At 40.9% G+C, this 72,089-nt stretch overlaps 1 long non-coding RNA gene across 1 annotated transcript; it reads right to left on the reverse strand.

The window, feature by feature from the left end:
- Positions 1-40,034: 40,034 nt before the first annotated feature.
- LOC134377563 (uncharacterized) lies at positions 40,035-55,823 on the reverse strand. Its single transcript, XR_010023540.1, has 4 exons — positions 55,504-55,823; positions 50,357-50,411; positions 49,575-49,696; positions 40,035-40,084 (listed from the first exon to the last, which is right to left on the reverse strand). It is a non-coding gene; the product is annotated as an uncharacterized LOC134377563 (long non-coding RNA).
- Between the last annotated feature and the right edge of the window lie 16,266 nt (positions 55,824-72,089).

The raw sequence follows: 72,089 nt of genomic DNA on the forward strand, positions 1-72,089 counted from the left end.
GGTTGTAAATTTCAAGAACCAATAAAAATCTTAAAATTAAAAATAAATTAGGATAGACCATTTCAGAGTGAAAGACAGTCCTTTCCAGGAAAGCTTAGCTGGCATCTTACACTAGCATTCTTCAAAAGAATATATCATGCATTTAAAAAGTTTCAAATACAGGAAATTTACAGAATATGATTTGGTCATATGAGTTCACTTTCTTGGTAAAGTTTATCAATTGTGTATCTATATTTACCAGTGCAAGAGGAAATGGGGCCTAAAAGTCCAATTTATTTTGGTACTTCCCTTTAGCTTAAGGAAAAACTCCCTGTTTGGTCCTTATTCTTATTATTATTTTAATTTCACCAGGGACAGTGAAACTGCCGGCATGGATTAGAAGCAGAAGGAGGCCTGGCATTGGTAACAGTTGCCTTGCTTTGCTACAGGGTCGTCAGTCTCTCATTCATCTCCTCATATTTCTGGCTCCCTTCAGTGTGGAAAAAGATATGTACTGTTTGTTCGAGGTCTAATTTCCCTTTGGTAATTGCATTAGTTTCCTAGGTCTTCCATAACAAAGTATCACAAACGGGGTGGCTTAAAACAACAGAGGAATTCTCTCACAGTTCTGGAGGCTGGAAGTCCAAATCAAGGTGCCAACAGGGTTGGTTAGTTCCTTCTGAGGGCTCAGAGGAGAATCTGTGTCATGGCTCTCCCCGACTCCTGGTGGACTGCTGGCAATCCTCAGTGTTCTGTGGCTTTAGAAACATCACTGCGGTCTCTGCCTTTGTTGTCACGTGATGATCTCCCTGTGTCTCTCCTCCCTCATTATAAGGACACCAGTCATATTGGATTAAGGGCCCACTTGATTCCAATGTAACCTCATCTTAACTAATTACATCTGCAATGACCTTATTTCCAAGTAAGGTCACTTTCTGAAGTACTAGGGGCTAGGACTTTAAACATATCTTTCAAGGGGAAGTAATTCAACCCATCACGATAACCTACCTGTGAGATCTCACTGGATCCCCTGGGTGATCTTTTATCTACCCAAAATATTCTCTTCATGAACATCACCCCCTTCTACTCCCTGAAGGAATGGAGCCTGCAGAGATCACGTCTCCGTAATCCCAGAACCCTGTGTGTTTTACCATTTCTTCTGTCAATTTGTACCCATGCGATTTTGCTGTTGCCCCACAAGTGCATCAGAATTGTCTTTCTGCAGCACTGGGGGGGTTTGCCACCCCCTTTTCCCCAGATTCCCTTGTAACCACCCATGACCTGCATCTGCAGAATGACAGCCGGAGAGTTAGGTTCCATATGAGACCGTGAAGGAGGTTTTGCTTCGTTGGATGACAAGAGCCCACAAGAGCATGCAACCTTTGTCTAGCAGCACAATGTGCTGTTTTGTACCAGGTCCTTGGCCTTCTAGGAAACAGACACACTTAAACTAGAAGAGGCCCCAGGGACCATGCATATAAAAGTAAGGATATTATGTCAAACTTCTAACTGCCTGAAGTGGACAATAGGTAAATGGTGGGAGGAAAACGGGGAGACGAAGGGATTGAAGGAGGACCCAGGAAAAAAGATTGGGGCAGGGTGGAGGGAGGATGAATCTTGCAAAGAAAGTAATGGCAACCTTAGGTAAAATCATATAAAAATCTACTCAGGGCTGATTTTGAAAGACTGGTCAATACAGAGTCAGAGACAGCTGCCCACAGTAGGGCAGGGGCTGGCAGGGTCATGCCCATGACAGAGCAGGGGAGGAAACTACGCAGAGTCTGTGTCATGGGTCTCGCTGGCCAGGGCACAGTGGTGCTCCCATCGCTGGGTGAGTGTTGAGGGGAAAGACCCTGGTGAGGGAAGCTTAGTTCTTAGTTCTAAAAACTGTGAAGATTGTGCAGTATCAACATGGCCCTGTAGCCAGGCAGGTCCCTGCCAGGGCAATCCTAGTCGGATCAACAAAGAGATCCACCCAGAAAGTGTCACCTTCAGCACATACTGAAGGACATAACCCTAGCTGGGGGCTGTAAAGTTCTGAGTCTAAGCACCACTACCTTGATCTTCACTGGCCTCATCTGTAAAAGGGGGACATGTGAAGACCTGGAAAGTCCTCCCGCAAAAGTAGGGACCCTGCCATAGGTCCCACAGATGGGTGGGGCCTTTTCTAACCTTCTCCCTTTTCTGTTTCCTCCTGACAAACCTCCTACCTTGCTGAACAAGCTGTGAGATTCTTGTTAGAGTTCCAGCCTCCTAAACGCCTCCATGGCTGGCAGCAGATTTTCTAAAACTGTAATACGCATGCAAACTCAACACGTAGAACCCCGCAACAATTGAATTCTTCCCTGCCCAAAATCAATTGTAAAAGTGTATGTAAAATTACAACCATGCTAAACGCCACATAACGAGGTGATTGTGCTAAGTGAGCATCTGATTGAAGAGGTGGCTCAGCGGTACAGGGCCACACTGTGCCAGCTAATCAGACTGCAGCAGAAATGTGTGGCTTCCAGGTGAGCAGATGGCACTGGAGGGGTGGGGAGGCACCGTGCCAGCCGGGAGGTGCTGGGGGCAAGGGGGAGAGACCAGGTTCACAATGAGAAGACAACTTCCTTACTCAGTCCCCTTCCTTTTTCAGCCTTCTCCCCCCGCAACCCCAAGAAAAAATAAAAATTCAAGCTCAGAGGAGGGAGAGAGGAAGAGAAAGCAAGTGTAAACAAAAAGGGCGCCAGGCAGGGCAGGAGGGCTGGAGGGACAGATGCAGAGTGCAGGCAGCAGTCAGGGCTGGGGCGAGAATGAGCTCCAAGGGAGGGGACATGGACCTATAAGCTGCTCGAGACCTACGCTTGGCTATAGGAATGACATTGGCTAGAGGTGCAGCTCAGCCCTGGGAGGCCAGACCTGCTGTAGGTCCTCAACTGCAGGAAAAGAGATAGGCCCAGAGGGACAGGATGCGTATCAATCACGAAGGAGCTAGGGTCCTCCATCCAGTGGGGCTGCCTCAGTCATCCTGGAGCCCTTCACACCCCAAGACATTTCCCCATCCTGCTTATTGCTTTCCAAAATGCTTCCATTACAATGATTTTTCTAATGCAACTTTTAGGTCACGTCAGGTTCTCTCCCTCTGCCAAAAAGCAAATATTCCCAAGAGGAGTAATTCTAACACTTTAGTAACACCAGTGGAGGGGGAGAGGTGGGCTGGATGCCTGGGAGGAAACATGCACCCTTAGCAATGGAGGTGGAACCTCATGAGTGTCAGGCCACGAGCGAGGTGTGGACACAAGGCAGCGAAGATTACATGGCACCTTGCAGAACTCCTGATCTCACCAGGGAGATGGCGACCCCTGTGCCCAGCACTGAGGGAGACGTGTGCAAGGGCAGTTGTGGGCAGCAGAGTAGGGCTCATTCCTCAGAGCAAGTTCCCAGCTGAGTCTGGAGGAAAGGCAAGATTGGGGGACGTGAAGAAGGGATGAGGAAGAGCATGCGCAAATGCATGGAGGCAAGGAGTGGAGGCCTGTGTGAAGACACGCCAGCAACTTTGAATGGCTGGAATGACACTTAGCATCCAAAGAAGAAGCATAGACTGGCAGATGCAGAGACGGCACAGGACTCAACCTGAACACATGATTGAGTTTTCAGGGTGATGGAAAAGGTCTTCTCTAGTGTAGCTCATTTCCAGGTTCCTTTTTCCCTAGGATTCCTTAAAATTTCAAAACTGCCACTGCCTTTTAGCTTTGGGACAGTCACTTCACTGACCAGAGCCTTGCTCACTCTCAGGGGTGTCTTTCGCAAGGGTGTCCTTTTGGGATGATTGATGAGATCGCCTCTGAATACTCCACCCGAAGGTGGCTGGTAGCTGGCCCCACTAGATGGTCTTGCAGGCCCGTGGTGACGGCGATGGAATACTGATGGCTGTACCCACAGTTCAGTCTGTATTAACCTGATCATAAGCAGATGCTCCTCGACTTACAATGGGGTTACGTCCTGATAGACCCATCATAAGCTGAAAATATTGTAAGTCAAAAATGCATTTAATACTCCTACCCTACCAAACATCATAGCTTAGCCCAGCCTACCTTAAATATACTCAGAACACACTTACATTAACCTACAGTCAGGCAACTCATCTAACACAAAGCCTATTTTATAATAAAGGTTGAATATCTCATGTCATTTGTTGAATACTGTACTGAAGAGAACAGAATGGTTGTACAGACACTCGAAGTACACTTTTTGTTGAATGCCCCCTGCATTTGCACCATCGTAAAAGTGAAAAACCGTTAAGTCAGGAACTTTCTGCACTGTAGTGAATTTGGAGACACACAGACCTGTCTTTGTGCTCAGCTCCACCAAGCCCCAGCTCTGTGGTCTCCAGCAAATTACTTTAACCTCTATGCCTCAATTTTCTCAACTGTAGAAAAGAAATTCTAACCCAGATTTTAGTGTCGTCATGAGTGTAAAACATTTAGCCCACCATGTGTCACATAGTAAACACTCAAAATAGCTCAAATGACAAGCACCTACTACCTTCAAGACATTCCATGAAGACAAATGAGAAACAAATGTGGCCTAACAAGGGCTTTTAATCTACATAGTGACACCAATGACTAACACAAAAGAAAATTTGCCATGTACTTATTTACCCCTATAGAGATGGGGACACATTTTGGAACTGCTGGGGAAGGAGAAGTGGCTCTTGAGTTCCTCCCACCTGAAGGGTGAGAATGTTTGACAGGTAGAGAGGGAAAAGGAAGGGAGTCTCAGAACAGAGTGGGATGCACTTCCTGAGGCCACTGACATTCCTGTCTCCCATGCTACATGGAGGCCCTGGTGACAGGGACTGCATCCTCCATTTCCTTGTGTCCCTCGTGGCCCTACACATGCCTTGCACATGAGGTTCTCAGGGCAAACTTGCCCATAATGATGAGACACAGAGCTTAGGAGGTCAGTTAGCTCATGTGGAACTGGGGAGGAGTTCCCAAGCCCCAGGAATGCCCCTAACGATGCTCTGTAGCCTCAAGAGCAGGCCAGCTTGTGGAGCAGTAGGAGCAACCGGACCTGGGTTTGAACTCTGACTTCCCAAATTACCAGGCAAGTGGCCTCAGTTTCTTCATCTGCAAAACAGGGATAATAACAGCACCTTGCCTCATGGGGTACCAGGAGGATGAGATGAAATCACACACGCCAGGTTCTTAGTATAGTGCAACACATAGACATACTGAATAAATATTAGCCTAGGCTTTAAATCAAAAAACAAAGCACTTACTTTAAGCATTCCTCAGGTCTTTTCTAAGATGTGCAGAAGAAGCTTGGGCCACAAGCTTTTACTGATCGCCCGGTGTCACCCTGACTTCTAAGGAGAGAACCATCCCCATCCCTTGGGAAGTTTTCCTCCTACTCAGTGTGGGCTGCAGAAAGAAGAGACTTTCTCCAAAGCAGGCCTGGCGCACAGAGGGAGAATGCTGCAGAACCTGCCAGAGGCCAGGGCAGGATTCAGATGAGAGAGGTCACTTTGCCAAGCCTCCTAGGAGAAACCCAGCAATGAAAGCCCCTGCCCCTGCAAGGCACTGGACTACTGAAAAAATATCTCACGAACATTACAAACTATTGACAAAAGTAGCCTGGGCTGATAGAATTATCCCATTTTAGGTACAATAAAGAAACTGAGGTCTGCAGAAAGCAAGTCACTTTCCCTGATAATACTGGCCAGTGAGGGATGGGAAACCAGATGATTGATCCATGTCTGCATACGGTTCCATGTCTACATAAATGTCTTCTCAGGAAGGAAGAACCAGGAAGCCTGTTTCAGAGATGGTGCTAGAAGGGAAAGCAGCAAAGAACAATGCTTCTGAACAGAGTGCAAATCCCAAAATACAAGCACTTAGATGAGTGTCTCTCCCCTGCTCTCCAAATAGGCAGATTCTGCCCATCCTTCAAAACCTGATTCACATTTCTCCTCCTCTGGGATGCCCACCTGTATTGCCCAGGCACCAGGGCCTTTCCCTCCTCAGATCTCTGTAATTCTCACTCTTTGGACCAAAGGGACTTATGATGTCCCTTGTAATATGCCTTAGCCAGTCACCTAATCATTTATTCTTGAGAATACCTTTTAGCCTCTCTGCTTGGAGGGCAAGGCAGGTCTTATAGTTACATTTTTTGTTGTGTGTGTGTGCAAAATATATGTATTGTATTATATATTGCACTAAATGTGTACACACTCTTCTAAATGTATATATATATAGACGTGAATGTATATATATATGCACATAGACACACATTTATATGTATAAATGAAAGAATGCTTAGGTGGAGAGATGAATCTACTTAATATAAATTTATTTCAAATTATCAAGGAGCTATACTCCCAGAAAACAACTCATTGACCTAGTATTGAGTGATAGATCTTTTGCTATAGAGTTCATAGATTAGGGAGGGAGTGACACCTGTGCTTTTCAGTCTGGTTAGGGACCTGGCACTGTGAGGATCTACCCAGGTGGCTTCTTGAAGACGTTCTGTCCTTGAGAAGTCAATAAACATACAGACAAAGTAAAACCAGAGATTAAACCTCATACCAAGTAGGCAGGCTTCCCAGGAGTGGGTTCCTCACTCCTTTTACCAGATGAGTAATGGCCTTGGCAGTTGAGTCATTAGCACCCACTTCTGAAGCTTGTCTTTATTGATGTCTGCTGGGCTTCAGCCCTTTTGCCAATCGACTGCTTGAAGACAGAAGCCTGCCCAGAGACCAATTAACACCGCTTTTCAGGTTTTTATGATTGCGAGGATCCTTTACTGGGGATCTCCTGCTCATTTAGGCAGAGAGGAGTCTTTTTTCCCCCTGAGTTTCCTGCCCCATCCTGGCCTCCATCAGGAATGTCTATGCTTGTATCCTGTCTTGAAAGCCTTCTGCCCAAGTTAAGTTACTGATTAGAAATTATTTATACCCCAAAACGCATGAACGTGCACTGCTGCTCAGCAGGTTGTTCCTGTGTGCAGCCTGATACACCTGCTGCTCTTTCACTGTCCTCATCGTTCTGTCTCTCTGCACTGATTTTGACAGTCACCCGCCCCTTGAATCCTCCACCTGAATGGCTCTCCTAATCAATGTATGCCAGACCCCAGTTGCCTCAGCTCCATCCATCTTCCCAAAGGTGCTTTGTCACTGGCCAGTGCTGTGCTGAGGAAAGTCATGATGGAGATGCCTGCTCTGCTCCTCCAGGGAGGGAGAGCTGGGCCATAAGCACAGAAGGCCAGGGCCCTCTGGAACCATGTGAGGAGACGCAGGAAGCTGCAGAGACCTCAAGATGACATCCGCTCTGCCTCCAATACAAGAAAGTATTTTTTTAAGTCAACTTGGTGATCTCCATGGGTTGAGTGGCTGGTGAGGAGGTAACTGTAAATTCTGATGCCTGTGGCTCTAGCCTTTCTGGTGTGACTTCTCATTTAAAAGAACATTTTTAATCAGCTGTAAAACAAAAGCCAAGAAAGTGTGTCCACAACTTGGAGAAAAGGAGAAAGTCAGAGAATGTTGGACAGAGAACGCTGGAACAATTAAATCCGTTGTTGCTCTTCTGACTTACAAATTGGAATCACCTGCTTAGGGTGTGCCAGGCTCACCCCATCCCTTTCCCTACAGTCTGATTAAGGATTCCAGGCAACTGGCTAGTGCCTGGGCATACATAAAGTAAACTCCCTCATCTGCAAGCCAATCCACACAACAGCTTCTTTAATAAAGCCCAGGGTAAAGCTGCCCAGGGAAAGCTGTCCGGGCATGTCTGTTTTATCAGATTTCCAGCAAATCCTAGGAAAATAGGAGAGGCAAGGACAACCTTAGTCCCAAAAGTGCTCATCATATTTCTACGAATGGGCCTAATGTTCAAGACTTGGCACCAAGCATTCAAAGAGTGTTGAGGGTACAGCTGGCTTCAGATGTAGAATTAATTATAAAGCTGTTTAATCCATTGCTTGTACAAACATTTACTGAGCATCTACTCTGTGCCAAGCACTGGCTTAGGCACTGAGGATATGCGGGAAGAGAAAGTCATGCAAATATATTATTACAACACACTGGTACTATCTTAGAGGTTATTTGCCAGTTGCTGTAGGAACACGGAGAGGCACGACCATTTCTAAGAAAGAATGAGAGGATGAGGAGTCAAAGAAGTCTCCATAGTAGAGCAGTCTTGAAGGATAGAATTTGGGGGGCCATTATGGAAGCTGAGATAAAACCCTGGCTTGGGATAGATCAGCACATTATACCCCTCTGTATATTTGCAGTGTGTAGTTACATGCTGGCTGTGGTGGCGACACACCGGTAGTCTTCCAAGCCACCAAATGGGGCTGGAGAAGTTTCATATCCTTTCTCATAATGTCATTTGCCAGCTCCTCAGGCTCTTCCCAGGCTCCTTGAGGGCTTTGCAAACACTATTTTCCTTTAGTCAGTGTGGATGGGACAATCTGCAGACTGAATGGATGCCATGTCCAGCCTTGAGAGTGACGCCTTTTCAGCATCCCACACCCATTTCCAGAGTGCCTCAGACTGGGAACCATACCCAGTTTTCTGAAAATCTGAGGTCCAATTATCATCCCTCTCTAAGCAAATGGTCTCTTAATGTTCTTCATACCTTTTCAGATCAAAGACACCCAGCAATAAATGGTAAATCCAGTATAAAGTCTAGCCTGTCATAGGGGTTCCACTTCTGTTTTGTTAAAGTTATTTATTATAATCATGGGCTCAACTTATAGATAAGAGAGGAGTACATTTCTATGGAAGCGATAACCTTTTGTCACACACATGCACAAAAATCAGCATATTTACATATAGTACTGTCCAGATATTAGAACACATACAATTGCTTTCAATTCCCTATATCAAGCCACATGGGTAAAAAGCCTGGCCCTATCTCTCTCTGGAAGCTCACAGGCAAAATTCTACTTGAATTCAGGACAACATTCTGCGCATTTGTCCTGATGGAGTGAGAAGATGAATCTTCCAGGGAAGGAAATGCCTCCCCACATAGTAAATCAAGTGAAAGATCCAGCTTTGCTTTCCAGTAGTTCCCAGTGTATTCTAAAAACAAGTGAATTTTCTGACATTTCACATTTCTCTTCCCTGGAAAGAGGCTTTATGGAAGTTCTTGGATGCAGGTGTTTAGTCATTTTGGATCCAGTGGGAGAGGAAAAGAGCCAGCTGGGGGGAATCTCCATACTCGTCCATGGGGGTGGGTTTGAAGGATCACACAAGACCAGCCCAAGACCATAGAGGACCAGGCATAAGAGTAAGCAGCTCTCAAGGAAAGAGACGGTAAGAGTGGGAGAAACTGGGTAAGACTCCCTTAGCCTGTTGTCTGGCCTCTGCAGAATGGGAATGAGGAAATCTGCACGGAGGTGAGGATTTTCCTGAAATGGCAAAACAAGCCACAGCCTTTCCCTGGCCCTTGATCCTTAAATGATGCGGATCCTGAGAGAGCTGCCCAAAGTAGTAGCGCTGATCTACCCCATGTTCTTCATCTTATAATCACAGAGTTTGCCATTCCCTCACATGTTAATTCGTCTTCCTTTTGCGCAAAACAACTCCTAATTAATCATATTAAAAATATTTTATGAGGTTAATTTTAAGGAAAACCTACCAAATTGGTATAGAGGAAACTGAAAGAATCATATAATTTTGTTCAATTATATGTGTATAGATTTGAAAACCTGGAATAAATGGCTAATCTTCTAGAAAAATGTAAATTGCCAGAGTTGACCACAGAAGAGATACACAACTTGAAAAGATCGATTACCAAAGGAGAAATTTGATTTATAAAAAAATGTCAAAAAGCTCCTGCAAGGAAAAAAATTAAGACAAAGAGTTTCTCAAAATAATGTTGTCTAATGGGTAACATATGTCTCCAGTGCTATTTCAAACTGCTCCAGATCATGGAAACAAAAAATCACTTCCAAATTACTTTTATAATGTTAGAATAGCATAGATAATAAAACTTGACAAATAAAGCACCAAATAAATCTGCAAATTGCTTTCATTTGATGAATATCAATGCATACCTCCTGAATAAAATATTAGCATGAAGAACCAGGCAAAATACTAAAAAAAATACTTAACCATGACTTAGTGGTGTATACCCCAAGAATGCAAGGATAGTTTGACTCTGTTAATAAATTTGTTATATGCTTAGATGAAAGAAGAACCTCCACAAAGGCTGAAAAGTCTTTTGAAAAAGTCAACATCTCTTCTTGATTTAGAAAAATAGTTTTATATATACACACTTCCTCATTATGCTAAAACTTTATCTCAAACCAAAAGCTTTATGCTTAATGAAAAAACATATTAGAAACATTCCTATTAATTTCAGGAACTTAATAATTATGTTCAAGATTGCTACTGCCACTTAGCATTGTTCAAGGTATTATTCAATGCAACATAAAAATGAGAGTATAAATAGAAAAAGAAAAGATAAATTTTGCATTATTTGAGGATTATATGATTGAATAACATGAAAGTTCTAGAAAATCAACTGAAAGTCTATTATAAAAGATAAAGGGATTCAGTTAGGTGTCTGGGGGGAAATAACATAAAATGTCTGTCGTCTTATACAGTTGGAAGCCATAGTAGACAAAGAGGTATTATTTACAATAGCCCTACAAAAGATGGCTCACTCTAGTAATAAATTTGACAAATGTATAAGACCTATAGGGAGAAAAAAACTTTAAACACTAAGTACGTGAACCTAAAGGAAATAAGAACAATGGAAAGACCTAGCTATTCTCTCTTAGGAGGAGTCAGTACAATGAAGACATCCATTCTTTCTAAACCATTATGCAACTTTAAAGTTACCCCACTAAGTACATCAAATTTTAGACAGGCTAAAGTTTACAAACAAGATAAATTTAATAACCTAGCAAGAAAACTCAGGAAAACTCTAGCAATAAAACTCACAAAAGAATATGAGGGAACTAAACCCATAAGGCAATAAAACATATTACACGGCTTCAGTCATTAATGCAGTATGGTACTGGGACATAATGCAGTATGGTATGTTTCATTATAAACATATAAATGAAACAGAGTAGACAATCCAGAAATACACCCAGATACACTTAAAGATGTAGTATGAGATAAATGTGGTTGTGCATATTATTGGGGGAAAGATGAATTATTCAACAACTTGTATTCATAGGGTAACCATCCAATAAGAAATTAAGTTAGAATCCCTACCTTACACCCTATAAGTTAATCAACACTTCAAATACAAAATATGAAACCACAAATGCACTGGAAGAGAACATGAGAGTTTTAAAAATAATAATAATAGTATCAATTTTACAAAGCCTTTGTTAAAAAAGGATTTGACTACAATTATAATTTATCAAAATACATTTTGCTACATAAATTTTAAATTTTTCTCAGGGACAACAGTACCATAAAAAATCAAAAGAAAAAATGACAATTGCAAAACATTTGAAATATTTACACAAATAAATATATGAAGAACTCTTTCTAATCAGTGAGAAAAACATCAAAAACTAAATATAAAAATAACAAAGGACATAAACAATCAATGCACAGAAAAAAATTGCACGTATCCCCTAAATATATAAAAAAGATATTTAGCCTCACTCCTGTTAAGGGTATTATGATGGAATCTTAATAATATACAATGTTTTCCATATAACATACTGACAACAAATAAAACAATAACACCGTTTAGCAAGATTATGGGAAACCTGCTATTTTCATGCATTTTAAGTCATTGTGAAACTTGGTGTGACATTTTGAAGGGCAATTTTATACTATTTATCAAAGTTAAAATGTATGTATCGTGTGATCCAGTGATTCCATTTCCAGAACTACTCTGCAGATTAACACGCTCATGTAAAACAAATGTGCATGGAGGATTATTCATTACAGCATCTTTTCCAAAAGGAAAAAAGCAGAAAAAAATCTATATGTACATCAGAAGGGCACTGGTCGGGCACCCCCAGAGAGGCCTGAGGGCCACAGTGACCATGCACCCCAAGGTGCAAGTGCACTGGAGTCGGTAGGCACCACTACCGCCAGGTACCCCCCCCAGCCCAGGCAAGTGTGCACTGACCAGAGAGACACCCCGTGGAGAGGCCCGAGAGCCACAGCAACGACACATCCCGAGGCACCCATGTGGGAACAGGCAGGAGCTCTGCTGGACTCCCAGCCCAGTCCAGTCCCCATGGTGCAGAGAGGCCTGAACCTTCCACCCACAGGCACTCAGACAGCCAGGCCAAATTGGCAGTCCCAGCAGGATCCTAGCCAGACAATAGGGTTGAAAGAGTGGACCATGAAATCCCTTGCCACAATGACTAAACACCAGATGAAAGATAGCAGAAATATGAAAAACCAAGAAAGTACACCACCAAAGGGTAATAAATCTCAAGCCCTAGATCCTATAGAACAAGAAGCCCTGGAAATGTCTGACAAGAAATTTTGAACAATAATTCTAAGGAGACTAAATAAGATACAAGAAAACTCAACTAGACAACATGATGAAATGAGGAAAAGTATACAGGACCTGAAAGAAGAAAGGTACAAGGAAATCAATGCCCTGAGAAAGAATGTAGGAGAGCTTGCCGAGCTGAAAAATTCATTCAAAGAAATAAAAAACACAACAGAGAGTTTAACTAGCAGGATTGCAAAAGCAGAAGAGAGAACTTCTGACCTTGAAGATGGGCTGTTTCAAGTAACACAGGCAGACAAAAAAAAAAAAAAAAGAATTAAAAACATTGAAGAAAATCTAAGAGAGATATCAGACAACCTTAAGCACTCAAATGTCCAAGTCATGGGTATTCCAGAAGGGGAGGAAAAAGAGGTGACTTCTCTGGAAGTCACCTCTTCCTCTGAGCAGTGTAACACGCTGGCTGTTTGGGTCTGTGGAGCCAGACTACTTGGGTGCGAGGTCTAGCTCTGCCACTTTCTAGCTGTTTCATGTTAGGTGAGTTACTGAGCCTCTCTCAGCCTTGGTATCCTCACCTGCAAATGATGATAATCTTCATACCCGCCCCACAGAATGGCTGTTTGGTTTAGGTGAGTTAATATGTGTACATATTAGCTTCACACACAGCAATTTACACACTCATCCCTTTGGTCAGCAAATGTGGAGTGCTGAAATCCAAGGCAGGTAGATGTGGTCGGAGAGGAACTGGTCCATAGCAGTAGGTAGATGCAGCCTCTGCATTTCACTGGGCATAAGAAAGAGGAGGATCACAAAACCGATGGGTCAGCAGAGAACGAACACAGGGAGCCAGACAGAGCTGGCCGGGAAAGGGCACGTGGCTGGGAACAGACACCAGAAAAGGCACACAACGTAGAAATGAGAGACACTCAGGGACACATGTCATCAGGGACAGGTGAGAATCAGGGATCGAGTGAGGATTGAAAACGAACCCTGTAACCTCATCCAAACAACTGCACTATCAGGTTCACGTCAGAGCAAGCACTCTATGCACACCACAGACAAGCACACACACAGAGACACACGCACATACACACATGCACAGACAGACACAGGCACATATATACATACAAACAGACACAGATACACATGCACACACAGAGACACACACATACATGCACACACAGAGGCAGACACAGACACACAGGAATACACAGACACAAAGACACACACATGCATACATATGTACACACAGATGCACATACAGACACACACACATGCAGACACAGACACATGTACACACAGACACACACTCTGTGTGTGCACACATATACACACACACAGAGACAGGCATGCATACACACGCAGACAGAAACACATTCATACGTACACACACACACAAACAATGCTCAAGCACCACGTCCATCAGCCTATCTGGCCTGTGTGCTTTCCATAGGCAAGGCTGTCTAAATATAGGGAAGTGGGGTAAGAAATCCAAGTTCTGCTGATAAAATCAGTGATCAGAAAGAATCAACAAACTTTAGACTTTATATTTACACAGAAAACCACAGGTCCCTGAGCTCCCAGGAGACTGTAAAATGGAATATTTTAATCCTATGCATATAGATTCTGCTGAGAAAACTGACTCACTGCGGAGGAGCTGGATCCACCTGGGCAGCACCTGTGCTCTGAGGAGCTAGCTGTCATTGACTTAGGCTAATGGCTACAATGTAAAAGCACCTCCAGGAAGGCTCAGACCACCTGGGCGAAGGAGGGAGAGGGCTGGGAGCTGAAAGAGAAGCTCACGACAACCTGGGCACTGTGACCTCTTCATGGACATCCTCCTCCCTGTGGGCCCTCTGATGCCTGCCCACCAAGCACCCAGGGCTCTCCTTGGTGGTTACCACAATGGCAGTGAAGTAGACACGGGTTGATCAGTGCTTTAGTGTCCCTCCCCTGCCTGAATGTAAACTCCAGGATAACATGGAAGTGTGTGTTTTGCTCACTGCTGTGTTCCAAGTGCCTAGCACCTAGTAGATGTTCAATAAATATAAAAAATTAGAAATGAATTAATGAACTGACAGGTGATGTTGTGGTCAGTGGAGGTAGGTGGATGTGAAAAGCAGCTATCAGTGTGCTCCTGGTTGGGGAAGCTCCTGTCCTCCTCCCTGACAGAGCTCAGGCAACCCATTCAAGTCCTGGCCCTGTCCTCCTTTCTTTCCCCTCAACCCGTGTTGCTTTAAACCACTAAGCGTGTGGTCATTTGTTACAGCAGCAACAGAATCCTCATACAGACTTGCAGCGCAGTGTGATGGCTCTTCCTGCCTCATCCCTCCATTTTTCCCTGCACAGGGGTTTCTCCTCAATAATCTTTTGTGTGTCTAATCTTGTCTTGGCATCTTCTTTTAGTAAGTTCCAGATGCACAAGCAGCTCCTAGAGTGGGCTTTGACAAAGCCAGCAGTAAGACGGGCTTTGGATTGGCTCACTCACTTTCCCTAATCCTGAATGGGAAGTGGTACAAGGATAGGTCATAGTAAACAGGTGTGGCCCAGTTGCTAACAATTCCACTGACATTGAGCTGGGAAAACATCACAGTGGAGGGGACACTATTGCAGGTGAGAAAATGTTCTGGTGGAGGGAAACACCATTTTACACACAATAATTCAGTGATTTGAAAATTTGGGGAAACAGTGCCTACAAAGAGAGTGGAATTGGTTGGTGACTGCTAAGTTCTATTGATGTTCTGCAAAGGGATAATGAGAAACAAGTAGTTAATGGCTAAGCTTCCCAAGGCACCCTTATTTTGTGTCACGGAAGAGCACACACAGCTGAGCAGTAGGCTCCAGCAACATCTGATGCTCAGACAAGGTAGGGCTGTTATGATGAGATCAGGGCCCTGGAGGGGAAATCCTGAGACCTTGAAACATGGGATGGGACATCTGGATGTGTGCCCCTGACAATGCTAGCTCTACAGGCTCCCCTGAACCCTCAGAACTTGCAGAGGGGGCTCACTCTTCTCTAGCAAGAGCTAGCACTTTTGTTGTGATGAAAGATGTTATAGAAGACTCTCTCCTGCAAGGCAGCAGGTGCCTCACTCAGAAGCTTCCTCCACATCCTTTCCTGGTTGCTAGGCTGATAACTAGGATAAATCTGGCTACAGACATGCCTAGCCTAAGAAGAGAGAAAAAAGACTCTACACCAAAGATGTTCCAAGAGTTAGCTTGCAGGTACTAGCAGGAGCCAGAGAAGTACAACTAGGACTGGATTTTAAGTGTGCTTGATCAAGGGGGCCAGAATGTAAGACTAGATAGATAAGAAGGGGTTCACTGACTCAGGAGTTCATTCTTGGGAGACATCCTAGCAAGGTCCCATGGGAGGGGGCAGACTTGATGCTGGGATGGGGGGAAAGGGCAACTCTTAGAAGCCTGGACAAAGGGAGAGCCAACACTGGTAAAGTGGAAATGCATGAATTGTCCTGAATAATGATAGAGAAAGGAATAAAGAGGCTGAGGAAAGTGGGCATGCAGGAATGAACATGTTACGTAAGTCCAGAAGGCCCATCAGAGGACCCGGGGGGCAGCCAAGGGGCTTGACTCGTGAGGAACTGTGCAGACAGTTTACAGAGCATGATGTCCACAGGGGCACGAGAGACAGGCAGCCAACAAGGACACCACTTATAGTCAATACCACGCAGAAGGCAACAGAGGAGGAGGAGGGGCTGAGGTGGTCGTCCTCGTAAGAAGTCATGATGTCTTGGTCAGCTTCCAAATGCAAGCCTGGCATTCAAGTCCAAAACCCACTGTCTGAGGAGGAAGGAACCCTCAGTTCGATGGCAAATAAATACCGTGGTGATCCCCCAGTTCTTTCCCAAAGGGACCTCTGGCTATTTTCCTGGGTGACCATACACTGGGGAAGGAGAAACTGAGAGGTTTTGAGGATTATTGGACGCACGATCTGAGTCTAGCTGTGAATACAAAGACACAAACCATGGACCCATCTCCCTGTTAGAGTCGGGGCTTAGAGTGGTCAGGTAATAAATGCAGTCCTAGTTGAAGTGTGACTCCAAGAGTGTCCTCCAAGTCCAAGGACCCACCCAGTAGTCATTTCCTCTGCCCATGAGTGTGTAATTGAAATTAATATACTTGGAATTTGAAGTAACCTCCATATTGGATCCTTGCATGTGGGGAAAACACTATCGTAGCTGGGGAGGCCAGGCGGGAACTTCTGAAACTGCTCTGTCACTGCTCACAATAGTAAATCAAAACCAACTGTATTAGTCCGTTTCTGTTGCCTATAACAAAATATCTGGAACTGGGTAATTTGTAAGAAAATAAAATTTATCACTTACAGTTTCAGAGGCTGGGAATTCCAAAGACCAGGGAATAAATCTGGTGAGGGTCTTCTATGATGGTGATGGCTTTATAGCAATGCAGGGGGCTCACATGGCAGAAAATAGCAGAGTACAGAGAGAGAGAGAGAGAGACTCTCATGTGATCTCCTTTTAAAGCCCTCAGAACCACACTCCTGACCACCATTATTAATCCATTCATTATATCATGGTCCTACAAATTAATCACCTCTTCAAGGCTCCACCTTTCAATTACCATAATAGGATTTCCCACCCTCCCAACAGTCACAGTGGGGGCCAAGTTTCTAATAAGTAAAACCTGGGGGGCACAATTCAAGCTTCAATGAGTTGGGTGGGGCATCCAATCCACATCACCAATGTTGTATCCTGGAGCCAATGACAGAGATTGGCACCATCCTTAAAGACCTAAAGAATGCAGGAATAGTGGCCCCTATCATACCTCCAATGTAGCCAGTGTGGTTGCTACAGAAACTGGACAGATCCTGGCTGCAAACTAACATAGGCTTGACCCAATCACAGCCTTAGTTTCAGCTGCTGTGCCAGACATAGTGTTTTTGTTAGAGCAGTCTAATGCAGATTTACATGCGTGGTACGTGGCCATTGATCACTCAGATGTGTTCATTTCCACTCTGACCACAGGAGAACAGAAAGTTTACATTCACATGGGATGGAAAACAATATTTATTTATGGTTTTGCTCAGGGTTATGTTACCTCTCCCACCCTCAGCCATAGAATCATCCGAAGAGGTCTGGACTGCCTGGACATCCCAGGGCATATCACACTTACCCATTCCATTGATGGCGTTGTGCTGCAGGCCTCGGTAAGACACATGCTCTCCAGAGGGTAGTAAATAAGCCTGAGGAAGATTCAGGGATCTACCGCTTCAATATGTTTTTGGTATGTCCAATGGTCAGGGGTGTGCCAGGATATCCTCTCCAAAGTAAAAGACAATTTACTGAATCTCGATTCCTGACCAAAAGAAGAAAGCACGGTGTCTGGGGGGCTTTTTAAGTTCTGAAGGCAACACATTTCATACTTAGGAATACCGTCCCAGCCAGTATACTGGGTAATATGGACAGCTACCAGCTTTGAGTGCACCAGGACCAGGAGAGGCTCATGGCAGTTGCAGGATAAAGTGTAAGCAGGTGTTGGAGGCATCAGTGGTGGGAAAAGACAGAGGATGGAGCTTCTGGAAAGGGCTTCTGGGATCTGGAACAAGTTCATGCTATCCACAACAGAGAATTACACACCTTTTGAGAAATAGTCCTAGCATAATTCCAGGCCCTGGTCAAGACAGAATGCTTGATTATGGGGCACAAAGGGACCATGTGTCCTTCAGTACTACCAACTGTGGGCTGGGTTCCATTGGACCTGCCAACTCATAATATGTGAGAAGAAATACACCCCGAGCAAGCGTGAGCAGGATATGAAGCTACAAGAAAGCTGTGTGAGCAGCTGGCCCAGAGCCCCATGAACCACTGTCACCCCAGCCTCATACCTATGGCCACATGGAGATCCAGTATGACGAACTGAGGGAGGAGGGGAAAGCCTGAGCGTGGCTTATGGGCGGATTGGTTTGGCACATATGTGCACGCCAGAATCAACGATGGCTGCGTTACAGCCTTATTCATCGCTGGCCCGAAAGATGACAAAGACAAGCTTTCCCAGTGTGTGGATATGTGAGCAGTGCACCTGGTCATCCACTTTGTGTTAAGGAGAAGCAGCCCAAGGCTAGGATCTACACAGATGACTGGGCAGTAGCCAATGGCCAGGCCATCTAGTCAGGAGCCTGGAAGAGAAGAAAGAAGATGGAAAGATCAGTGACAGGAGGTCTGAGGCAAAGGCAAGTGAAGAACATGCCGGGGGCGGGCACAAAGTGTGAACATGTTTGTATCACAAATTCATGCCCAGCAGAAAGCACCCACCACACAAGAGGCACGGACATAGTGGTCAAAATGACTGGCCCTTTTATATTAGCCAGCCTTCATCATTGGCCACCTTGGAACTGGCGTAATGGGCACATAAGTGGAGTGGCAACAGCAACAGAAACAGAAGCCACACAGGGCTCCAGAAGCATGGATGCCCACCTTTCAAGGCAAATCCAGCTAATATGGCCTCTGAGCATCCAACCCGTCAGAAACAAAAACCAATGCTGAACCCCTGTTACAGCATTATTCCTCCAGGGGACCAACCAGCCACCTGGTGACAAAGACTCCATCAGGTCCTGTCCATCCCCAAAGGGTCAGCAGTACGTCCTCATGAGGATAGGTACCTATTCTGGGCATGGGTCTGCCTTGTCTGCTCTTAGATCCACGGGCTTATGGATGTTTCATAGAATCTGATGGAGCATGACATCCAACTGGGAGACCCACTTCACAGCAAGGCATGGGAGTAGACCTGGGCTATGACTTGAATATTTGTCCCCTCCAGAATGCATGCTGAAATTTAATTGCCATTGGAACAGTATTGAGAGGTGAGATTTTTAAGAGGTGATGAGGCCATGAGGACTCCACCCTCATGGGTGGGATTGCTGCTATTGTAAAAGGGATAGTTCAGCCCCCGCCTGCTCTCTCTCTCGCACTCTTGCCTCTGCCCTGTGATGACACAGCAAGAAGGCCCTTGCCAGATGCCAGCCCCTTAATACTGGACTTGCCAACCTCCAGAACTGTGAGCCAGTACATTTCTGTTCAACATAAATTATCCTGTCTCAGGTATTCTGTTATAGCAGCACAAGATATGCTAAGACAACCTATAACCACCCCAAATCAGCTGGCCTCAGAAAATGCTGGAATGGCCTTCTAAAGGCCAGCTCAGAAGCAACACTCAAAGCATAGGTTGCCATCCTCGGGATACAGTGTCTGACTTAGATTAAAGACCTCTATATGTCACAGTGTCCCAATAGGAAAGATGCATGGGTCCAGGAACCAACACATAAAAGCAGGAGTAGTCCCAGTGACCTCCTGGGTTGTTTTGTGCTTCTTGTCCCTGAAACTCTGGTCTCAGGGTCAGAGGTCCTGGTATACAAAAGGGACACACACTTTCCAGGATACATAGAAAGGATCCCATTGAACTATGAGTCATGGATATTGCCAAGGCCTTTTGGTGTTTCCGTGTGTCCAGGAGCCAGCAGAAGTGACATCAACATGCCACCAGCATAACTGGCCCTGATTGTAGGACAGCTGTTGCACAAGGCAGCACCGAGGAATACGTGTGCAACCCAGATGGCCCACTTGGGCACCTCCTGGTCCTTCCTTGCTCCCTTGTAGTGGTGAAAATCCTTGTACAACCGCTTGGTCTAGAAGTTCAGACACTTCAGGAAGGAAGGTGTGGGTCACTCCAACAGGTAAGCCCCCTGACAGCTTACATGAATATCTACGGAAGTTATCACTGAGGTTGGGGATAGTTTAGAAAGGACAGCAGAGAAGGAAGAGGAGGGAGTATCAGCACTGCCTTGAGGTCTTCGGCAGTGATAGGGGCTGGAGTCTGTCTCCCTAACCACCCCATTCCAAGGCCAGGCTTCCCATGTGCCGACATGGGGATTTTAGCCGAATGTCAGTCTGTGTCATCCGTGGTGAGTAACAGAGTTTCTCAGAACTTTAGTTTTCCTGTCTGCGACGGAAGTGGGAATGGAAATGCCTGCCTTCGGTTGTCCTGGTGGGGAATAAGCGAGGAGGGTATGCGAAACGTGAATGGACGCAGAAAGGTTACAGCTGTTTCTGTGCTGAATTTAGAATCTCCTCCTGCTAACCTCCACCCATTGATCTTGGTTCATTCAGTCTTCCAGCTCTGAACAGAGCAACCCAACCTTCTCCTGCAGTCAGCCCTCAGGTACCCAAAGACGGTGTCGCTCCCCAGACACCGACCCCAATCTTAAGCTCGCACTCTGTCTCTTCAAATTGTTCATCGTTCTGTTTGATTCAGTCGTCAGTGTCTTTCTGAAACACGGCACCCATAATGGTTCCTTGTACTCCTGGTACAGACTGACAGGTACAGAAAGCAGAGGGCCCGGCCCCTGCAGGGCACTGGTGGACCTTCACTTATGCTGCAGCCAAGGTCTGCATCACTTCTCCTTAGCAACATCATGCCATTGGTACCTTTTGATTACGTAATTAATCTAAAAACCCTTGATTTTTCCCTAGAAACGTCAGCCCAGGCAGGTCACCCCTTCTATGCATGTATGATCAGTTTTTTGAGCATGAATGTGAGCAGGAGTTTAGAATCTGAGTTTTCAACCTGATGACAGGTATCTGCAACTGATGTTTCTCCAGCATCCTTTCCACTTTGGGAAGGTCCTTCTCTCACTGCATGTGACTTGAAAGACTGCAGTAGCAAACACCTACTAGGTGCTTCCCTTTTCTTTTTTGAGAGACCTGAAGTTTACTCACACATCATGTGGCTCCATGCTTGGGAGAACTCCAGGCTCTTCTCCAGCCCCTAGGATGGAACACTACTGCCCTAAGACTATCACACAATCCCCAGTGACTGGGAGGCAATGCACATATGGCATAGTCCTGACCAAGGAAACGTGAGAGGGTGTCTGCTCAGAGACTCCTAGGAGACACTTTTTTTTTTTAAGTTAAAGAGAAGGAAGAGAAGAGAGAGAGAGAGGTATGAGAGGGAAAATACTGCCTATGTAGCTTCAGGGAGTGGGTGTCTGTACATCACGCATGGGCCTGCCTTGGTCATCTTAGAACCATGGAGAATGGGTAGTGGGGAGGGCAAGGGAAAGCATGAGCCAAAATACTGAGATGGCAACCTGAGTCTCCAACGATGTCACTGAGCCACAGAACTAACCAGCTCTGGAGCCACCCTGTCTGGCGATGCTTCTAAATGTGAGATTAAAATGTCCTTACTGTGTAAGAGGACTTTGAGTGCCCAGAGTTTCCTCTTGTTTCTGGGGATCAGTTGTTCAGCATTTCCTTTGGTTCCACGGACTGCCCAGGATCTCAACCATAAATCCCTTTTAATTATTAAATTTGCCATGCTGATTTCTGTTGCTTAAAACTAGAGCCCTGGAAGAGGTACTATCTAGAAGGAGAGGAACACAAGATAAAGAGGCAAAGTGTGCCACGAGAAGAAAGCACAGCCACATGCATGTCATTTAGAAAACAAACAGCCTTATGTATACAGAGGCACATTAATTGCCAAAATTGAACTAATAAAAGAGACATAATTAGCTTCCGGGAGTGGAAGAAACCAAGTTGGTCTCCTAATGAGGTCTGAATAGGCCTCTCATTAACCACATGGCTGGGGACTGGCATGAGGTGGCAGAGCTTGGAGAAAACATGGAAGGAATGAAGAGGTGGAGGCAGATGGGGACCCGGTGCCACTGAGTCCTGGATCCTCCAAGGGAACATCCCAACACCCGTGGCCCTTTTTCCTGCTCATAAAACTACTTCCCTCATGTGATTTTTGTCCTTCAGGTGAAAAGGGACACCAGTTCGCACAAGACCCCTCAGCCTTTCACCTCCCAGCATGTAGTGCACAGTGCCACGAGCCTCGGAATCAACTGCGGCATTTCCAGGCCCCATCCACACTTACTGAGTTGAATCTCTGGGTGTGAGTCCCTGTCATTTGCAATGCAAAACACTGCCAAAATATCATTAGGAAACTGATACAAACTCCAAGTTAATTTGCAGTTTTACAGAAGCCCATGGGAAAAGGTCAAGGCTTGACCCAAATTAATAAATCTCTAATTTTGAAATCTCAGGCACTGTGGCTTGGTAATGCAGAAAACTAGACACAAGATAGACAGTTACATCACAGAGATAAAAACTGATTCTGACTAGGTACAAGGACAGCTGAGTACTTTTCTTTCCACCCAGACCAAGTTAGGTACACCGTCTTCAGTTTTTCCAAACTGCTTTCTATTACACTTCCTTAGAATGGTTTGATCAACTCTGCTAGGTCAAGTACTCCGTTAAGGGCAAAGACTATGACTTGCCCATGTCTCCATCACCAGAACCAAGCATGGTCCCTGGGGCACAGTGAAATTCAGTGAGCTCATTGGACAACAACAAGTATTTCTAAAGACCACTCTTTGTGCTCAGCACTGTGCTAGATGCTTTTATTAGTCCATTTCTGTAGCTTATAACAAAATACTTGTAACTGGCTAATTTATAAAGAAAACGAAATTTATTGCTCACAGTTTCTGAGGCTGGGAAGTCCAAAGTCCAGGGAACACATCTGCTGGTGGTGACAATGACCTAGGGGTCTCACATTGCAAGATGGTAGAAGCAGAGAGAGACCAACCTCCTCATTCACTCTCCTTTTAAAGCCCTCAGAACCACGCCCCTGACCACCATTATTAATCCATTCACTAGGCACAGTCGTACAATCTAATCACCTCTTCAAGGCCTCACCTTCCAATTACCATAATAGGATTTCCCACCCTCAGTAAACAGTGGCCATTAAGCCTCAATGAGGTCGGGGGCATCCAATCTACAGCAATGCTTTACACATGTTAACTCATTTTATCCTTGTAACCACCCATTCACAGATAGACAATGCTGATTTTCAACATGACATGAGAGTGTTTAAACTTTCTGTGATCATTTAATGCACCTCTTATTGGCTATTGTTAAAACACAATCTACATGTGTTGGTGACGAGATTATGGCTGTGTGGTCTAAACAGCACATTCTGACAAAAGGCAGGAATAATAGGAGTAGCAGAGCTTTTCAATCTCTTGTTTGTATTTCTTTTTATACACAAACTACAGCTGTGTCTAAATTGCAACTAATTTTTAAAACATCTACATTAAAACCAATGATTAAAAATGAACAGAGAAGTATAATGGGATACTCTTCACTGATTTGTTACTCTTGAAACATAATCTAACCAGCTTTCATTTTATCACTGAGCTTCCAGTGAGTTTACATAAACAGATTTTTCTTGACAGCATAGAAGACACAAGGTAGACTCTGAGAATGTACGTGTTTGCTGCCCTTAAGAATCTCATAGTGTAATGTGAGGAGAACATGTGGAGGGTTGGAAAGCAGAGGCTGAGGCAAGCAAAAGGCAAATTTAGGCAAAATATAACAAACCTTTTAAGACACTTATAAACCAAGTGCTTGGTGGGGTTGGAGTGATCAATAAAGGTTTTATAGAAAAGCTGCCATTTGAGGTGAATTTGGATGCCAGCAAGTGGAGATGGAGACGTGCCTTCCAGATGCAGAAAGCAGATTGGCAGAGCTTTAGGGACACACCCAGGGTGTCTTTGCCAGTCTTTGCAGTTTCCTGCAAGCAGCTGGCCTCTGCCTGGGCCCAGCTGTGGCTGCAGCTAATTAAGGGGGCAGCCTTGATGTGCCTTCTGGATCCTCTGCTGTCTTCTTGTTTTAAGTCCCTATCCTCTTCCATGTCTTGGCCTGATTTTCTCTCTCTCTCCCTCTCTCTCTCTCCCTCTCTCTCTCTCTCCCTCTCTCTCTCTCTCTCTCTCCCTCTCCTTCTCCCTCTCCCTCTCTCACCTCACCCAATCTAAATGATACTTCATGACTGATATTTTTTAATAACATGGGAGAAAACATTTTCTCCCTTTGAACAAGAGAGGAAAGCATTTCTCTTCCCAAAGAGATCTATGACTATGTGAAATGCACATAAACTGTAAGAGTTTCTCTCTGCAGAGAAATTGGTCCCTGGCAACCAGCATCTTTTCCTCCCCCAAAGTGATGAGCAGAGAGGCAAAGGAATATATTTCTTTTCTCATAGCGTCAGAACTTTATGACAGTACTTATTTACTGTAAAAACAGCATGGACTCTCTGAAAGAAACATTAAAAGACATATTTAAAGAGCAAAAATCTCACCCATAATCTCACCTTTCATACTCTCATCAGCCTAAGCCAGTCTCCGTTCATCTGCATTGACTTCACATAGTTGGAATCATTAGTAAAACTTACTTCATGAAGTCTTTCCCATAAACAACTCAAGCTTAAGGCATTGTAAAATAAACTCGGTGTAACACGATCCTGAGGAACCCTGATTCTAAGATTGTTTTTTGAAACCTCAAAGCACAGAGAGCAGTGGGTGGACTTGGAGCAGCCCCCCCTACACAGAACTGTTGGTGGCTCATGGATGTTACTATTAAGGACAGAAAGACCCAGACCATGGGAAAAGCACTGCTGGACAATTTGATGAGTGATGATGTTGGAGCTCACAGCCTGTGGGTGGGAGAGGATTTCTTATGAAAATAGAGAAAAGTCAGTGCTGGGACTGGGAAGGACTAAACAGCCTGCCTTAGACAGCTGTGAAGAAAAGAACTTCCTACTCTCTCTAGCCTGGGGTGAAATCAGCCGGTCTCCACACTGTGACTCTGAAGTGTTGCTGGGACCCAAGGAGGCAGGACATGTGCCTGGTGCGGACCAGCCTATGCTGTAGTTACCAATTATTTTCCATGTTATTCTTTATTTCTGTTGTCCCCAAACTTTTAGTGAAGACACTTAAAGGTTACAGCCTGGTCATGGTTACCTGAATTAGTTTCCTACAGCTGCTGAAACAAATTAGCACAAACTTGGCTTAACACAACAGAAATTTATTCTCTCATAGTTCTGGAGGCCAGAAGTCCAAAATCAAGTGTCAGCAGGACTGTGCTTCTTCCAAAGGCTCGGGGGGAATCCTTCCTCATGTCTTCCAGCTTCTGGTTCCAGATGTTCCGTGGATGGTAGCTACACACTCTCGTCTGTCTGCATCTTCACAGGGCTCTCTCCTCTGTGCCTGTGTCTCCTCTCTTCTGTCTCTTATAAGAACACCTGCTCAGTTGGTTAGAGCACAGCTTTATAACACCAAGGTCACAGGTTCAGATCCCTGTACTGGCCAGCCACCCCCCCCCCCGCAAAAGACACCTGCCATTGGACTTAGGGCTTACCCATAATCTAGGATGGTCTCATTTCAAGATCCTTAATGTAATTACCTTGCAAAGATCCTTTTTCTAAATAAGGTCACATTCATGTCTTCCAGTTTTTGGTTGGGTTTTTTTGTTACTTTTTTTGAGTGGGGACCATTTGACCTGCAACAGTGTGGTGTGGGGAATTAAAGACAGAAACTGTGCCATCTTGGAAATGAAGTGGACTAGTGGAAAGTAGTGTCCCCACCCCTAAAGCCAGAGTTATGAGACAGCAGCCCCAGCAGGGGACAGCTGGGCTCAGTGGAGGTCTCACAAGGAAGGACACCAGTAGTGAAAGGATCAGCAGAGACAACCCAGAGCTATAACAAAGAGACCACATCCCAGGACCAGGGGACAGATACTGTCTCAGGAAGATCTCTTATGAAGGCAGCGGGACAGCAAGAAATCACCTTGAGGGTCTAGTGCTGATTCTGGTTCCTTCCGAGATGGTACCAATAGGACAACTGGGCCCCTCCGCCAAGGTCAACCCTGGAGGAGCTACAGAGGAGAAACACAGGGCACAAGACAGCCAGGCATGGCTGGGGGAAGGAGAGGAAGAAGAAAAAGACCTGCTGGAGTCTGCTCCTCCTCCTCCCCACCATTGCCCCCATCTGCACCCTCAGAGCAGCGAGGTAGAAGGTGAGGAGTGTTCCCTCCTGCAGCAGATCCAATGCCCCACCCAAACTCATTGAGCCTAGTCCCCATTGTCATTGTTGAAGGTAGGAAATCCTATTGTGGTTATTGAAAGATGGGGCCTTAAAGAGGTCGTTAGATTAGACTCTTAGGATCATACCCTAATGAATAGATTAATGATGGTGGTCACAGGCGTGACTCTGAGGGCTTTAAAAGGAAAATGTGTGCGGAACTGTCTCTCTGTCTCTATGTTCTGCCATTTTCTGCCACGGGAGACCCCTGGGTCACTGTCACCACTACAAAGATCCTCATCAGATGTGTTCCGTGGACTTTGGACTTCCAGCCTCTGAAACTGTAAGCAATAAATTTCATTTTCCTTTAAATCACCTATTTCCAAGTGTTTTGTTATAAGCAATAGCAACAGACTAATACACCTCCGCAGGCCTCTTCTACCCAAGGTGGCCACAGATGAGGGGAAGGGCTGACTTGGGCATTATGTGGTGGGACGGAGGTGTGACTCCAGTTCTCTGGAGCCTGGAAACTCCACCCCAGGGCTTATTCTCTGCACTCCATCCACCCCACGCCCAAAGGGACTCAGGTATGGAGGCTAGACCCCTCCCAGACTCATTTCCTGACAAAACACCCAATATCTCAGGGTGGTGGGAGACAAATACACCAAAATAAGAAGACATTGGAGGCATATAACTATTTTTAAAAAGCAATAACAATATCTGGGGTTATGGTGTACACTAAAAATAGAATAATTAGCAGAGAAAAACTAATTATTTTAAATTAGTTTGAGCAACTTTAAAAGAGGTTGCAAAAAATAATTTTCAAAAGTTAAAAATATAATTCTCATACAAATCTTAGTGAACACATATTTTAACTGATTTACCTACTTCAGTAAATCCAACAGGAAGGTAAAGTTGGTTCAAAAGAGAACTTGGAAGATGGGGTATGTGTAAGTAATGGAAGAAAGATGACTGGAATATAATTGCCAAATCAGTCACAAAACTGGTTAATGTCTTACAGAGAAAAAAAAAAAGGAAACAAAACTATAGCCTTTCACGGTTTCTTTTTCTACCAGACAAATGTTAGTTTGTATTTATCAATCATATATAAATTAACCTGTAGCTTCACTCAGTGTAAACCCCTAAGCAGTTATAAATAGTAAGTCAGGGGCCAACCCCGTGGCTCACTCGGGAGAGTGCTGCGCTGGGAGCGCGGCGGCGCCCCAGCCGGGTTCGGATCCTATATAGGACTGGCGGTGCGGTCGACACCACACCAACCACACCAAAAGTCGCGATCCCCTTACAGGCCACAAAAATAAATAAATAAATAAATAAATAAAAGTCAGAAGCACATTATCTGAGAGAGTTGGATAATCCTGGAATGGAACTAGACAATGCTCCAGGATGACATTAAAACAACCTGCACTTATCCTTTTCTTTGGTTCCAAGTTTTGAACAATTTTTCTTAAGAGAAATAAGAGAAGATATTAGCAATATGAAGCAGAGTAAGAAAATACAAAAATGTACAAAACAGAAATATTTGCTATCAAATGCATTAAGTGTTGTTAAATAACACAGAGGACTGAATAGCAGAAGGAATTCAGCTACAAAAGGAATTTGTGATTTGAAAGACCAGATGGAGGAAATTTCTCAAAGTAAAGAATATAAAAAGCAAATTAACAGAAAATAGAAAAGTTAAGAGAAGTGGAGAAAAGAAGTTAAAATACTCATATTTAGATTAAAAAGAAGTCCCAGAAAGAGAGAGAGAAACATAGAAAGGAGAAAATATCTGAATATTTGAATAGCGGGGATATAATTTTTGGGATTAAAAAAGGATGAAGATCTCAGATAGAAAAAAACCTGTGAAATGCCAAAGAGAAATCCGCATTCAAACACACTATACAGAAATTTAAGGATACATATATAGAGAGAGAAATTGTAAAAAACTTATGAAGAGAAAGAGCACATAGCATACGAAAAACAAACTGTATCAAACACACCTTGGTTTGTGACCATACCTCATTTAAGTTTAATATTAACAACAAAAAATAACTCCCACAATTTGTACGTTTAAAAATGCACTGTGCTTAGTTTATGTTAAAGAAGGAATTAAAATAAAAAATTATTTCTAGTAGAGGTTTTTATAATTTTTTAAATTATAAATTGACAAATTTGTTTATATTTATGGGGTAAAAATCATGTTATGATTTATAAATACAATGTTGAATAATTAAACCAAGCTAATTAACATATTCATCCCTCAAATGTCATTTTTTGTGGTGAGAACATTTGAAACTTATTCTTAGCTATTTTGAAATGTACAGTACATTATAATTTACTATATTCAGCAAACTGTGTAATTCACCCCAGAGGGAAAAAGTAACTTATTTCTCCTGTCTAATTGAGGCTCTGTAGCTTTTGATCAACATCTCCCCAGTACCCCAAATACTCCTAACCCCAGCCTTGGGTAACCACCATTCTGCTCTCTGCTTCTTTGAGTTTGATTGTTTTATCAGCACCACACTCTCCCGAGTGAGCCACGGGCCGGTCCCAAGTTTGATTGTTTTAGATCCCACACATATGTGAGAGCACGAGGTACTTGTCTCCCATAACTTGGCTACTGTGAGTAATGCTGCAACGAGCGTGAGAACTGACATCACTTTGGCATACTGATTTCAAATCTTTGGGGTAAATATCCAAAAGTGGGATTGTTGGATCATAAGATAATTCTATTTTTAGTTTTTTGAGGAATCTCCATACAGTTTTCCATAATGGCTGTACTAATTTACATTCCCACCAACAGTGTACCAGGGTTCCCTTTTCTCCACATCCTCGCCAACAATTGTTATCTTTCTTCTTGACACCAGCCGTGCTCGCAGGCATGAGGTGATATCTCATGGTGTGGTTTTAATTTGCAGTTCCCCGATGACTAGTGATGCTGAGCATTTTTTCACAAACCTGTTGGCCATTTGTACGTCTTCTTTTAAGAAATGTGCATCTCTTGCCCATTTTTTAATAGGCTTGTTTGCTTTCTTTCCATAGAGATGTTTGAGTTTCTTATATATTTTGAACAGAAATATTTTTTTCCCAATTTACAGGTTGTCTATTTACTCTGTTAATTGCTTCCTTTGTTGTGCAGAAACTTTTTATTTTGATGTAATCCCATTTGTCTATTTTTGCTTTTGTTGTCTGTACTTTTGGGGTTAAATCTAAAAACTCATGACCCAGACCAACATTGTATAGTTCTTTTTTCTATGTTTTCTTCTAATTATTTTACCGTTTTAGGTCATATGTTTAAGTCTTTAATCCATTTTGAATTGATTTTTCTGTATGGTGTGAGATTAGGATCCAACTTCATTCTTAATGTGAATACCCAGTTTTCCTAACACCATTTATTGAAGAGGCTCTCCTTTTTCCCATTGTGTATTCTTGGCACCTCTGTCAAAAATCAATTGACCATACATGCATGGATTCATTTCTGGGCTCTCTATTCTGTTCCATTGGCTGGTGAGTCTATTTTTATGCCAGTGCCATGTTGTTTTAATTACTATCACTTTGTGGTATAATTTGAAATCAGATAGTATCACGCCTCCAGCTTTGTTCCTTTTGCTAATGACTGCCTTGGCTTTTTGGAGTTTCTTTGGGTTTCACATACACTTTAGGATTGTTTTCTCTAATTTTATTTTTAAAAAGGACATTGGAATTTTGATAGGGATTGCATTGAATTTAAACATCACTTGGGGTTGAATGGACATTTTAACAATATTAATTCTTCTAACCCATGAAGATGGATATTTTTCCATTTATTTGTCTCTTCAATTTATTTCATTAATGTTTCAGTTTTCAGTGTACAGGTCTTTCACTGCCTTGGATGAATTTATCCCTGAGTATTTTTTTCTAGCTATTATAAATGGGATTGTTCACTTGAAAATTTTGCTGTTAATGCATAGCAATGCTACCAATTTTTGTGTGTTGATTTTGTACCCTGCAACTTTATTGTATTCACTTATTAGTTCTAACAGATTTTTGTTGGGATTTTTAGGGTTTTCTCTATGTAAAATCATGTCATCAACACAGTGACAATTTCACTTCCTCCCTTCCTATTTGAATGCCTTTTATTTCTTTGTCTTGCCTAATTGCTCTGGCAAGGGCCTCTAATACCATGTTGCCTAGAAGTGGCAAGAGTGGGCATTCTTGTCTCACTCTGGATCGTAGAGAAAAGGGTTTCAATTTTTTACCATTGAGTATAATGTTAGCTGTGGGCTTATCTTATATGGCTTTAATTGTGTTGAGGTACATTCCTTCTAAACCTAGTTTGTTGGGAGTTTTTATCATGAAAGGACGTCAAATTTTGTCAAATGTTTTTTTCTGTATCTAATGAGATGGTCATATGGTTTTTGTCCTTCATTGATTTGTGTATGTTGAGCCATCTTTGCATCTCAGGGATAAATCCTACTCGATCATGGTGGGATTTTAATGCATTGTTGAATTTAGTTTGTTAGTATTTTGTTGAGGATTTTTTTATCTATGCTTCACAATAAAATTTTAAAATACTTAGACCTGAATGATAATAAAAACACCTGGTAATGTATTAATAATTGATAACATATGAAAATATGATAATGATAATCAAAACCTATAGGGCACAGCCAAAATAGTGGTTCAAGAGAAGTTTATGGCTATAAACACCTATGCTGGAGAATAACAAAGCTTTAAATTACTGAGTTAATTGTTCTTCATCTTAATAAACAAAAGAATAAGCCAAAAATAATAAATAAAAGGAAAGAGACAATAAAAACATGAGTGGAAGTTAACAAAATAGGAAACAAAGTTATAAAACAGCATATCAACAAAGTCAAAAGTTTATTTGTTAAAAAAAACCCCAAGAAACTGTTGAACACTAACAAAGAGAGAAGAAACAAAAATAAAAAATATTGTGAATGAAAACAACTGACAATCTACCAAAAAATAAAAAAAATTCAGATAAAAAATTAAGCAATATGTCCAAGTTCATATCAGAGTTATTCACAATAGCTAAATAGTAGGAGCAACCCAAGTACTCATCAACAGGTGAATGGATAAGCAAAATGCGGTATGTACATATTACAGAATATTATCCCATCTTAAAAAGGAAGAAAACTCTAATATATCCTATGACATGGATGAACCTTAAGGACATTATGCTAAACTAAATAAGCCAGTCACAAAAAGACAAATGTGTGTAATTCCATTTATATGAGGTATTTAGGGTAGTCAAAATCAGAGACACAATGTACAATGTAGTTGCCAGAGACTGAGGGGGAGTATGAGGGGTTATTGTTTAATGGTTAGAGAATTTCAGTTTTACAAGATAAAAAGAGTTATGGAGGTGGATGGTTGTGATGGTTGCACAAAACTCTAAATGTATTTAATTCCACTGAACTGTACACTTGAAAATGGTTAAGATGGTAAGTTTAGTTATGTCTATGCTACCATAATAAAAAACTGGAGAAAAAAACGTTTAAGTGATAATTAAATAATGCTATCAACAACGATTTGCTAATAATTTTGAAAATTTAGATGAAGTGAATAAACTAGAAAAAAATATAACTTACTAGACCAACTCAGGAAGAAACCAAAACATTTGTCTTGTAAGTGTTAAAGAAATTGAAGCTGTGACTTAAAATCTTCCCACAAATACAAGTGACCTGATTTTACAGGTGATATTTTTTCAAATTTTAAGTAATAGATTATCCCAATTTTATGCAAATACACCCAGAAAATAGAATAGGGGGCATATTCCCCAGCTTGCTTGTGAGGCCAGCATAGCCCCAACACTAAAACAACACAAAGACATTTTAGGAAAAGAAAAACTCATGCCATTCCATTTTAAATATAAACGTAAATATCCTTTAAAATATTAGTAAATCTAACTAACTTAAAAACATATTTAAAAGATAATACACCTTGACAAAATCGGTTTTATCCCAAGTATAGAAGGATAAATTAATACTTTAAAGTCCAAAAAACATAATTCACCCTATTAAGAGATTAATAGAAAAAAACATAATTTTTCACTAAACACAGGGAAAGATTTGATGAAATTCAACACCCATTTTTAATAAATTCTTATTAAGTTAGTAATAAACAGGAACTTTATAAAGAATATTTTTACATATAGAGAAAATATAATCCTATATTATCTTTCTAATTGTAGAGTAGTTACAACTACCACTTATATTACAGATTGTATTGGAAATAAACCAAGAAAAGAATTTAGACTCATAAGGAGTTGTAGATGATGTTGGTCCTTTAAATAGGCAGCCTAGAAGAATCTACAGATAAATTACTAGAATAGGAGAACTTAGCAAAGTAGCTGGATATAAGATAATCTAAAATACATCAGGAAACAACCAGACAATATAAAAAGAGGACAGCGTTTACAATAGTATCAGAGACTATGTACAAATACATCTACCAAAACACCTGCAGGACCCTAAGAGGGCAATTTTAAAACTTTAGTAGATCTTTTTAATGAATTAAATAAATGGAGAGATTGATAGATTTGAACATAAAATAAACAAAATTATATTCTTATTCTTCAACATAGTTTTCAAGAAACGTGAAAAAGAAAGTTGAAAATTGAGAGAAGATATTTCTATTACTCAGCTCCAACAAACAATTATATAGAGAAAATAAAAAACTGTTTCAAATCAATGGAAAAAGCACAACTTATTGAAAAACAGACAAATGCTTAAATAGGCATTTCACAGAAGAAATGCATGGCCAAGAATCATAAGATGACTTTAATCATAGAAATGAAAACTAAAACCACAGTGGGATACCATTTTATAGTTAATTAACTGGTGAAATACTTAAAAGTCTCACAAAATCAAGTATTGGAAAAGACATGAATCCACATAATCATGTTGCTTCTGGAATTGATATGATAAATTGGTGCAACCACTTTGAACAACACTTTGATAATATTTCCTAAATTTAATCATTTATAAACCCTATAACCCACCATTTTCACTCCTAATTATATACCTAAAAGAAATTTCTGAGCATGTAAAACAGGAAAGACATACAAGAAAATTCATATTATCACTGTTCCTTATTGGGTGGAAACTACCCAAATGCTTATCAATGGGAGAATGGATGAACCAAGGGCAGAATGGTTACAGGATAACATATTATAAGCAGATGAAGTAGATAAACTGTATTAACTTGCAATAATACAAATAAATATTAGCAATTTCATGTTAAGTGGGAAAATAACTCCCAAGCTTGCATAGATCTTGATATCATCTTTATAGAGCCCAAAATAACTAAAATCAAAATACACTTTTTAGGACTACATAGGATTGAAATAAAAGAATTAAAAATAAAGCAAGAAAAGGATGAATACAGTATTCATGGTAATGTTCGTCTCAGATGGGGGAAACCAGAAAATTTGAAGGGATGGGGGAAACCATATGATTACTTATCATCAGTGGCTGAGATTCTATTTGCATTGGTGGTTTTGTGAATGCTCATTACGTTATTAAAAATAACTGAATAAATTCCAATGATGAAAGTGAGTGATGTATCAAAGATAGAATTAATACAGTTCTGTGTACCTAAGGTCCACAGAGAGTTTTAAACACAGAGGAAAAAAATGTTTAAAGGCAATTTGGTGAAGATATCACATGTGAGGTCACTTGCTGAGAATAAAGGAAACATTGAAAAAGAAAGAGTAAAATCAAATAAATAAATAAGTTAAAAGTAAATAAATAACAGCTGTGAAAGGTGTTTCACCATCATTTGGGGGTCACATGTGCAAGATGTTTGCATGATTCACAACCCCAGTGAGTCATTCTCGCCCTTCATGATCAAACCAGTTAGCGTGAAAATGCCCTGTTCTATTATAAAGAGATATTGCTAAGCTGAACTCTTGTTTCTAGGCAGCTTCTACTAGAAGGCAGTTGCTAAATGTTTCTAAAGGGAACCAGCTGTGGGAAAACTATTAATTAGCCCCAGTCATTATATGCAGATTAAATGGCTTAACTCACTATAGAAAGCAGATAAGAAGAGTTGTAATGATGTTCTCTTGATATGGTAAGAAAAACATATAAGGTTTTCATGGTTCCCAAAGGACTAGAAAGAGATTTCTGGCTAAAAGAAAGCTGAAACGCCAAACTAGAGAAATACTGATAAGACAGTGTATTCCTTGGTTTGGGGAAGGAACAGAGAGACTATCCCTGAAGGGTGAGGTAAACGGTCAACTGAGAAATATACTTTAAAAGACTTTAGAATCCCAGCTCACAAAACTAAGCTTTGGAAATTGGTAGAACACTAACAACCAAATTAAAATTTGAGGGGTGTTGCAAAACATAAGTTGATATTTAGAAGAATTACAGTAAGGGTTAGTCAGAAATCATTACATACAAATGTATCATATAGTTGGGTTTTTTTGTTTTTTTTCTATAAAAAAAATTCTAAACCATCTCAAACTTTTCCACCACTGAAACTAAGAGGAGTGACCTTGAACCTCTAGGCATCCCAGGGCATGGCAGTGGCTCACCACAAGCAAGATTTTTATTTGAAGCCCCATTTTTAATCTTAAAAATGTATACAAATTTTGCATACTGCTATGTATATATTCAGGTTTGTTTCAAAGGAAAAAAATTTTAAATAATTTACTCTTAAGCAAAAACTAATTCTTCGGGTGTGTCATGCTTATCCATAGTCTCACATCCTCTGGCTTATGAACACATAATAGGGTATTTTAAAAAGTTTGTGAAAAAATAGAATTCAAAGAGAAAAGGAATTTTTCCATGAGCTTTTTGAAGTACCTTGTATTCCATTTTGAGAAGAATTGCTATAATTATCCTTTCTTGACTCAAATTTTGCCTGGATTTGATTATTTAGTAAAAATATGTATTTCTGATATGTACTCAGAAATTCAAAAACCTAATTCTCAGAAGATTTGAAGAGAAATGAAACAAGTGTCCAAATTCAAACTTGGTTCTTCTGTTTGCTTTGTGTGCCCATTCATGTTATCATCTGTAAAATGCGGATATTAATACCAATCCCTGGCAGAGACCTGTCTACCTGTTCACCAGATCCTTTTCCTTCTTTCTGAGAGTAGCTAGACTATGTTTCCCAGGTTCCCACGTGGCCAGATGTGGCCATGTGACTGAGTTCTGGCCAAAGGAATAAGACATGGGAAAAATTGATGCCTCTTCTAGCCAGGAAGATAAGACAAAAATTAAAAAGCAAAAACAAAACAAAGAAACAAACTCTGAGTGATCACCCTTTCTCTCTTTTCCCTTTCCTACAATCATTTTCCGCACCTGAGACCACCTTGGAAGCCACATGTTAAAACTGAATGATCCCCTTCAGCTAAGGTCCTTGAATGTCTTCATGGTGAAGAACCTCCTGATCCCAGTCCCCATAGACTGGATTTTTCCTTTGCAGGAAATAAAGGTGTAATGTTAAACCAAAGGGGTCATCTATTGCAGAAGATTAAGCATTGCTTATACTAATACATACCTCCCAAAACCGTGGTGAGGAGTGAGTGAGATCATTCACATGAAGTAATTATCACCTAGTGTCATGAAACATGCACTTCTGTGAATTTGAGGCCATGGGACTCTGGAACTATGCTGCCTCCTCCAATCAATCTATTTCTTAAATTGCAGGGTAACGTTAACCACAAATAACAAAGTCATGGAATCAAGCTGTCACAAATTGGCCACCATGTTCCTAAGGCATTTGAAGTGTGTGTATTGACAGGAAAAAGCAAGAAGGAATGATGACAAAACAGGAGAAATAAACAAGAGTTGAAAGGTCATATTCAAATGTGTATTTGGAGCAAACCTGGTTTGGACCCAAAAGGTTGGGAGGAAGAGAAGGGGCTTTTGCTAAGGACTGTTATATGTAAGTGTAAGGAATAAGCAATTTACATCTGTTTTCTCATTCTTTCTCAATATCCTAAAGGTAATCCTAAAAGTATATATTATTTTCTTCACGTATAATTAAGAATTGATGCTCTAAGAAGTGAGATCTCACAGTTTGTAGGCAACAGCGCTAGGATTCAACCTTGAGTTGGACTGGTTCTAATGTCCTTGCTCTTTCTGATGGAAGCATTTAACCTTTGACACCTCTGATTCTATGCTGAAATTGAGCCAAACCATGATGCTTATGGGACAGGATGCCTGTGATGAAACAAGTCACTAATGAAAGAGGTAAATGCCATGCAAATACAGAGGTCATTTGAAATAGGCTCTCTGAAATGAAAGCTGGACTCATACAGATCCACCTTCAAGGGGGCTTGGTTTAAATGACCAAATGCTGGAGAAGAAAGGCATTAAAGGAAGCTCCTTTCTGTCGGGCTTGCAAAACTTGAGGTTCATGAATTCACAAGCAGATTAAAGAGAAGAAAAGAGGGTTTTGGACTGCAGCCTCAGGAGCTTCCTGCATTTCTCAGGCCAGAAGGTTGGTTTTTCCAATTGTGGAATTATGCTAGTCTATCCACCCTCACTCGTAGTTTTCAATTAATCTGCAGTAATGAATTCAAGTCCAAAATGCATTTACTAATTGAGATGCCTGCAGGGCAGGCCATCTCCTCTCCCCTATCTGACAGGCAGCTCTCCCCATTGTGCCAAGGTAAAGTAGGATAGCAGGGCCCCTGCCTCACTTAGCCCCTACTGCTGCCTCTGTCTAAGGGGAATGCCAAATGGACAGGAAAGGAGCTGCCTGGGAGAGAATGACTCATAATATTAAGTCAGATGGAAATTGCTACTTGGGGCACAATCTTTGACTTTTCCTTCTAAGTGAAAGCTCATGACTGTCTGGCCACAATATCTCCGTCGCCCTTGGCAGCTGTTATATAATGGTAAGGGCACTAAACTCAGACTAGGAAGTTCTTGATATGGAACCCAGACTGTTGTTTATAAGTAGGTTGACTCTGGAAAGTTACTACCTCCCTCTCAGTTTGCTCATCCGGAAAGTGAAACTAGGAGAACTGACCTCAGGGTAGTAGTGAAAAGTAAACGAATGTCATCAGAACTCATCACAGTTTCTTATTCTGTCCTGAGGGTCACGGTCAGTCTGGGCATGGGAGATGGCACCCTAAGGAAAGCATGCATTTACCAGTGGGTGTCAAATGTGCAGGTACAAAGAGTGCAGGTGGGTGGCCTGGGAGGCAGGAGTCTACTGGCAGGAGGTGAGTTGGAGGTGAAGGCACTGGAGAAGCTGCAGGACTGGACAGCTGAGATACTCACTGCAGGAAGTGAGCAGCCAGGGCTGGGGAAGAGAAGACAGGCAAGAGTAAGGAAAGAAGAGTATAGTAGGTACTGTGCGTGGAGATGGGCTAGAGAACTCTCCCAAGCCCATTTAAAGCCTCAAGATTTGTTTTCTCTTTTTCTCTTTGGCACAAAGGACCTGACAGAACTAGCTCCCAGACAAACTCTATTGGTCTCTGGCCAGGCAGGGAAGGGGAATCAGGTAGACTTAGATGGCTGGCAGCATCTGCAAGGGACCAGTCCCCAAGGACTGCAGCCCGGGTCATCTGCCTTAAGATAGTACTGCCCTGGCGGCTGAGAATTTTAAAAGAAAAAAGAAATGAACGCTTTTTCAGAACCCCTGGGAAGTAGAGGAACTACCCCAATCCCTGAGCTCAGACTCCCAGATTTCCCCAGATTGGAAATGCAGACCATAGAAGGGAAGGTTCTGGGAATTTGCTTTGGCTTCAATTCTAGGAAGGGTGAGACTATAAGACAGAACTGAAATCTGGCCCAGGATCTGGATGTGAGTGAGGACATCCCGGTGGAGGCTGCTTCCTTGGAGACTGATGGTGGGTCAGGCCAGAGAAGTGTTCAGTGCCCTCAGGTGGTATTGCCTCTGCTGCCAGAGACATTGTGCCTGATGCTGGGACAGTCCCTGTCCACTGTCCAGGGACAGCACATTCTGGTGGTCTCCTCCCTGCTGCTGGAAGAGGGTTGAAGTCATGCAGGCTATGTTGCTGAAGCTGGATTGCTCTCTGTGGACATCTCTGGCTGTAGGTTATCTACTTCTGGATTTACCATGCTTGATATGAGGAATCAATATCTTTAAAAAGCATCTGTCCCAAGAAAGACAGTTCAGATACTATAGAGCATCAAGGAGTAAGAGATCGGCAGGGTGCAGGGGCCAGGGGGCAGGAAGGGTGTTTTGACTCTCCTGAAAGCCTTACATCTCAAACATCTGGGCAAGTATTAAAGAATATTGGCTGCTCTTCATTCATTCAACAAATATTTATTGAGTGCCCTTTATGACAGTTTCTCTGCCATATATGCCATGAAAAAGAGAGACAAATTTGCTGCCCTCAGAGATCTGCAAAAACACATATTAAACCAGGAATTACAAAAGATTGTGTGTGACATTTTCAAGCATACTGACACCCGGCAATGATGACATGTCACAGACGTAGGACGAGAAAGTGATCTTAAACATCATTACAAACTCTGATTTCACAAATAAGGAAAGCAAGTCTTTGAAAGGGGAATTTAGTTAATTTAATGCTGATGCAAAGTGTTGAAGGTGCTTTCAGGAGCTGCCATCTGGCTGGTCTCCATCCTTGAGAACAGGAAGGAGATGGGAACTTCTGAGTCTGACTCCCATCTCTTCCAAAAAACCTTTACCAATTACGCCAGCCTGAAACAATTTCTCCCTTCTCTAAATTCAAAGCTCTTGGCCAGCCTGCTGAGACCCAACATGCACGTCTGGACAGATATGTGCTGATGAGACACAGCTCTTCCACGAAGAGCTGTTAGGCTCCCTACATCTTGCCAACCCTAGGAACTGCAGATACTCAACTCCCAAGTAGAGTCTCATCCCGCTATAGAATAAGGAATTACATTATCCTCAGGTGAACTGTGAGCAGCCCTCAGTCATAGGCCAGAGATCTTCTTTGACGTAATCTTGCTACTGGACCCCCACTCTAAACTTCAACTTTCTCCTCTCTGAGACTGGGCTCCAGCTTTTGCTCTTTAAAGTCATACCTTGTTCCCCATAACCTAAGACTTGGTTCTATCTAATTCCCATTGACTATGCCCTGGCCCAGAACCGAGGGGCTAGATTTCCCTCCCCTCAACTCCCACCTCCTGTGTATAGTTACCTGTTGCCTCCTGCCTGCCCTTGCCAGAGCTGACCGTCACCAGTCTGGACCTCTGCACTAAGGGTCAGCTCTCTGAGGCTTGTCTGATATGCCCCAACCTCAATCTCTGCTTGAATTTCTGGTTAAATAACTCATGTGTCACCTGTTCTTTACCCTCATCCACTAATCTACTGGTTTCAGACTCAAGTTGCAGTTGATTTCCATAGATAGCTTTTCCTCCAGTTATACATCCAGGGGTGGCTGGTTGGCTCAGTTGGTTAGAGTGCCACCTTATAACTAACGCCAGCCACCAAGGAAAAGAAAAGAAACAAGTACAGACCCATAGTTAACACCAACCCTTCCTCAGAGTTCCAGTTCTAGATTCTTAGCAACACGCTCTTCTAGGACAAGGCTGAGACATGGTCTTCATGTTATATCCAGATTCTCACACCCAGGAGTGCTCAGTGGGTCTTCGATGGATGGGTAGGTTCTTCCCATGTGGGTACATTTCCCAAGGTGTCAATCTCTAGCTGCTGAGATGACGGCACAGGGGCCTGATGGCCATGTCTCCCCAACCCACCCAACCTGGCCCCCTGTCCTCAACTCCAATTCCGGGCCAAGGATAATGCTTTCAACCCTTCGCAGCTCTAATCTCAGTTGCTCAGAAGTCACTAGGATGTTGTCAGCACTCTAGAGGAATTAAAAAAAAAAAAAAAAAGACTTCTCAGGTTTAGCATTTTTCACCTAGATCCCTGCCGTGCCCCGCTTTCCCTTCTATTTATCTTCTCCTCTCCTCCCTGTTCCACCCAACTACATGTGAGGATAAATAATAACAAATAGGAAGGCTAATTCTAAGTCTGTGCAGGCCCAGCATGTATCCTGGCCTGCCTTTAGTTCTGTTATTTTCTTCTGTGTCCAGCTTTGACAAGACTGATGACATTTACATTTTCCAAAAGCTTCGATAAAAGGCACTTTAGCTGCAATCACCTTCATCTAATTTCCCCAGTCCAAAAAAAAATTTTTTTTTTTTTGCTTAAATCACAAAACAGAACTAAGGCCTGAGCTGTTCTGACAATTTGTCAACAAATATGGTTCAGCCCAAATGGGCTGTCTTGAAAACCAAGGACAAACGAGAAGAAAAAAAAAAGGACTAAATGGCCTGAAAATGAAGTGGAATGGCTGGAGGGAGAGAGGTGATTGGCAGGAGCCAATGTGATAAAGTCCTAGAACAGGTGGCTCAGTATGGTTTGGGACCCAGAACTTCCTCCAGAGAAGTAAAGGAGTTCTGGGGCTAGAACAGGCCAATCGCCCCATTGCACATGGGCACCTTCATGCCAGACAGGGAAGGCAGATGGCCAGGGTCTCCCAGCCTACAGGACAGAACCCAAGGGGAAGGCACAAATAAGTACCTTTCTTTCCCTCCATAACTATGGACAGTAGTAGGATATTGTCCTGGGGAAACTAAGGCCCAGATTTTTTGCTCATAGCTGCACAGTGACTCAGAACATGGAGGAAAGGCACTAGATGAAACATTGCCTCCATTTCTTAAATAAATGTATGTATTAAAGAATTACCTACAATACAGAAAAGTACTCAAATTACAAGGGCTCACCTCAATAAATTTTCACAAGGTAAACTCACTCATGTAAACACCACCCAGATCAAGGAAAAGAACATTCCAAGAAGCTCTGCTCACACTCCATCTTAGTCACCAACTCCCTGAAAGGCATTAGTATCCTCATTTCCAAAACTAGGCATCAGTTCTGCCTACTTTTGAACTTTATATAAATGGAATCATGTATATAACATGTTCCTTTCTGTATCTAATTTATGTTGTTAGATATGGCAATGTCATTCATTTTTGTTGTTGTATGGCATGCCATTGTTCAATTATATCACAATTATTTATCCATCATTCTATTGATAGACATTTATTTCCAGTTTGGGGATCTTGTAAATAATGCTACTAAGAACATTCTTTGTCTCAGTGCACATAAACATTCACTTCTGTTTGAGCACATACCTAAGAGCAGAATTGCATGCTCATGGGGTATGTGTACAGTCAGCTTTAATAGACACTGCCAAGCAATTTTCCAAAGTGGTTGTACCGATTTATTCTCCCACCAGCAGAATATGAGAGTTCCAGTTGTTCCACATTCCCAACAACACTTGGTGTTTATTTTAGTCACTTTGGTAAGTTTATACGGTTTTAATTTGCATTTTTTCTGATTACTAAAGGTTGGCACCTTTTCATATGTTACTTCTCATTTATTTGTAAATTGTTCGTTAAGTCTTTTGCCTATCTTTCCTCCTAGGTGATCTGTCTTCTTTCATTGATTTGTAGGAGTTCTTCATATATTCTGGATACAGGTTCTTTGTTGTTTATATGCATCCAGGCAGAAGATGTAATGTGTCATTTGCAAAGTTCACACCACCAACCTCAACTCCTTACTCTTTCTCCCACCCATCTCCCAACTTTATTTTAGGGCTGAATTCACTTGTCCCATTCTGTCTATGATCAGCCCAGGCTCCCACTAATATTTCTTATCCTTCCTCACCTCCACGTGGCCTGAATACGGGTACACAAGCAGCACAACCAGATGCAATGTGGCTATTGGCAGACAGATGCCAGTTCACCCAGTCCTTGTGCTCTAGCCCTGAGCTGCACAGTGGCCTTAACACAGTCCCAGGGCTCACCCAGGATTGTGAGCTCAATAAGGACTGGGGGAAGGGCACTTGGTATAGAGCATTTGTTTCATAAGTGAAAAGGCTAGTGTTCTGGCTGGAAATCAGGAGACGAGGACCTTGTCTCAGTACTGCCTATGGTGACTAGGCCATTTTGGTTTGCCTAGGATTGCCCAGGTTTTAGCTTTTAAAGTCCTGCATCCTGGCAAGCCCCTCAGTGCTTGGAAAACCCCTCAGTGCCAGGGCAACTGGTCACCCTGTTACTGCAGCCTCCTAAATAGCTGTGTGTCTTGGGGAAAACCATTCTCTTTCCCTGGGCTACAAAACTTTCATCTATAAGTTGAGTTGGGAGTATATAACAGGAGATTGATGAATTGCCTGAGGAGGAATCCCAAAGGGCAATACTAAGGAAACTCAAAATGATGGATAAAAATTAGATAAAAAGAAATAAATTTGAGGACATGTATGAGAAATTCAACAAAGAGATAAAAACAATAAAAAAAAATCAAGCAGAAATCCTAGAATTGAAAAATTCATTTAAAAAAATAGAAAATACAACAAAGAGCATAAACAGCAAGCTAGAACAAGCAAAAGAAAGAATCTCTGAACTACAAGACAGGCTTTTTGAAATACAGTTGGACCAAAAAGAAAATAAAAGAATTTAAAAAATAAAGAAAACCTACAAAATCTTTATGGTAATCTTAAGCATACAAACATCTGTATTATAGTTGTACCAAAAGGGGAAGAGAAAGAAAAAAGCATTGAAAGCCTGTTTAATGAAATGATAGCTGAAAACCTCCCAAATATTAGGAGAGATATGGTCTTACAGATCCAAGAAACTCAAAGATCCCCAAACAGATTGAACCCAAACAGGACTTCCCTGAGACACATCATAGTCAAAATTATCCAAAGTCAAAGACAAATAAACAATTCTAAAAAAAGCAAGAGAAAAGCATTAAATCCCCTATAGGGGAGGCCCCACCAGGCTAACATAAGACTTCTCAACAGAAACCCTACAGGCCAGAGGAGAATGGGATGACATATTCAAAGTACTAAAAAAAGAAAAAAATGCCAACTAAGTATACTATATCCAGCAAAACTTTCCTTCAGAAGTGAAGGAGAAATAGTACCTCTCCCAGACAAACAAAAACCGTGGGAATTCACTACCACATGACAAGCCCTTCAACAAATCCTCAAGGAGGTCCTACATCTGGAATAAAAAGAGAAAGATATGTCATCATAAATACATGAGAAAGAATAAAAACTGCTAGTAGAACCAATACATAAATGAGAAAGAGAAAGAAAATGCATTTTATCATTACAAAAAAACACCCAATAGCAAAGACAAGCAATAAAAGGGAAAGAAAGGAACATAAGAAATATAAAACAAATATAGAGAAATTAACAAAATGGCAGACAGAAGGCTTTGCCTTTCAGTAACAACCCAGAACATAAATGGACTAAATTCCCCACTTAAAAGATATAGACTGGATTCCCAGCTCGGCCGAGTGTACACTGACCAGAGAGGTGCCCTGCTGGAGAGGCCCAAGATCCGTGGAGACCACGTGCCCTGTGGTGACAGCATGTGACTGAGCAGGTGGGCCTTACCACTGCTGGATCCCATCCCTAGACCAGCTGAGTACACACTGACCAGAGAGGCATCCCTCTGGAGAGGCCTGAGTCACACAGAGGCCATGCGCCCCTCAGCACCAGCATGCAACCGAGCAGATAGGCCTCGCTACTGCCAGACCTCATCCCCAGCCCAGCCGACTGCACACCAACCAGAGAGGCATCCCCCAAGAGAGGCCCAAGTCCTGTGGAGACCATGCACCCCTTGGCACCAGCGTGTGACCTAGCAGGAAGGCCTTGCCGCCCCCAGACCCCATCCCCATCCTGGCAGAGTGTGCGCTGACCAGAGAGGCAGCTCCCCAGAGAGGCCCAAGACCCGAGGAGACCACACGACTGAGGCACCAGCAGACGACCGAGCAGACGCTGAGGCAGCCATGCCAAATTGGCAGCCCCAGCAGGATCCTAGCCAGACAATAGTGTCAAGCCAGTGGACTGTGAAATCCCTTGCCACAATGAATGAACATCAAAGGAAAGATACCAGAAATACGAAAAATCAAGAAAGTACACCACCAAAGGGTAATAACTCTCAAGCTCTAGCTCCTATAGAACAAGAAGCCCTTGAAATGTCTGACAAGAAATGTCAAGTGATAATTCTAAGGAAACTAAATGAGATACAAGAAAACTCAGCTAGACAACATGATGAAACGAGGAAAAGTATACAGGACCTGAAAGAAGAAATGTACAAGGAAATCAATGGCCCTGAAAAAGAATGTAGCAGAGCTTGCTGAGCTGAAGAATTCATTCAACGAAATAAAAAACACAACAGAGAGTTTAACCAGCAGGCTTGAAGAAGCAGAAGAGAGAACTTCCGACCTTGAAGATGGGCTGTTTGAAAAAACACAGGCATACAAAAAAAAAAAAAAAAAAAAAAAAGAATTAAAAACATTGAAGAAAATCTAAGAGAGATATCAGAGAACCTTAAGCTATCAAATATCCAAGCCATGGGTATTCCATAAAGGGAGGAAAAAGGAGATAGCATTGAAAACATATTCAACAAAATAGTGGCAGAAAACTTCCCAGACACAGATCTTCAGATTCGGGAAGCTCAAAAATCCCCATATGTATTCAACCCAAAAAGGTCTTTTCCAAGACATGTTGTAGTCAAATTGGCAAAACTGAAAGACAAAAAGAGAATCTTAAAAGCTGCAAGAGAGAAGCATCAAATCACCTATAAGGGAGCCCCAATCAGACTAACATCAGACTTTTCATCACAAACCCTAAAAGCCAGAAAGGAATGGGATGATATAGTCAAAATACTAAGACAGAGATTTCCAGCCAAGAATACTCTATCCTGCAAGGCTATCCTTCCGAAATGAAGGGCAAATAGTATATTTCTCAGACAAACAAAAACTGTGGGAGTTCACCACCACACAACCACCCTTACAAGAAATTCTCAAGGGAATACTGGGCTTGGTTCCTGAAAAATAACTACCACTGCCATAAAAACTCAAGAAAAATAAAAAGCCACTAGTAAAATAAAAATGCCAACAATGAAGAGAAAAAAAAAGTTTGTCTATAACCCAAGAAACCAACAAATACAGAAGACAAACAGAAAATCAGAAAGAAAGGAACAAAAGACACTTAAGACATCCAAACAAAAATCAGTAAAATGCTAGGAGTAAATCAACACTTTTTGATAACAACTCTTAATGTAAAAGTATTAAATTCTCTAATCATAAGACACAGACTGGCTGACTGGATTAAAAAGGAAGACCCAACTATATGCTGCCTTCAAGAGACCCACCTCACCTATACTCACACAGAGTAAGAGTGAAAGGATGGAAAAGATGTATCATGCAAACAGAAATAAAAATCGAGCTGGAGTAGCTATTCTTATATCTGATAAAATAGACTTTAAACTAAAAATTATAAAAAGACATAATGCGGGCCACTACATAATTATAAAAGGATCCATCCATCAAGAACACATAACAATCATAAATATATACACACCCAATGTCGGAGCAGCCAGATTGATAAAGCAAACTCTATTAGACTTAAAGAAGGAAATAGACACTAATACCATAATAGAAGGGGACCTGAACACCCCACTGTCAATATTGGACAGATCATCTAGGCAAAGAATCAGCAGAGAAACACAAGATCTAAACAACACCCTAGACCAATTGGACTTGGCAGGTATCTACAGAACATTCCATCCAACAACCGCAGAATATTCATTCTTCTCATCAGCACATGGATCATTCTCCAGGATAGATCACATGTTAGGTCACAAATCAAGTCTCAAAAATTTTTTTTAAAAAAATGGAATTATCCCATGTATTTTTCCAGACCACAAAGGATTAAAATTAGAAATCAGAAACAAACGAAAATCTGGAAACTATACAAACACATGGAAATTAAACAGCATTCTACTTAATGACATATGGGTCCAAGAAGAAATCAAACAGGAAATCAAAACATTTATTGAAACTAATGAAAACAATGGTACATCATACCAAAACCTGTGGGATACTGCAAAAGCAGTACTAAGGGGGAAATTTATTGCATTAAATGCTCACCTCAGAAGAATGGAAAGATGACAACCTAACACTTCACCTTAAAGAACTATAAAAACAAGACCAATCCAAACCTAAAGTTAGCACATGGAAAGAAATCATTAAGATCAGAGCAGAACTTAATGAAATTGGAACCCAAAAAACGATACAAAAGATCTATGAATCAAAAAGTTGGTTTTTTGAAAAGATAAATAAAATTGACAAATCATTAGCATGGCTAACTAAAAAAAGAGGAGAGAAGATCCAAATAACAAAAATTAGAAATGAAAAAGGCGATATTACAACTGATTCATCTGAAATACAAGGAATCATTCGAGACTACTATAAACAACTATACGCCAACAAATTTGAAAATCTGGAGGAAATGGATAAATTTCTGGACACACACAAGCTCCCAAAACTGAGCCATGAAGATGCAGAAAATCTGAACAGACCAATAACAATAAAGGAGATTGAAGCTGTTATCAGAAGGCTCCCAACAAAGAAAAGCCCAGGACCAGATGGATTCACAGCAGAATTTTACCAAACATTCAAAGAGGAATTGACACCAATACTTTACAAACTATTCCAAAAGATTGAAACAGATGCAAATCTCCCAAACTCATTCTATGAAGCAAACATCATCCTGATACCAAAACCAGGTAAAGATATAACCAAAAACGAAAACTACAGGAAGATATCCTTGATGAATATAGATGCAAAAATCCTCACTAAAATACTAGCAAACAGAATACAGCAACACATAAGTAAAATTATTCACCATGATCAACTGGGATTCATCCCAGGGATGCAAGGTTGGTTCAACATATGCAAATCAATAAATGTGATACACCATATTAATAAAATCAAACACAAGGACCATATGATCATCTCTATAGATGCTGAAAAAGCATTTGATAAAATTCAACATTCATTCATGACAAAGACCCTCTGTAAGTTAGGTATAGATGGAAAGTATCTCAACATAATTAAAGCCATATGTGATAAACCCACTGCCAATATCATCTTGAATGGGGAAAAGCTGAAAGCTTTTCCTTTAAGAACAGGAACTAAACAAGGATGCTCACTCTCACCACTCCTATTCAACATAGTGTTGGAAGTACTAGCCAGAGCAATCAGAGAAGAGAAGGAAATAAAGGGCACCAGATTGGAAAAGATGAAGTCAAACTGTCCCTGTTTGCAGATGACATGATCCTATATATCAAACAGCCTAAAGCCTCTACAAAAAGACCCTTGGAGTTGATAAATGATTTCAGCACAGTAGCAGGATACAAAATCAACACACAAAAATCAGTAGCATTTCTATTCTCCAATAGTGAACATGCAGAACGAGAAATCAAGAAACACAATAGCCACCAAAATAATAAAATACTTAGGAATTGAGTTAACCAAGGATGTGAAAAATCTCTATAATGAGAACTACAAACCAGTGCTGAGAGAAATTAGAGAGGATACAAGAAGATGGAAAGATATCCCATGCTCTTGGATTGGAAGAATAAACATAGTGGAAATGTCCATACTACCCAAAGTGATATACAAATTCAATGCAATCCCCATCAAAATTCCAATGACATTTTTCTCAGAAATGGAAAGAACTATCCAGACATTTATATGGAATAACAAAAGACCATGCATAGCCAAAGCAATGCTGAGCAAAAAAAATAAAGCTGGAGGCATAACACTACCTGACTTTAAACTATACCACAAAGCTATAATAACCAAAACAGTATGGTACTGGCATAAAAACAGACACACTGATCAGTGGAATAGAATAGAGAATCCAGAAATCAACACACACACCTATAGCCATCTGATCTTTGACAAAGGCACCAAGCCTATACACTGGGGAAGAGACTGCCTCTTTAGCAAATGGTGCTGGGAGAACTGGATATCAATTTGCAGGAGAATGAAACTAGACCCATTCCTTTCACCATACACTAAAATTAACTCAAAATGGATTAAAGAATTAAATATACACCCTGAAACAATATAACTTCTTAAAGAAAACATAGGAGAAACACTTTAGGAAGTAGGACTGGACACAGACTTCATGAATATGACCCTAAAAGTATGGGCAACCAAAGGAAAAATAAACAAATGGGATTATATCAAACTAAAGAGCTTCTGCACAGCAAAAGAAACAATTAACAGAGTTAAAAGCCAACCAACAGAGTGGGAGAAAATATTTGCAAAATATACATCTGACAAAGGATTAATATCCAGAATATACAAGGAACTCAAACAACTTTACAAAAAAAAAACAAGCAACCCAATTAAAAAATGGGCAAAAGAGCTAAGTAGCATTTCTCTAAGGAAGAGATACAAATGGCCAACAGACATATGAAAAAATGCTCAACATCACTCAGCATCCGGGAAATGCAAATCAAAACCACACTGAGATACCATCTCACCCCAGTTAGGATGTCTAAAATCCAAAAGACAATGAACGATAAATGCTGGCAAGGTTGCAGAGAAAAAGGAACTCTCATGCATTGTTGGTGGGACTGCAAAATGGTACAGCCTCTATGGAAAATGGTATGGAGGTTCCTCAAAGAATTGCAGATAGATCTACCATACGACCCAGCTATCCCACTGCTGGGAATATACCCAGAGGAATGGAAATCATCAAGTCGAAGGTATACCTGTTCCCCAATGTTCATCGCAGTACTCTTTACAATAGGCAAGAGTTGGAACCAGCCCAAATGTCCATCATCAGATGAGTGGATATGGAAAATGTGGTATATCTACACAATGGAATACTACTCAGCTATAAAAAAGAATGAAATACTGCCATTTGCAACAACATGGATGGACCTTGAGAGAATTATATTAAGTGAAATAAGTCAGGCACAGAAAGACAAATACCACACGTTCTCACATATTGGTGGGAGATAAAAATAAATAAATAAATTCACACACACATACACAAAACCGGGGGGAGAAGAAGACATAACAATTACAATTCCTTGAAGTTGACATGACAAGCATACAGAAAGGACATTGTTGGGTGGGAGGGGGGAGAGGGAGGAGGGAAGGAGGTTTTTGTAATGGGCCACAATAATCAACCACATTGTATATCAACAAAATAAAATTTAAAAATTAAAAAAAAGTATAACTGGATACTATGTGTGTTTATATGAAATAAGAGTACTACTTTGATTTTTAAGAAATTATAACAGAAAAGTGGTGGCTATGTCATAGCCGGTTCTTCCTCAGTGTTAAGAAAAGAGAACTAATTAATTTAAATCTATCTCTTAAGTGATAAATCTGTATATAGCAAAGTATGACACATCGAAAAGATCCGAAGAACTCATGGAGGAAATTAGTTTTTTAGAATAAAGACATACCTGCCTTTCATTAATTGATAGAGGTTTTCTTTCATATATTCAAATATAAAATAAAGAGGGTCATTTTCTCTGATAACTTCTTTCAGTTTAATCACATTGGCATGATTAAGTTTCTTCAGAGACTGCAAAACAACAAAGCATTGAAATTTTTAAAGAAAAATTTTAGAAGTTGGTCAAATCTCATCAATGCTAAGTATGATAAGTATCTTAAGTAATTTTCCATTTCTTCTGGATTCATTAACAAATTACACTTTAATATCTACATAATCTAAAAACATCTTAGAACATCTACTGAAAGCAAGCAGTAATTGTTTTAAGTAGTGAATGTTCAGTGCAAAAATAAACCAAGTCAGCAATAGCTACGGAACATTTCAATCTGTCACTTCTTCTCTCGGTCTGTGAGATAGGTCTAACTTTTGTCTGACTTAACCATGTGAATTCCATAAAAGTCTCCAAAAGTTTACACAAGTCATACAACATAAAATATTTTAAAAGTGACACGAAGCAATTAAAAAAATCTTTCCTTTGATATTGTGAATTAAAATGCTCCTATAAAAGTGAGAGTAAACTTTCAAATATGAGGGAATAATTATTTTCTGTTCTCCACTAACATCAGAACAAGAAGAAATGAAAAATTACTTTAGGAAGATAAAGGAAAAATATAAACACAGGTATCTGTGGAATGCTTCCCACAGAGAACAGAATCATCTCCCTGGCTACAGTCCTCAGGTGTGAGGTAGAGTTAAGGCCTTCTCAGGTTCTGTTCATCTTTAGTATTTTACCTTAACTTCTCTCAAGTTCATACATTCGTCGCAAGAATAGAACCTTCTCTTCATCCTGAAATAAATAAGGACAAGTTTAGTGTACAGGAACTGAGGATCTGAAGATACAAATTACACTGGTGGCTTTCTTACTCTATTATTGGTTCCCTTTAAGCAACTATGAAAAAGAAAAACCAAATATGCCCTACTGTTTTCATTTAGTATTGTAATCTCCTATCGAGATGTTCTAGAAGATCCTTAGAAAGCTTAGAGGTAGAATAATTCTTATAATGCAGATCCTCTATGAGGGTGTACTACACAGGTAAGGAAACGAATAAACATTTGGCAGCTCAACATAACGCTCAAGAGCATGGGCTGCAAAAATCAGCTTGGATTCAAATCCTTGTCCAGCTGCCCACTGATTGTATGACCTTGGACAAGTACCCGAATGGCCTCTCTGTGCTTTAAATTCCTCAGCTAGCCATAAAGTAGAAACTACTGCATAAGAAAAGTTTATTGTAAACCGCTCAGCTCAGCACTCAGTACATGTTCTTATTTTTACCAATATCTCTGATCAACTATAATAAGACATGAAGGCAACACTGCTATCATTTCTAAAATACACTTAGTGAATCAGAATTTCATTTGTAGTCACTCAGGTACTAGAAATTTATGAAGAAGCTTGATGAAATTGAGGGTTTTCTGCCTTACCAAAAGCTATTTTTCAGTGCTATAGATTTATAAATGTCTTGCTAAAATGAAAAAGGTAAATCTAGCACAATGATGAATTTAAAATAAAATAGAAGTCAATGCAAATAAAGCTATGCAAGTAGTGTAATGAAATGATCACATCCATCCAAAACTGTACATACAATCTGCTATGATTCTTAAAAAGTAATTTCAGAATTTAAAAAGTATCCAAGCTTTTAGAAGCCAGATAAAAATATATTCAAGTAGCTTTTCACAATTCAGTAATTGAAACTTTTAGCCTACTTAAAATCTGTACTCTCTTCATCCATACTTACTAATATGCTACTTTCCAGAAATTAGCACTTCTCATCAATACTTCCCTAAAGTGAGGTATGTATCTATCTGCAAAAAAACACAGAGATTTCCTTACAAAATAGTTATCTCAAAGACAAACCAATTTCCTAGAATAACTTTAAAAAGGCCTTTTGGGTTCCTAGCCATCTTCTTTTATTTATTAATTCATCCAACATCAGCTACATGTCACGGCAATGAACAAATCAGATATGGTCACCATGGTGCTCCTCATCTAACAGAGGAAGTAGACTTTAGATTGCTTAATACAAAACAGATGGACAAATTAGATATAAGAACCCTCAGCTAGAATAACAAGGGGATCTTTTAAAGACTTAATGAACAGTCCTTTCAATAAGGCAGCATTTCAGCTGCGACCTGAAAGATAGAAAGTGCCTGCATGTGAAGACAGTAAAAGGTTTCAAGGCAGACAGAAACATCTAGAAAGACCTGGCTGGTCAGAGGAAATGAAAGGCCACTTCAGGCTGATCCTTATTTCTTTAAGACCCTAAACTAATTTGCATGGCTGTACCCAACTACTCGTCATAAGAAAATGATAGTACCTTTTCCAGTCACCTTTCTTGCTCTGCTTTTTCTCCATAGCATTTACCACCTTCTAACATGCTATATAATATACTTATTTTTTAGGTTAACCCTTCTCCCCTCCCCTCACACACAAGCTCCTGAAGACACTTCCATAAGCCTAGACCAGTTTTTGGCACATGGTAGGTGCCCAATAAATATCTGCTAAATGACTGGGTGGATTTCTATACCCACAGGTGGGCTCACGAGGACCTGCCACCCACACGGCAGACTCAGAAATGGAATTGCCTCTCAAGTCCTCCAAGGGCTTAACAAATATTTAACTTAGTGAGGTGAGGGAATCTAACAACCATCCTCTAATGAATTGTATGTTATGGCTTTTTTAAAAATGGCAAAAGGTTTCTTACCAGTGCCGTACATTAAAGTTTTCCAAAGGAAATTTTCAAAAAGGAACCTTTTACTTTGTCCGTCATCGCAGTGTTCTTCCAGCTTCTAACCACTCAGCCTCCGACTCACCCTAGAGTTCTGACTGCATTTCTAGATGGCTCCAAAGCCTAGCCCACTGCTCGCTGAACTATGTCCACACTTTCTTTCCTGTGCTCACATTCTCTAGTCACACCCCCACATCCACCAGCTGCCAGCTGCCACCCCCTGGCTTCTGGGTGACCGCACTGTGCTGGCGCTCAGCTTTTGTCCGTTCCATACCTCCATGTCACTCTTCACTGAGTATGTCTAGTTCCAACAGCCCCCCGGCCCCGACCCCTGACTCCTGGTTCTTCTGTTCAAAATGCTTTTAGAATAAAAAATACCACCTTCCACATAATCTATTTCCCTTCATGGGGACATGTTTACTGTCCACTTTGAACATTAAGGATGGGCAGCTCTTCATCTGCTACATCCCTACATGGAATTTGTTTAATTTGGGGGCTAAAGTATGGATGGATTTAAAGTGTTGTCCAAAGTGTTATACCTAGAACATTTAGGGCCGACATTGGGAATGCCTAACATTTCATACCAACAAGCATAAGATGATGGCCCTGACTGGATACAATGGGATGCGAGTTGTGTTGGTAACGAATAGAGATAAATTGAGGATGGAGAATAAGGGGTCTAATATCTGTAATTTTCAAGTAGTTTATTCCTTCGCATCAGGCTTGAGAGAAATGACAAAGCCTTCTCTGTGTGACTCTCGTAGGACAAAAACTATCCTAAGATTCTACCTTGTCCAGAACCAAAGGAGCAGTGGCTACAGTCAACATTCATATCGATAGTCCTGCCAGCTGGCCTCACAGTTCCTTAACTCCAGACAGCTGTTCACCTCTATCCCACCACAGTCGCTCGTACACACCTTGTCATCCTGAGGAATAGTTCTGCTCTCCGAGACCTCAACCTGTATAACTCCAGACTCTGACCATAACCTCCTACCCCTGCACTAGTGCTACCCAGGAACGCCCTGCTGCACACGCCTCTTGTTCAGCTCCTGCTCTTCCTGTGATCACCTGCGTGGCTCTGCTTGCTGCCACATCCAGCGTGGGTCCCACAATCAGCCCTCATCCCTGTACTCTCGAGATCGCACACATGTTCTAAACGTGCCCCTCTCTCAACACTCCTCCTCTCCCGCCTTGCCATCCTCCCATCTCGGCTTTCCCTGAAGACTGGTGAAGGAAGAAGGAAAGGTCATGCGAGGCTCCCAGCAGCTCCACACTCCTAACCGTCCCATGTAGTCTCAGGTGGACCCTTCACGATACTCATGACTTTCCCTGTTCTCAGAAACACATTTCTCACAACTACTGAAAGCTCAGCACCTCCAGTGCCATGTTTCCCTCTCCCTGCCCTCCTGCAATCTGCCTCATCTCATCCACTATTTCCTGGAACAGCGCTCACCATGGCCACCAGTTATGCCACATTCCCCAATCCAAGAACACCCTGGCACATAATATCACGTGGATACAAGAATATTTCCAGCCCTGTTCCTTTTGCCTCCTAGTATAAAGGCTGGAAGAGCGAACACTCACTTTCTCAGCCCCCTTTGGCAGTAAAGTACCCAGTTCTAGTCATTAAGATGTAAGGGGAAGTCCTTGGGGGCTTCCGGGAAAGAAATATTCCTTCCTGGTAAACGACGAGAGAAGGGTATGCTGGTATTATTCTCCCATCTTCCCACCTTGGGCATCAATGTAATGCCTGGAGGTGAAATAGCCATTAGGTGACAAAACATTTGAGGACAAAAAAAATGCTAATGGCTCATATAAAGTAGAAAAGTCTGGATTCCTTGGGTACACTGCTGAGCCACTGAAAGTGTTCTGGAAACATCAAACTCCAGATTTCTTGATATGACAGAAAAATAAACTCCTACTTATTTAAAGCATGGGTTTTGTTACTTGCTATTAATCTATGAATTTGTTACTTGCAGCAAGATGTGTTCCTAACAAATCCAGACGCTTTTCAGTCATTAGTTATTACCTGCCTGCCAGTTGAGCACCCTCCTTCTTTAGATCTTTCCCTTGGGTTCAGCCATTTCCTACACTCTCCTGGTTTTCACTCTATTCCTCTGCTGGTTCTTTCTCAGTCTTCTTTGTAAGACTCTAACCCAGGCCCTATCCTTTTTATGCTGGGGCTTCTCAGTGCTCTGTAGGAGGACATATTTCCTACAAGAAAAGGAAATTTGGACACAGACACACACAGAGGGAAGACCATGTGAAGACAGAGAGAGAAGACAGCTATCTACAAGCCAGGGAGAGAAGGCTCAGAAGAAACTGACCCTGCTGACAGCTTGATCTCAGACCTCTAGCCTCTAGAACAGTGAGGAAATAAATTTCTGTTGTTTAAGTCACCCAGTCTGTGGTCCTTTGTTATGGCAGCCCTAGAAACTGACAGAGTGAGCCACTTGGAAGTGGATTCTGCAGCCCCAGTCAAGCCTTCAGATGACGGCAACCTTGGCCAATATCTGACTGTTACCTCATGAGAGACCCTAGGTCAGAACTACCAAGTTAAATGACTCCTAAATCCTGATCCACAGAAACTGTGTGAATTAATAAATGTTTGTTCTTAAGTTTCTAAGCTTTGTGATATTTTGTTAGGTAGCAAAAGATAAATACAGTAAATTAAAAAGAAATAATTAAATTAGTAATAATTAATTCTATTTAATTGATAAGCTCAGGAAAAAATACCAAATGCTATTCAGAACTCAATCTGGTATTATGAATGCCATCTGATTTCGAGGCCTATTGTTTTAAAGAAATAATAAGCTCTACTCTGTACCCATCTTAAATTTTTTTAAACTTTTAAACTTTAAAACCATCCCAAAGATTACCTTCAGTTTCAGTCCAAATGCATTATGCATAAAAAGCAGAAAACATATTTTTTTGTTCATCAATGGAGCTGGATAAACCAGAAAATTAATATACATGGGATTAGCAGAATATTCCTTTTGGGTCATTTTTTTCCCAGCATGGCATTCCACATTAGCCAAAGCAGCATGGTGTCTAAACTAGACAGTTCTGTGTACATATATATTTTCTCAAGCAGGCAAAGGAAAACGAACATCAAAATTTCAAAAGTAAACCTTGCCGTGTTGCACACGGTACCTTTCGATAGCCACCAGCTCCCCAGAGTCGTTACTCTTGCCCATAAGCACACTCCTGTAGGTGCCATCCCCCAACTGTCTCATGGTTGTGTAGCGGTTCATCTTGGAAAAATAATGCAGCAGAAGTTGTTGACTGAAATGACTTCCTTGTTGAATATAATTTAAATGCGTTATTTCTATTCTTTTTTGTCCTCTCACTGCTGGTGCTACACGGGTGACAGGTTTGTCATCATTAAATAAAGGCTCTTCCCCAAGACTATGTAGGTTCATGAGATATAGCAATAAGGAGTCTGGCAGGGAAACACTGCTTCCATTCTTATGAATACCCTATAAAAGAAAAAAACAAAAACAAAATAAATTTTCTTTAAAGAGTCTCTTTAAAACATTTACTGGCCACCACGAGCACAAGGAAAAAATATAAATAATGTAAATACCAATGTACCAGTAAATAATGTGAATGCCATTTGTCAGTAAATCATTTGTGCTATGTGGAATGTAGTTCACATAGAACACACTGATAATATTCATTTGGTGAATGCTTCATTTACATCGTTCTGTGCTATTTACCCCATGAATGTTAAATATTGGTTTAATAATTCATATGATTCCTTTTATTTAATATAATCTATATTATTGCAAATCAGACCTTGAAGAATCTGACATCTATACTATATCCATTCTTTAAATCAATTTTTTGCATATTTAATTTAGCATATTAAATTAAAAATTGTACTCTGTAAAAAAATTCCCTGTAGAATATAAGTTCCCCAATTATGAAAGGTAAATATAAAGCAAACTTTCATTTCATATGAAGAGAATAGTATTATAAAAGAACATCATATCCTATTTAAATAATATGCTACTTTATTGGATGTCAAACGAAGAAAATTTTAAGTACCAGTTAGGAATTAGTGTTACAGTAGATTCAAAGAAATAAGAAATGTAAGACTATGATTACATATATATATGTCTATTTGTGAATATATGTGATTACTGTAGATGGAGTTCAAGAGACATAACCATAAAATTGTAGAAAGCTACATCTCACTGAACTATAAAGAAGCTGGATTAGCAGAACAGAGATTAAGGTTTGAATCTCAGCACAAATTCCAACTCCCTATATCCCAGACAAAGCTTTCAATTTACTGGACTTCACTCTACATGACTGTAAAACAAGAGCATTCTGGCTCTACAATTCCATGAGGCTATGAACATGTATCTACTAATCACTTTGAACGTCTTCACACATACTCTCTCTCTTACCTAGTAGTTTTGCAATTATTACATCAAAAAAAGACACCCACAGACACACACTCTCTTATAACTAAAAGGGGCCAAAACACCAACTAAAATAAAAGCTTAGTGAAATTGCAATTTTCTTACCAGTTCTTCATTATCTCAGTTACTCTTTGCCCCAGTGGCACATGTGTGAGTGGCACTAATACATCAAGGGCCAGGTAAATGTGTGACCCACGTCATCCTGTGGCAGTCTCTCCCAGTGTTCCAAGTCCTCCAACTAAGTAGTGGCAGTGGGGGTAAGTGGGCAGTGGATGGGTGTCGGGTCTGCTGCCGACCAACCCGAACAGCCCTAGCCTCGTTCCTCTTGGTGGGCGAGTAAATGGCCCGGGATTCCTTTTTCCCTCCTGTCCCCTTTGGAAGGAGACGGGGGAAGAGAGCCGTGAAGAGAGGTGAGCACACCGCCGGCCCTAAAAGCAGCCCAGTTAAAGGACACTCAGATGCAGCGGGGGTTCTGTCGAGCAGTTCCATTTATTATCACACAAGCGCTTGCTTTTAAAGGCAAATGGGGAAGGGAGGTTTTGTACATAATCCTATCAGCCTAAAGGTCAAGAGAGCATGCATCCTGTCTCAATGCCTAGCTATTGCAACCTCGAGCGCGGAAGTGCGTATTTGGCCAATAAGGGCTAAGGCAAGGTTCCCGCAGACACCCCCATCCTACTTCCTCCCGGCACCGTCTTAGGCTGCCACGTTTACGCCCTTGTGGGCCCATAATGGTGCCGCTTGTAATGTCACTTAAGGTGGCGTTAGTTTTTAAGGCCCGACAGATGGGCTATTCTAGCACTCTTCCTCAAGAGGCCAGCTCTTTCACACCATAAATAGAACACACCCAAACAGCAACCGTCAACAGAAATCCCTATTTATTTATTTGTACAACAAAACCCCAGAAAAACTTTAGGAAAGGAACCCAATTAGATAAAATGGTATAGTTTTCCATGTATTCCAAATACGAATCACAGAACATTACATGTAAGGACCTTGAAAGTCATTAAGCTCAAAACTCTCATTTGTTGGCAAATGCTTTCCTCTAAATTGTTGTTTATTTTTATTGAAACTAACATATGTACCTTCAAACAAATAATGGAATACTCATAGGACAGAGACTGTATTCTTATTTTCTACCCCTCCTAGAGAGAATCATACTGCCTTGCCCTTGCCACATGCCTTCTGGTGCCCATGTGGTAGGAGAGTGCTCACACGCCCCACCCCAACTGGCCATGTGACTTGCTCTGGCCAATGAACTGCAACAGTTGCAACACATGCCACATCTGAATAGAAGCTGTAAGAGCTAGCTAGGATCCCGTCCCGGCACTCCTCTAGACCATAAGTGTGGCATGCCCCATATGGGGGCTGCTCTTCAACCTGGTCCAGAGATGAAGACGACACAGCACCACTGCCAACTGCAGTTACAAGGTGATGGGAATGAGAAATAAAGCATTGTGTTGCAGCATTATGTATTACCAAAGCAACGGTGATCAATAAAAATATCAAGGGTCATAGTTGCCTTTTTCCCCTTTTAACTGTAGAAAGGTCACATAATTGATATGTAAGCTGCTGGAATAATAGCTCACGGGCATTTTCCTTCATGGAGAGGACAACATAGTTGATATTTACTTATGATAATTAACCATGAGATGATAATACATGTGGAGAACACGGCAACTATACATGTACTATAACAATAACGCCAAGCATCAATTATCCTTTAAACAGTATAAGTAAAACACTTCAGGCTCTCTGTTATTTCTAATTTTCCAATAACAGTATTACATAGCACATGATAATTTTCCAGAATACTCTCATGTAGCCTCCCAACATTTCTGTAAGGCCGTCAGGGTAGTTAATAAGCCCAGAAATGTTAACTGGCTTAAAGTCACTCCAGAGTCACAGTGGAGGTTGGTACAAGAACTAAGTCAAGGCCAATTCTGCCATAGCTCCTCCCATTAGTCATGTGCTATGGTCTGAAAGGTTGTGTCGCCTCCTAGATTCACATGTTGAAATTCTAACCCTCAAGGTGATGGTATTGGGAGATGGGGCCTCTGGAAATTGACTAAGTCATGAGGGCTCTGCACTAATGGAATTAGAGCCCTGACAAAAGTGGCTTCAGAGAACTCCGTTGCCCCTTCCACCATGTGAGGACACAGCGAGAAGACAGCCACCCATCGTGAGCTAGGAAGCAGGCCTTCACCAGACACCCAATAAGCTGGCACCCCGATTGCAGATTTCCCAGCCTACATAACTGTGAGAAATAAATGTCTGTTGTTTATAAGCCACCGGGTCTGTGATACTCTGTTATAGCAGCCCAAACAGACTAAGACACATGCCAGTTAGTCTTTGCTGACTGAGAATCGGACTCTGTCTTCGGGCAGGCTGTTGGCATTAGTGAGGGTCAAGACTGACAGAAATAAAACCCCTGAGGGAAGACACAACATTTTTATACGGCATTATGATCAGATGTTCTAGTAACAACACAATCTTGGAAATAAATTCACTAATATACGTAATAACATTTTTTATACCATTTTGAATTTTCCATTGAATAGAAGTTAATCAAATCTATCACAAATGGAGATAAGAATTAATGATTTGCTTATGTTACTGTCTGTGAACTAACGTCGTCAATAACATTGGCAGAGCTTGGGCTACAGAGTTGTGGTTTTTTGTTTTTGTTTCTTTTTTTTCTTTTTAATCTCTCGTAATATACAGGCCTTTTATTTTTTTTAACCTCTATTTGGATATCATTTCAACCTTACAGATAAGTAGCAAAAAAGGAGAACAGTACAAAGAACACAGAACACACAAAGAACCTAGATTTATCTATTTAGTGTTTTACCTCATTTTCTTTATCATTTGAGCACTCTACACACACACACACACACACACACACGAATCATTTTTTTCTGAACCAATTAAGGTTAACTTACATACATTATGGCCCTTTTCCCCTACTGAAGGTGAAAACGATACTTTAATGAACCATTCCTACTCCAGTCTTATCAGCTGACTCTATCATGCCTTTTATAGCTTTTCCCCCTCCATGATAGACTCCAGATCAGATATTGCCTTTAATTGTCATGTGGCTATAGAGTTTTTAAGTGCATGGCCAGCTACAAATTTAAAGTAAAGCATCAAGTAATACCAATTTATATGCATAGTAATTATACTTGATTTTTTATTTTGACTCGAATAACAGAAATTTATTTTTAAATATTATTTGAAAAGTTAATAAAGTAATTTGCTTTATATTGTATTTTTGAATTTCAAAAGCAATGAAATTTTTTATTAAAAAAACAAGTGACAGGGTCTAGATTCAAACTCAGGTATTCTAAGTCTAGGCTTCCTTAACTGGCCTGGAAAGTGAATTGGGGGGAGTCCCTTTGAGCAGCTCACTCCCAAATTCAAAGCTTCCAACTTCCTAAGTTATTTTCCGGTTTGTGTCCTGCCATCAGGATTGGCCGTTATCTGCCTAATCCGGAAGGAGCATGATATTTGTTAAGCATCAAGGAGGAGTGGTATCGACACACACAGTCCAGCAAAGGTCCATGAACGCTTACATGAAACTCCTGGACCAGACGTGTTTTGGAATCCAGAAATGTTCACATTTTAGAAAAGGAGTATGCTGTGTATGCCATATGTTTGTAACACCCCTGAGCAGCATCTTAACGTAGATGCAGAAAACTATGAAATGTAGACGCAGCAAAATAAATGAAGACTATAAAAGGCCTCACACTACTTAGGTCCCGTTTTAATAACTATTGCAATGAGTTTGCACACAATTATTTTTTAAATTTCATTTTCAGAGCTTTGTGGATTTCAAAACTACAGATAAGGAACTGCCGATCTGTATATATTAGAAGGTCATAGGAAGGCCTTTAAGGTTTCAATAGGTTCTGATTTTCTTACTGCTTTTAAAGGAAAATAAAACAAAGCACTCGCCTTAGTGTCTAACTCCATTACAACAATGTTCAATAATTTCCTCCCTTGTCCTATTTTCAGTTCTGCATTTCAATGAGCTGTTTCTAATAAATACTTATTCATCATTCTTATTTTGCTTTTAAAAATCTCTATCATTCTATTACAAGGCTTTACACTTTATGCTTAGTTACAGATGGTAACAAAACGTTTGGTACCATTAAAATAGTTTGTTTTAAAATGCTGTTTACAATTCAGTGCTTCTTTCAAAGACTATTTTTGTCTCACTGTAGCACTTTCATTTCCACAAAACAAAATCATGGAAATTGCTTCTCTATTATATGCAGGAATTTAGGACCAACAAGGATATGTTGTAGTTGTCTAACTACCTAAGGATCCCAAAGGCAGGCTTTCTGGAGAAAGAAACAAATACGTATAGAGAAGTGCAGTAAAACCGTGGTGTTTCCTATTTACAGGAATGTATTTGTTCACAGGAAACTTTGGAAGAAGCCTGTGGGGCTTTTAAATAACAAGGTGTATATATTAATTCAACATTTATCTTACTTCATATAGATAATAATCCCTTCAAAGGCACATGTAAAATAACTTAGGCTATGCTAACTCCATGACCAGGATGTTGAAAAAGACACCATGACAATAGATTCCATTTCTATTTAGGGGTTTCTTCGTTTTCCTCAGCTTAAACCCAAGCTGGTGGTCTTAACGAATGCCAGCAGGTGGTTTCCCAATTGCCTAAAAAAGAATAGTTTTTGTAAGTGGTCTTTACATTATGCACAGACACTGATTCTAAACATTAAGGTGTTAATACAGAGAAGGCAAAATCTCTCTACATGGTTCCTAACCAAAACATGTATTTGCTTTTCTTAATTTTTACTTTATCTGTATACGTAAATATAATTTTGAAAGATCTTTTGTTTTGTTTTGTACTATGTGCTATGATTAAACAAAATGTGTGCTAAAATATATCATTTAGGATTTTATTAAATCAGTATTTTGCAATTTATTACCAGCATATTAAATTGCTATACATTCTTTTCTAGCTACCCTACTTAAGGTGACAAACACCTATCTCTTTTAAGGAAATATATTCTCTCTAGGTTTACTGATCCTTTCTGGTTAAGTAGCAATATACGGAAGATTATGAGGGTACTTCAAGAAGTTCATGGAAAGATTTGTAGTATCTTTCAATTCTATTTTTCCACGAACTTTTTAAGGTACCCTGGAAGTGAGAGGATGACCCTAAATCTGCATTAGGACAACAGATCATTCAGTCAATGACTTTCTGCATTGGCCTGGAAGCCACTCCCAAATTAGCTGTTTGGGGAGTGATTAAAGGTAGAAACCTCATTCCAAGCCTAAGCAACCAACTTCCACATAAACACTGGAAACACAAATTTTGTTTCAACTGATGATGGCTACAGGATAGGGCATACTTATACTTAGGGGAGAATCGACAAGGAATATGACCATCTTCCCAGCTTCTTTCTGTTCAAGGGGTGGAGTGGTGAAGATTATGAATATGACATAGATTTTAAAAAGGTCAGATTTGTGGATCTGTGAGAATCTATCCACTTTTAGCCCTACCTAACCTTTAAGTAAGTAAAACTAGTTTACATACTATGCTCTCAAACAAAAAATTCAACAAAGGCCTCTTTTGAGCCATATTAATCACAACATAAACAGCTCTCCAGGGTAAGAAGCTGGTCATTTCAGGGTAAGAAGCTGGTCATCCCCCTGAAAATATAGGGACAATGGACTAATGGAATGAGGCATACATATAAACGTAGTTTTGTTTTGTTTTTTTTACGTCAATATTCCCACATACCTACTCACTGAAATCATAGTGTAGTATAGCAAGGTCCTAAACTGATTACTAGTCAAAAAGCAGTATATGGAACTAAGAAAAAATAGACTGCCTGTGGTACTCCAACTCACACACAATAATGTTTCTCTATGGGATACAGATATTGTTCTTTGTTGACGTATTGGACAATTGATTCTGCAAAATAGGGATGTATTAACATGGTTTCTTTTGTACGTGAATATATATATATATATATGATATACATGCAACAAAAAAATCCAAGTGTAATATAACTACAATCCTCAATTTAACAGAATTGTTAAGAACTTAGAATATTCTACAATCAAGCTACAATATTAATTGATTTTCGTATGGATTAAACAAAACATATTTCGATTTAAAGAAAAAGACATTTATTTAGAGTCTCAATTACAGACTTTCACTAAATAAATATCCTTATAATTTATCTCCCATTCTAGTTTTCTTATTTTTATCTAAGTGCATTTATTGTAAACTTGGGCTTTATTCTCAGCAGCTTTGGCCAGCTAATAAGGGACTTAGATAGGATTAAAGAAGATAAACACAGAGGGCAAACGGAGGGTAAAACATGTCTGCCAATCACTGAACAGATGAGGTTTGGATGTCTTCAACTTGGCTGTGTAAAACATACTATAACAATCTCACTCCAAGTCTGGCATTAACGTTTGTAAAACAATACAAAACAGTAATTAACGTTTTAAAAATCGCTAAGTTGTTTAAAAAGCAAAACAGAAAAAAGATTTCAAAGTAACCAAGTTATATATTTACAGAAATTAAAAGAGGAGCTAATACAATGGAAAAACAAAGATTCTGTCTTAAAAAAATAAAAGTACAGTGCTCTGTGCTAATATTCACAAATTATTTAAAAACTAAATAAAACGAGCAAACAACAACAAACTTTACCCAGACAAACAGATCAAACATCCTGCCCAAGGCCAGCTTTGTGGGGGCAGCAGGTGGCCGCCTTCAGGAGAACTTCTTCCTTCCCTATCAAGGCTGTAAAATAACTGTTTCCACCGCTATTTTGACTCAGTGGTTGTTTTTATTTTAAAAATAAGTCCTTTAACTTTTTGTTCTCTCCGTGAGAATTCCGTTATCACCAAAACAAACGTCTGCTCACACAATTACATAAATCTCTTTCCTTATAGAACTGAGATGACTCACCGCTAAAAACCACTTTTATTGCTCCCGACACTCTCCACCTGTCCCTAAGTTAAGGTCTTGTTTACAGTAAAGGAAGTTTCCGTCACTCGCCCTCTGATCGTTCTCCGCAAACCAGGACCCTTAAAAGACCCCTGGGGCCGGCGCACAGCGATGTGCTGGGACGGGGTCGTCCCCGCGCCCCGCGTCTCTGGCCGCCGCGGGCGGGGGGGTCCCCTGGCACCCCGGGGCTCCAGGACCCACCCAGCCGCGGGCCCTTAGGGGTACCCAGTGCCCGGATTACGCTTTCACCTGCGCGTCGTTTGGGATGCACCGACGAGGGCTGGAGTCGCACCCGTTTCTTCCTCCTTTTTAATTTCCTAACGTTCTGCGCTCAATTCCACCGCCTCCCGGAGACCCAGTCCCGCCCCTCGCTCCTCCGAGTAGTTTCCTCTCCAGCCAGGCCGCAGGGGGAGTGGAGGAGACGGGAAGGGTGGGAGGCCCGGGCGGGAGGCCCCTCAGACCCACGAGGGCGGCAAAGTTGACGAGGGGACCTGGGAGGTCACCGACCGCAGTCCGCGCAGGCGGACCCCTCCCGCTCGCTCCGCCCCTTCCCGGGACCCTCCTACCTCCGGTCCTTCGCCTACCGGCGTCCGGGCCCAGTCTCTCGGCTGAGACTGGCCCCGGTAGGACAGGGCGCTGAGGGGACATGACTGGCCGGCCTCGCAAGACAAGCGCGGGCTGGGTAGGAGGCTGAGCGGCGGCCCCGCAGCGCGCTCGGGATGACCTGCCCGCGCCGGCCGCTTACCTTGCTCGCTCCCTTGTGGGGCTCCGGCGTCTTGTGTGTCTCATCTCCTAGGAAACGGCGGGGGCGCGCCAGCTCCAGCCCCGCTCGCCCGCTGACACCCCGCTCAGAGAGGGCGTGGCTGCGCCGGTAAGTCCCCGCCCGCGCAAGCCCCGCCTCCCCGTGGGCGGGGCTTCAGGGCACCTGCACCGTTCTATGGAGCTAGTGCTCTCAGCCGGTTAGATTTGGGGCTTGGGAGAGGTTGATTATCTTTCCAGTCCTTCTTTATCAGTTGGCTTGTTTGCCCTTTGTTTTTGCTCCGATCCATTCTACAAAGTCTTGATTAATTAAATCTGGTTAACAAACTGGGCAGGGCAAGAGAAAGGCACATGTTTTCCTCACACTTGTACTTTTTTTACGTATATACTGCCTGAGAAAAACTGCTCTTGTATTGCAGTTCCTTATATTGGTCAATTACTCAGGTATGTGTGATCTCCTGGGCTGCACTTCTAAGTTCGTTTTCATTATTCATTCAGAGAACCTACTCAGTCACAGGGTTAGATCATGGTAATTCCAAGATAAATGAATGAACGTGTGAATAAACAAGTAAACAGAAACTAGCCTAGAGTTGTGAGAAGAAGGCACACTTGTGTTACTGCAAAAAATTCAGACTGGCAGGCATAAAGGGTCCATGAGTCAGAAGCACAAGAGATGAGGCAGTGGTGTGTCTATTTAGTAATTGTCTATTAGGAGTCAGGCTGTGGGCTTGGCACTGAGAATAGTGCCGAGGGAGACAAGATAGACGTGCTTGAGGCTGTCTCACAGCTTAAAGTAAAGTAGGCAGGCAAAGTACAAAGCATAAGTTAGATTGTGGAGGTCACACATGCCCAGTTATGAAGTTATGTCAGTGGGGGAAACCAATGAAGAACTTCCCACAGAGGAGTGACATGTTCAGATTTGCATTTTAGAAAGATTACAAGAGCAGCAGTGGGTAGGGTGGATTTGAGCAGTGACTGGTGGTGGCAAGAGAAAGAAAAGGAGGCCATTGCAATTGATTGAAAAGAAATGATGAGGATCCAGTTGTAGCAGTGATGGTGGAAATAGGACAGCCAGGGGAGAGAATTCAAGGGACATTTAAGAATTAAAATTGACAGGCCCATCTGGCTTAGAAGAGTAGTGGATAGTCATGTCCACAACCAAGTTGGGAAATATTGGAAAACAAAGAAATTTGGAGGTAGGGGGTAATAGAGGTTACAAGAAGGCAGTTTAAAATATAGATTTGTAACTTAGGGTTCTGTCAGATTTGGAAATACAGATATATTAGGATACTGTGGATGAAGCCATGGATGTGATGAGATAAACTGTGAGAAGAAGAGAGGGCTGAGGTTCTGGCAAACTGCGTCTTCTAAAGGGTGGGGAAAGGAGAGTGAAGGTGAGGGACAGAAAAACTGAAAAAGTAAAGTCAGGGAAGTAGTAGGAGATCCCTGATGAAAATGGTATTTCAGGATGGGAAAACGTGGGTGTTCAAAAGGAAAGCAGGAAACGAGGGGGGAAACAAGATGACGACAGGTGGCACATTATATCATCTGAAGATTCAAAACAACTAGATCATGCAAAAAGCATCATTTGTATCACATTGTTGTGACAGGAAGAATAGAAAGTCTCTGAGTATTCCCAACCCCTTTGAAAGGTACTAGCACCTGAGCAGGAGCAGTAAACATACATGAAAGACAAAATTGGCCCAAAGGCAAATTCCATTTTAGCATAGCATCTAGCAGACTGAGCCTTGCACCAGTGGCAATGTGGCTGAGCTGAGCAAGGGACTAGAAAATTAACCAGGAGACCTGTGAAGGGGCCAAAGTGGTCCCAGGTCAGTAATGCCACCTGAATCCCAGAAGAAGAAAACACAAATCATCTCTGAATAATGCAGCCCCAATTTAGGCCTCCAGGTTTTTCACAAAATATGAGGTCATGACCACAGAAGAATGAACTCCCTTGAGTGAGAATCAACAGAAAAAGCAACAATATACTCAGACTTTCAAGGAGTTCAGAAATTGGAAATATCAGCTTGAATGTAAAATAGCTGTGTATAAAATGTACACAGAAATAAAAGATGGGATCACAAAAGTGAACAGAAATCAATGAGGAATATTAGAAAAAAGAATTAAATAACCTGTTAAAAATGAACACCGTAACTGTTAAAATTTTTAAAAATGAGTTAAGCAATATATTAGAACCAAAGAAAAAATTAGGGAACTGGCACAAGATCTGCAGAAATCACCCAGAATGTAGCATGAAGAGATAAGAAGATAGGAAACACTACTGAGAGATTAAGAGAGATGATGGACAGAATGAGAAAGTCTAACATATGTCTAGATATAGTCTAAGAAGTAGAGAATAGAGAGAATGGAGGGGAGGCAGTGTTTGCAAAATCATGGCTGAGTATTTTCTACAACCAATTAAAGACATGAATCCACAGATAAAGGAAGCGTGAAGAATACCAAACAGGGCAAGTAAAAGGAGATATTCATTCTCATCTAGACACACAGTCATAAAACTGTAGAATGCCAAAGCAGGGCAAACTTAAAAGCAGCAGAGAGAAAAGAGAGATGAGGTACAAAGGAACAGCGATTAGCCTGTCAGTGTACTTTTCAATAATAAAAGTGGATGTCGGAAGATGAAATGAAAATCTCTATTCAAATGAAAATAATATAAATGTCCCCTTAAAGTAATGAGAAGAAATAACTCTCAAAGTACTAGAATTATATGTAAGAGAACTATCTTTCAGGAACAAGGGCAAATAGAGAGTTTAAAAAAAATGGTGACTATTCACCACAAACTGACCTACTGTAAAGAAACTTTTTTTTTTTTTTTGGCTGCTGGCCAGTAGAGGGATCTGAACCCGTCACCTAGGTGTTACCAGCACCACGCTATCCTAAGTGAGCCACCAGCCAGCCCTTAAAGAAACTTCTTTTTTTTAACTTTATTTTGAAAATTTTTTAAATTTCAGAAAAATTGCAAGAGCAATAATTCAACTCCAGTGTATCCTTTACTCAGAGTCACATAGTTTTAACAGTTTACATTTTAAAAAATGAATCACTGTCTCTCTCCCTCTCCCTCTCCTTACCCCCAGGTTTGTGCAGATGTGGCATTGTGATTTATTTATTTATATATTTATTTATTTCGAATATTCACAAGATACAAAGCTGATTGTCCCCCCTCCTGCCCATGATGTGGGGGCCAGATTCACATTGTGGACATACCCATTACCAGAAATTGCTTTTGTACCTTTTGTCCCTAAAGAGATTTCTAAAGGCTATACTTTAGGATGGAGGAATGTCATCTCAGGAGGAGGGTCTGGGGCACAAAATGATAAGATGAGTAAAGAAATCATTACATATATAAATGTATATTCTCAGTGTAAAATAATAATAGGCCAATTTATGGAGTTGAAAATATGAACTAAAATATTCGATGACATTAGTACATACTTTGAAGGAGTAATCAGAATTAAAGACAGCTAAGGTCCTTGCAGCATTTGGTGGCCTGTAAGATGGTGTCTTTAGCCTTCGTTAGGTATTAATGTGTTCGCTGCTACTGTGGTGTCATTATTTCTAGTCTCTTTCAGTGGACAGAGGTAGGAAATATTTTTAATGAGTCGTGCTCATCACTCTACCTCCAAAGTAAACTTGGCACCACGGACTTTTTCCTTTTCTTCCTCCATTCTGTATCTTTATCTCTTTTCTCCTAAACTATAACCCTAGTTTTCAACAACATCAATATAGACTCAATTCTGCTATACAGACAAATTGTGTTGGAATTACCACAGCAATCCACTATTGACAATATATCTGCTAAGTAAATTTCAAGATTTCTTTGCAGTTTCATTTATCCTTAACATATATCCCACTGAAAATATACTGTCAGTTCTGTTTTCAAAAGTTTCTTCAAATTTTTGTTGTTGTTGGCCTATATAAATAAGGTAAATTATAGTTACATTCATTTCTATTTGTATTCAATTTTAGTGTTTCTTTTTTCATTTATGTAGGAGAACAAATATAGAATAATGAATTTAAAAAAATAAACTATAGGAAGAGAAATAACATGCCTCTGTATGAGAAGGCTCAATACTATGCATTTGCAAATTCTCTAAAAGTGATCTATAAATTCAATGAATTCCAATGGAAACCCCAACAGGGATTTTCTAGGAATGAATAAGCTGATTCTAAAATTTAAATGAAAGAACACAGACCTAAGAAGAGTTAAGATACTCCAGAAAGAGAATAGAGTGGCACAACTGCCCTATCATATATCAAGACATTATTTTAAAAAGCAATAATATTATACAGTATGGATGCAGGGATAGAAAAAGATGTCCGAAGGAATAGAATCGAGAGCTCAGACCCAAACCAGGCATACAGGGGAATTTGACATATTTCAGAGGTGTCGTCGCAGCCCACTGGGGAAAAGATAAACTATTCAACCAACAACATAAGTAATCCATATGGAAAAAGTGAAATTTGACCTTCATCTCCTAAGTAAGCTTAAAGATGCTTCCACTTGCCCAATCTGAAATAATTTGAGCATCAAAAAGAATGATGACAATAAGTTATGTCACATTAAAATTTTTTAAATTGATAGTAAAAATCGTATGTATTTATGTTGTACGTGAGGTTTTGCTATATGTATACATTGTGGAATGGCTAAATCAAGCTATTTAACATGTGCATTACCTCACATACTTACCATTTTGTTGTGAGAACACTTAAAATCTACTCTCTGCACTCTTCGGGTGCACAATATATTGCTATTAACGAAAGTCACCACGATGTACAGTAGATCTCTCGAACTTACTCCTCCCATCTCAACCAACTTGAACTCATAGGTTGCTCAGGAGCATGTTATTTAATATTCATGAGTTTGTATATTTTCCAGAGTTTTGCCTGTTACTGCTTTCTAGTTTTAATCAGTTGTGGTCTGAAAATATACTTGAAATTATTCCAATTAAAAAAAAATTGGCTTATTTTACTTAACATAATGTCTTCCAGGTTCATCCATGTTGTCAGAAATGACAGGATATACATATATATACAATGGAATACTATTTAGCTTTAAATTATATCACATTAAATTTAAAATATTCATCAATTCCTGATCAATAAAGACTTACACGTAAAAGGCAAAACCTTTAAATGTTTAGAAAAGTATATTGAAGAAAACATTTATGGCTTTAGGGTAGGTGAAGATGTTTTAAACAAGACACAACAGTGCCAACCCTAAAAGAGAAGTAATAAATTAGGGTATATTAAAATTAATATACCAAAAGACACAGGGGGAAATGCTAAGTCACAACTGGAGAGAAAATATTTGAACTGGATATAATCATCAAAGAATTAATTATATTTTATGTCCTAATCAATATATAACAAATATTCTGAATGCATATGAATCTTACATATCAAAAGAAAGACAACAAACCCGATAGAAAAATGAAAGAATATGCATTTCACTGTAAGTACTAGAGGTGAATAAACCGTCTAGAGTGACAAAAGTATTGGCAAGAATATAGTGGCATAGGGACTGTATTGGGGTGCAGGCGAGTGTAAACTGGCACAGCCAATGTTGAAGTTGATACTCAGTTAACCTGTGATCTGGCAAATCCACTTGCAGGGAGACTTAAGAAAAAACATGCCCAAGCCACACCTCAGACCAATGAAATCAGAATTTCTGAGGATGGGACACTGGCATTAGTGTTATTTAAATATCCCCAGTACAAATATCCGAAGTACAGCCAAGGTTGAGAATCAGTTCCTTACATTGTACGCGTATATGTGCACCAGGAGGCATATACCAAAAAGTTCACATATACAATATTTGTAGTAGCAGAAATTGAAAACAGCCTAAATGTCATCAGCAGGAGAATGGACGGATCAATTGTGGTTTAGCCACCCAAGGGAATATGACAGTCATGAAAATAAACATCACAGAGTCCTCTTAGAAACATAGTATTGAGTGAAATACAAATGTTACACAAAGGTATATGTAGTGTGCTGCCATTTAACAAAGCTTAAATACAAGCAAAACTAAACAGTGCATTGGTTAGTGATTGGGTTAGGAGATTCAGAGACCAGGTAGAAGGCCCCCCAAGACTCAGCACGTAGTTGTACTCCAAACTAAGATATAAAAGGAGACACAACTGGATCATTAGAGGGAAGGACAGAGGCAGAGTCTGCAGTGACACCTGCACAGGCTACCTTATGCTCTCTCCCTCCCACGAGGAGTCGCACAGAGCACTCTCCTCCCCCAGCAATGAAAATACAGCAGTATTTGAGCAGAAACACTGCACAAGGAAGCCCACGAGTGATTTTGAACCCAAGGTGACTTAGACACCCTCTGCCTACCACGTACCCAATATCCAGATTCCCAGAAGGAAAGCAGGTGTTCAGCATGAACCACATCGTGTACACAGGCCCACGTGCTAACCCTTCCATTACTTGAAGTTAGCTGTTAGTCTCTGCCTGCCTTCCCCTGCAACCACAGAACTGCAGGGTGAGTCCAGACTCCCATCCCATATTTGAATTCCTCCCCCAGCCTCAATGCCAAGTGTGTAAATCTGACACCAGAACATCTTCAGATCAGTACATTGTTGACTATGCCGCACTCTCTTCCTGTTTTCTCACCTCCCAACTCTGAGCCAACTGACATCAAATTATGTGTTTGTGAGTATCCCCCTCCTTATCATTTAAATTAAATATTTTCCAAAGAAATTTATCAACAATATAAGCTCATGATCAAATTTTAATCCTAAAGTTAAAACAAGTTTTATATGATTGTAATTTCAAGAATAAATCTCCACACACTCATAGTTTACCTGTATGAGAACACTTGCTCCTTTGCAATTCTGTACAATAGCCAGCAGTATTGTCATCATTATTGACTTTGGTTCAGACTAAATACATTTGTCAGAATTATTAGTTAGAAGATGTCAGTGTAAGAAAAATCTTTTAGGAAAAGTTTTAAAAAAATGAATCTGAGCATTATTTACCTGCCATATCATGAGTCATCGAAAGGTAGCAGTGTTCGAGATATTGTAATTCTGAAAACAGTTGGCAGTAGCCTGTCTTATTAAGAAAATCAGTGTTTTAACAATTTATAGTTTCCCTGAATAGGAATTTGAGTTTCACTGTGTTATTTATACCAAATAATATGTGAGCAATTTTAACAATGAATAGCTAAGTAGATACTAGCAAAAATATTAAGGCATGCCTGGTGGTTTTTACTTTATTAATCTATTTTATTATTTCACTTGATAGGTAATACATAACAATGTCACATTAGAAAATATAACAAAAATTACATATCTCACCATTGTTAACATTTTACTCTATGTCCTTTTAAATTTTTGAGTGAGCTTTTAATTTTAAAATAGTTTTTAGATTTACAGAAAAAATGCAAAGATAGTACAGAGAGTTGCTTTATACCCTGCAGCCAGTTTCCCTTGTTGTTAATCATCTTACTTTAGTATAGCACATCTGTCACAACTAATGAACTAATATTGATACTTTATTGTTAACTGAAGTCCATTATTCAG

This window comes from Cynocephalus volans, chromosome 5 (genome assembly GCF_027409185.1).
Source record: "Cynocephalus volans isolate mCynVol1 chromosome 5, mCynVol1.pri, whole genome shotgun sequence".
Lineage (NCBI taxonomy): Eukaryota > Metazoa > Chordata > Mammalia > Dermoptera > Cynocephalidae > Cynocephalus > Cynocephalus volans.